General features: G+C 40.2%; 1 protein-coding gene and 1 pseudogene across 3 annotated transcripts; both read left to right on the top strand.

The window, feature by feature from the left end:
- Positions 1 to 11743: 11743 nt before the first annotated feature.
- On the top strand, positions 11744 to 12041 carry LOC308430754 (large ribosomal subunit protein eL37-like; annotated as a pseudogene). The gene has a single exon. The product of its transcript is annotated as a large ribosomal subunit protein eL37-like (transcript).
- A 9872-nt stretch (positions 12042 to 21913) lies between these two features.
- Positions 21914 to 58316, top strand: HERPUD2 (HERPUD family member 2). 2 transcript variants are annotated; one of them, XM_080930018.1, is made up of 8 exons: positions 21914 to 22881; positions 37258 to 37335; positions 39618 to 39731; positions 42151 to 42302; positions 53306 to 53428; positions 55952 to 56246; positions 56933 to 57032; positions 57459 to 57597. In XM_080930018.1, exons 1-7 carry the CDS (start codon positions 22735 to 22737, stop codon positions 56993 to 56995), a joined length of 972 nt encoding a protein of 323 aa, XP_080786144.1. In that variant the 5' UTR covers positions 21914 to 22734; the 3' UTR covers positions 56996 to 57032; positions 57459 to 57597. The 2 variants fall into 2 exon arrangements, with proteins under 2 accessions (XP_080786144.1, XP_080786143.1); XM_080930017.1 differs by having other exon boundaries at positions 21915 to 22881; positions 55952 to 56275; positions 57459 to 58316.
- Positions 58317 to 72089: the final 13773 nt, after the last annotated feature.

Raw genomic sequence — 72089 nt, 5'->3', positions numbered from 1 at the left:
CCGCTTCTCCTGCCCAGGGCCAAGAATGACAAAAATCCTTTGTGTATATTTCGGGGTGGGAAAGAGCAGATATTACTGTGAACAGCAGTTAACTTGCTGTTCAGACGAGACTCCCAGGGCAGCTGTTGCAACCCAGACAGCAATAACTCTGACATGCTCTGTTGCCAGGATAGATTGGTAGAAACTTTGAACAGATCATTTAAGGAATTATGCTCTCATAATAATGTTGAATAGTCTTACGATCGACTTACAGATAGCTGAATATTTGTTAGTACCCTACCAAAGAACTACAACAAGATATTAATCAACTAGGTCTGTGCTTTTACTTCCATTCTGTTTAAACATCTGCTTTCAGTAAAGCCCATAACTTTCTGTCGGCAAAAATTGGAAAGGACACCAGATCTGAAATCCACAGCTACAGTTGAAGCCGACTTAACCTCTTACGTGCCAGCACTCATGGCCTTACGTAAACTAGTATCCGGGTCAGCTTTACAAAGAAATTATAAATTCTAATCTGTGAAGTAGACAGGGATTCTTAGCCAAAGCTTAACTATTCATGCTTAATTTTTAGTCTTGACACATGTAAGAGTACACACGAGCTTTTAACATGTTTGAATGAAGCAAACGCTAATGCTTAAATAGGAGTTATTTACACGAGAGAAAAATTACTTCGGTAGATAATAAAGAAAGGATTAACTGACATAACCTATTTCTAGAAAGTGAGTATTTGACACAAAGTCATATGAATCCCAATATTCCTGGCTAAATATCCTCAAGACCTATATCTATTAATATAATTTTTTTAAAAAAGAAAACATTTGATGGTTTTTGTCTTGAACATATGCAGACCAACCTTAAGGAATATAATTGTCCTTGTTCAGAGTGAGCAGAGGGCTCTGATAGTACCACTATTGATCACCAGGGAAGCATGGAATCAAGAGTGTCGTTGCTGGTTGCCACAGCAAATTCCTGTAATCCCAGCACTCGGGAAGCAGAGGTAGGCGGATAACTGGAGTTCATGGCGGATAACTGGAGTTCATGGCGGATAACTGGAGTTCATGGCGGATAACTGGAGTTCATGGCGGATAACTGGAGTTCATGGCGGATAACTGGAGTTCATGGTGGATAACTGAGAGTTCATGGCGGATAACTGGAGTTCATGGCGGATAACTGAGAGTTCATGGTGGATAACTGGAGTTCATGGCGGATAACTGGAGCTCATGGTGGATAACTGGAGTTCATGGCGGATAACTGGAGTTCATGGCGGATAACTGGAGTTCATGGCGGATAACTGGAGTTCATGGCTGGAAGGAGCTACAGAGTGAGTTCCAGGTCAGTTAAGGCTACACAGTGAGGTCTTGTCTTAAAAACAAAACAAAGCAAACAGAGATCCACTCTGGCTTACATTAACCTCCACTTTGATTTGCTTTTTTGGGGCTTGGGAGATGGCTGAAGCATTGCAGAGCTTGCTGTGCCAGCAGGAGGACCAGAGTTTGCGTCCTCAGAACACGAGCAAATGTCAGGTGGGAAGGACAGCTTACTCTAGTCCAGTCTTGGAAGCTGGAGACAGGGTATCTGAAGACTGCAGTATGGGTGAGTCCTGGGCTTGGTTAGGAGACCCTGCACCAGAGGAATAAGGCTTAGTGCAGCTGACAAAGATTCCCAACCTCAGTGTCAGGCCTCTACATTTACACATGTGGTCACTTCACACACATGTGCACCTGCACAGCCAAACACACGCAAAGCAGGAGATAAAAATGTTGATTGCTGCTAGACACTTGGCGCAGACACTCCCACTTGGCTTGCCCTGGCTTTGGCCTACCTGGGTGTCTCTTTTTACTCATTACTGCTTCTACATTCTTCAGTCAAAGCACTGCATGATCTCTGCTGTGACTAGTCTGCTTAGTCTGTCCTGCCTAGCAGCTACTACAAATCCGTGCCAGCCTTGTCTGTCACTCATGATACCCAAACAGGCACAACGGCTTCTGCCAGTCCTGCTGCCTACTTCCCGATTCCTCAGCCCCTCCCCCCGCCCACCTGTCACCATGTCTTTCTTCTTCTGTCCTCTCCTTTCATCTCCACCAGAGCCCAGATCAGTAATGTGCTCACCCTGTGCTAGCTCACACCTACCACACACTGCTAAACCCTAGGCTCTCTCACACCGATGCTGGCCCTTTCTCTGACCCTTTGGAACATGTCACTGATACTTGATCTTCCTGGAAGTCGAGTGCGGGCTTTCTTCCCTGTGCACCTTCCATCTTCCTAGACCCAGGGATTCAGGAAGCACTTCTCCCCGGGTTTTGTTTCTGGAGTTCACAATGAGCTATGCCTCTTACCTCATGCTCCCTTGTTATTGTTCCAGTCAGACTAGCTCAGCTGATTGCCAGCCTGGCCCAGATTTGCCTGGATCCTTTTGTCATCACCTGTCTGTCTTCTCTCCACCTCTGTGTCATTTCTTGGACATGGTGACAAGGAAGCCTCTGATCAGACTGCTTGAGGCATCACAAAGGAAGTCCAGAGATCGGAGTAAATATTACTAAATGGGACTAATGAGGAAAGACTAATGGAAAGGAGATGAGACTCTGGGTTTACTAGTTGACGTAATGAAGAGCCATGAAAAGAAAGCTGCAGAGAAAGACGTGTAGGAACAAGATAGTATTATTAATACCTTTAATAAAATTATTAATAGTATTAAGATAAATGTAAGTGACAACCAGTCCTATCTACTCAGAGCCTTAACATTTGACTAGTAACATGCTCTTTATTACCAAAAGGCATGGTCTCAATCTAGCTAATGAGTAAACAATGTAGAGACACTGATGGAAACAGCTAAGACAGTTCCGAATAAAGTGGAGAAGTCTATGGGTATAAGGTAGATACACAGAAAAGTAAAGAAAACCAAATTTTTTTTTCCTTTACCGGCTATTTTTAAGACACACCAAAAAAAAAAAATTCTTTTTGAGGAGAAAGGGAAAGCATATAGTGAACTAGTAACATGAACACGGGAAATAGCACATGCAAAATGAAACATTTAAAGCTTTCAAACCCCATGGCAGCTTTGAGGAACTCTCTCTTTCTGTGGAATCCTATCACATCTGTGTGAACTGCGAAGCATGCTCGCCGTCTGACCTCGAAAACCAATAATGTGTTCCAAACATTAATTTATCATAAGGCTCGGTAGACAATGTCACTGGTTTTCATGAGTTTAAATATTTGAGAAGCCAAGTGCTGAAAGGTGACATGATCATGACACTGCACAAAAGCACTGCTTGCTTTGAAAGTAAGGCAGTATAGAACAATTCCTCCTAGCCACACAGTAAGAGCTAAACAGTAAATAAAATAGAGCCCTGTTCTTTCAATAAGAGGGCTGAAAATCAGCTGCAGGCTGTCGTCTGTCCGTCTATCTGTCTATCTGTCTGTCCGTCTATCTATCTATCTATCTATCTATCTATCTATCTATCTATCTATCTATCTATCTATCTATCATCTATCTATCTATCTATATATCATCTATCTATCTATATCTATCTATCTATCTATCTATCTATCTATCTATCTATCTATCTATCTATCTATCTATCTAATTTATTTGTGGAGATCAGGTCTCAATATGTAGCCTTGACTGACCTGGCACTCCCTTATGTAGATCCGGATGGCCTCAAATTCACAGAGATCTGTCTGCCTTGGCCTCCTGTGTGCTGGGATTTAAAGCACCCATAAACACATCTGGCTTTGCAAGGTGACTTTTAACTTATAATTTGTCCGTCCAGAGCCCCTACAAATGTGACAATGAACCTGTGTGATTAAGTGGATCCTGGAACTGAGCCCGAGTCTACAAGAATGATGTCACAATCCGAGGAGAGATTAACTCTAAGGGCTCAGGGGTAAATTATAGGTGTAATTATTTAAATAGTCATGCTTACTCTGTCCTAGAAGAATGAACCTGACATTATGCACTTTCATTATAAAAAATATGTCAGTAAAAAGTTATTTTACACGGAAAACAAAATTCTACTTTTTTTCTTTATTGGGGCTTTACAATTTGTATTAATTTCAGAGATCAATACTAATTATCACCAGATACATAAGGTCCAACTGATTAACTTAGAGCTGAAAAAAGATCAATTGAATTAAATTGCCTAAGGTGGCAATGTCAGGACTTATATACAGAATCCATAATTCCTAGCGTGAGATCTCTCAGCCATCTCATAGTCTGAAGATTAGAGAGACATGCACACACACAGGGACATGTACAGGTAGGTATGTGTGTGTTCTGTGGGTGCTCATGAAGGTCATGGGTCAAGGTTGTCTTTTGAGCCAGCATCTCTCACTGGTAGCTGGGGCTTGCTAATTAGGTAGGGCATCCTTTGCCTCCGAGGACTGGTACTGCAAGCATGTGCTACTGCTACTATTACACTAAAACTACTGGTTTTAGCAGATAGTGGAAGTAGAACTCAGGTCTGCCTATCTTTGAGACAGGTGCTTTATTCACTAAATCATCTTCTCAGCTATGCTGTGTCCTGAGTGGCATGGTCCTGGAAATCTGACTGGAGTGACTCTGGAGTGAAGAAATGATAGACACATGCCCAAAGACCTGCGATCGGGTAGGCTGTGCTGGCTCTGATGGAGGACATCTATTATGCAACCAGTGATATAGAGGTCTTATTATGTACAGCATGAGGAGGAGGGGCTAGTGGGAGGTCTCCATGTGGGGGTCGTCTCAGGTTGTACATGTCAGGAAGGAGGAGGCTGCAGCTGATGTCTTCTGTACACGGGCTCTGGGTAAAGATCAATTGTTTACCACATCTGCTTGGGTCAGAGGAAAGTTTCGTCCTTTCTCAGCGCTTTGCCATGTCCGCTGGGTCTGAGGCACACACCTTCTCTCAGGAACTTTCCTGCTCCACACACAGCTCTCAGTCACGGATCCTCATTATACATAAAAAAATGTTCAGGGAAAACACTTAAATAACTCAGATTCTTTTAAAATTTGGTGGTAAGTCTGGAAATATGCTTGTTCCTTACTCAGTTTTGTCAAAGAAAATGGAAGAGATTCAAGCCATGGCTTTCTAAAATGCATGTGCAATCCTTCATTCTCTCCACTAGATGACACATTTTTGTAGGGCTAACCTGCTCAGAGAACAAGCAAACGGAGGAAAAAGTGAGCTCTAGAGCCCAGGAGAAAGCAAACACCAATGGTGATTGTAGAACACACTTAAATATTAAAAAGACCTTGTTCAAAAAGGAAAAACACATTTCAGAGCTATTAGAATATGCTGGTAGTTTTATAAAAGCAGCAACAGTGCATTAGGCATGCAGTATGTGCTGAGAATTCATGAAGCCCTGAGTTCATTCCCCAGCATCTCCTACCCCACTCCACAAGAGTTAAAACAATGGCATGTGTATATTCTGCTTAGGAACTCGTATACGTCATCAGGCTATAAAACATGCATAGAATGATAAACGTCAAATTCATGAATGTGGTACCTGTAAGGATGTTGGGCAGTGGGTCTGAGAGAGGAAACAGACTGCATCTGAATTAGAAATACTTTAAAAGCCTTAAAAGTATCAAGTAGAGAGCTTTAGCAAATATTGACTTAACAAAAATTACATTTTGTTGTTCTTTATGCATTTTAGTGTACTTGGAACCTTCCATAATTTAAATGAGAGTCGAGGTGCTATCGGAGGGACTGACATTGCTACACTGAGATGCACTCCCAGACCTTGGAACTGAATATTTACAAAGATACATTAGACATCCAAGAGCATGCAGACATACTTGGATTCAAGTTTCACTAATTTGTTTATGATACAAATTATAGAATTCAGCGCCATTTATGTTTGTACGGCCCAAATGCAAATGACGTCCTAAGGAATCTAGCCACTGCAAAGACTCCGATTCAAAAAGACAAGTCTCAGAGGCCTCTGAAGACAATGAATCGAGAGGGTGGGTGTGGGTGTGGCCACCCCCTTGCTCCCACACCCTAGCCACACTACATCTTTTCTGGCATTGTAATACTATTGACATATGTAATATCTAGAGAAGTAATTTAGCCGTCCTAAGGCTATCCTATATGGCCAGTGCTCCAGGATTATGTGTGGACTTCTTCTGGGTAAGAGGGTGGTTATGAATTACCTTCTGTCTATGGCCAACATACCAGATTCCTCATTCTACTAGTTTGCAAATATGTCTGTGAGTTGTATGGTATTAAATTATTCCCAGTCCCAGCACTTAGGACCTTATATTACTTACTTCATCTGTTTGATTTCATCTAAACTACATATTATCCAATTTGGAATATTCTCTCTTCTCATTTCCTGAGAAGGTAAACGTGGTATTTAAATCCTAGTTCCTCACTTGGAATTTTCTCACCACTGAATTGTGTTTAGTTCCTCCATTTATAGCTCAAAGAATGGAAAATGAATTCTGCTTTCACTTCTGCATGAATTCCAATTCTTTGCATCTGATTTCTCCATTTATGAGTTTCTCTGAATAGATAGGTAAGACAGTTTGTAGCCAACACTAATATTTGGGACTATTAATGCAGGTATTCATATTTTGGGTTACTTCAAACTGTCACCTCTATGCAATTGCTAGGCTGTCCTTTTAATAATGAACTGATTCAGGGCTAAAGTGTAACTATGATGTTCTTCAAAACTTGCTCAATGTTTCAACACAATGCTCCTATGCTTTGTGAAGGAACACAGAACCCCACTTCTCTAAAAGAACTGCATGTGTGGACTCATGTTTTTTATTTGATCATCAGACTCTGAAAATGATAGCTATTGAAATAAGTTTGCAAAATGGATGCAATAGAACTTTCTTTCCTTTGGAACAGGAAGTGTCCCGCTATCAAGAATGAAAGAAAACATGGCACATAGGGAGACGTGTTTCTCAAGAGGATGTCTGACAGGAAGGCACTGAGTCATTAAGAGTCTTTGAGATGCCTGGAAGCAGCTCAGCAGTAAAGAACGCTTGTTCTTGCAGAGGATCTGGGTTTGATTCCCAGCACACATAAGGAGGCTCACCACGGTCTCTAACTCCGGCTCTAGATCTCTAGGAGATCTGACGTTTTCATATGACCTCCCTGGACTCCAGACATGCCCATGATACACAGACAGGTGAGCAATACACGCATACGTATGAAAATAAAAAATTAAAAGTATAAAGAATTCTGTAAATAAAAATTTGCTCTCCATCTCTGGAAACTTCCATCAGAGCGAGTGAAGTAACGCAATGGCGACACCCAGTGGCTGGTGTGGTTAATGCAGCAACAACACATTTCACCATGGAAGTTTCCTGTTTTCTGTATGTACATTTCCTCTTGAAAATAGACATTAAAGATACCCACGAAGAAATAGAATGACATAATAAACAATAAATCTATGGCTTTAATGTCATTAAAAACTGAGGCTTGACCTACATATGGAAAAAATATTTTGTATATGCTTTATATACTTCCGGCTTAGTGTTTTTATGGGATCACTGTGTATGTTTGTTTTGACTAATTCTGATTGCGACTTTAAAAATTTTTTTCTTACAATTTTACTTTAAAAACATATACATGTAGAGGTTTTAAAAGCATTTTGGCATAGGGAAATATTTTTAAACATGAATTTAGATTCATTATATTTTATTTTTAATTGTAATTTGGGGAAGAATTATTTAAAGAAATTGGTATTTGGAACTTGAAATTAAAACAAAATTTAAGAGGAAGAGGTGACTTGGGTAGTAAAGTGATTGCCACCCAGTATGAGGTCCTGGGCCTGATCCGTAAGACCCACACGAAAAGCCATTGGGGTAGTAACTCTTAAAATCCCTGTGCTGGGAGGTGGCCTAGCCTAATTGGCAAGCCATATATCCCAATCTCTCTCTTTTTCTTAATTAGGTGTCTTCAGAGATGGCTCAGTGTATAAAAGCACTTGTTGCTCTTGGAGAGGACCAGACCTGGGTTAAGTTCCCAGAACCAAAAGAATGGCTTGAAACCACCTGTGATTCTAGTTCCAGGAGTTTGGTCAACACCTATGACTTCTGCACATATCAAACATGCATGTGGTTTGTGCAGGCACGAAGACATGCACACACACACACACACACACACACACACACACACACACACACATACACATAAAACATTCATAGATATAACTTTTTAAAAATAAAACTAATCAAAATATCCCTGTAAGGTGAATGGCCCTGAGAAATGATACCTGAACTTAACCTCTGAACTGCACCTGCATGTACCTGTATACACATGCACACATATTCCCATACATATATAGACAAAAGATACTTAAAACTTGAAAATGCCTTTGTAAACTCCACTGAAATTGTCCACATATAAATTGCATTAATATATCAAAATGTAAAGACTGAAAAAATTGCTTTTGTAAAGTATGTTTATTTGTAAAGTATATTGTAGCGGTGAATATTTAATCAGCTTTAGGCTCCTGGCAGGCACACACGATTCCTCTGCACACTTCCAAGAGCTCTGGATTCTCAAATGAAAGGCACACACACACACACACACACACACACACACACACACACACACACACACACAGGCCAGCTAATTTTGATTAGCTGCTACTCCAGACACAATCGGGAGAATGGATCATTTCCTGAATTCTTCCATGTCCGTGGGCCTTTAAGTCATTCTCCTTGCTCCTTCATCTTCCCTGCCTTCTCTCTCAGTCCCCTGGCCACATAATCCAAAAGTCCTGCCTCTGTCTATCCGCCCGGGCATTGGCTGTATGGCAATTTTTTATTACCAATCAAGGCCAGCAAGGACCCCCAACATCTGGAAGCAAGGCTTTTGGGAGGGAGACAAATTAAGACAAAGCATCAGGACCATTTCCCAACAGTACGTTTTACTTTAAGAAGGAAAAGAGGGGGAGTGAGATGGTTCAGTGGTCAAAGCTCTTGATGTGCAAGTCTCATACCTAGACTTCATATCCAGATCTCAGTGGAGTGAGAGCTAACTTCTGAGGGCTGTTCTCTGACCCCAACACTTGAGCTCACACATACTAAAAAGCTGTACCTTAGTGAAGGGATAAATGGGCTTAGTTCATGAAATAGCTTTTATCCTAACAAAAGTTATGCAAGTTCATTTAGAAGAATAACAAAACACTGAAAAAGCAATATGTCCACTTATTCCTATCTTGATAACACAGACATGTGTACACACACACACACAGACAGACACACAGACAGACAGACAGACACACACACACGTATTCACATGCATTTCCTCATACAGGGATGATTTTCTAGGAAAAGAGGATCTGATTGAACAAATGCTAGAGGTTTATCCCAGTGGGCCGTTTCCTAGGCTTGTTCTCAGTTTCTGGAAGAGGCCCTACTGGGTGCATCAGAGCAACCAGCAGTGTGCTCAGACGTGAATGTGGGACACTCTCCTTTCCTTTCCACACCCTGGTAATGAAGTGAAGGGGCTTTCCCCTGCCCCATGATGTGCCATACCACGACAGGCCCGGAGCAATGAACAATAGTCATAGACCCGAGTATGAGCCCCATTAAACCTTTCTCCTCTCATAACCTTATACAATATTTGGTTATAATGTAAATTAAAAACAGGTTTTGAAGTGTTTTTCTCCTTACATTATGAACAAGCTCTTAGTATACATTTGTCTACACATAAGTAAAAAAAAGTATACATTTCCTCTGTATTGATATGTTTTATTTAATCAATTAAAGAGCTGTAGTATTTGAGATTGAACTCAGGACCTCCTGCAGACTAAGCAAACACTCTCACTCTTACATTTTCAGTACTTTCTCCGTTTTTCTTTTATTCAGAAACAAAAAATCTTACTATATAGCCCATGCTGGCCTTGAACTTATGATCTTTCTGCCTCAGCCCTTCAAGTGACTGGAGTTCTAGTGTCAAATACTGCCATTGTAACCAGTGTTCTAAATTAATTCATTGTTTACACACCTTTCAAACTTCAGATTTAAAGTGAATATTATATACAGATTTAAAGTTTCAAAATTATGAAATATAACAAAGTATAAATACACGTGTATGTGCATGTGTGTGTATATGTGTGCGCACGAACGTGTGCACACACACGCAGAGGTGAAAGCAGAACTTTGTGCACGGGAGGAAAGCAGTTACTAAGCTATTGCCCCAGCTCTACATACTTACAGTAATACACAATCTGGGTGTGACGACTCATCCCTGTAATCTCATCAGTGGAGAGGCTGAGGCAGGAAGACCACCATGAGTTAGACACTAGCTTCAGAGTGACAGCATCTCTCAAAACCAACAATAAAAACAATAGAAAAACTCTACATACCACAGACGTTGTGAAATGGCGCATCATGACACACTCATCCTTCCTGGATTATAATCTTCTTTTGAATATGAGCTGCATTATCCAACTACTGTCCAAAAGCATAGTGTTCATTTGTATTCCTGTACAGACTGTATCAGGTGTTCTGTTTATATAATGACCCACAAAGTAACTATGGTTTGTAATGAGAATGTGGGTTTCTTTAGAAACTCAGAAATGTTATATGAACATGTTTTAATTCTGGTGTGGGATATGGGGCTGCTTCAGACTGCCCATGGCAGCAGACTATGACTTCTCGTGCTCTGGCAAGGGCATGATTTTGCCAGTGGAAGATAATTGCTAGAGTCCTGAGAGGGTGAGGAGGCCGCTGCCCTTGCTGCTCCTGCTGCTCTTGCTGCAGTTAGTCAGGTGGTTGTGAGCAAAGAGAAGAAATTGGATATCCTGATGACTTAGATTTCCCCAAAGGAACTTGACACCCCTAAACCATCAGGAAGTCATCCACTAAGTTTGACTCCCCACTTCCCCTTTCTTTTCCTCTGACCTAGTGTTGGGGGGTCAGAAAGGACTGGGTGTAGAAGGGTGGTTGGTAAAACAAAACAAGAATGAAGAAAGTAGCCAAAAATATGCTTACAATGGTTTATTGTGCTCAGTAGAAAAAAGGTAGATTAAATTTTATCAAATGCCACACTGACATCTAAAATTGTGTCTTTATTCCTACAATGTAACTGTCCGCATTATCCATCGGGCTGTGCAGCATTATGATATTCAGCAGCAGAAGGCACCTGTTGGCATACACTGACCTGTAATGGAAGATCCACTAGCCCAGGAGGGCTGAGGCAAATGGGTCAGACCCAGTGACAGCATTTGCATCTCAGCACGGGAATGGGATCCAGTTCACACTGTTTAACCAGCTTCTCATCTTCTCCTGAACTGCTCAGTTCCCAGTATCACCTACTGAACCTGGTGAGGGCTTAATGGAAAATGTGTCCTCCTGTCAGGAAGAAGTTTTTATTGGTACGGGACACTGATTTCAAAACAATGTAAGCTGTAGAACTATGGCATATGCATGTGTGCATATGTGTAAGAATTTACAAATATAGTTTACATGCTTTTCATATGTACGAGAGTTCTGCTTGCATGACAGTGCCCATGGAGTTCAAAAGAAGATGCCAGATTCCTTGGAGCTGTTTCTACACCTAACATAGACCCTGGAAACTGAATCTAGGCTGTCTACAAGAGCAGCAACTGTTCTTAATCACTAAGCCATCTCTCCAGACTCTACAAGAACACTTTTAGGTTAAAAATTTCTAAAATTCTGTATGGACAATTATTACTTTAAAAACTCTCTATGTACATGAATTACATATAGGTAAGTACATATTATACCAACTAGAAAACATGAAGAGGTCTCTTTGGCCTCGCTGGTAGAAGCAAGATGACGAAAGGAATGCCATCCTTTGGAAAGTGTTGCAATAAGATGCACACGCTGTGCCACTGCTGTGGCTCTAAGGCCTACCACCTTCAGAAGTCGACCAGTGGCAAATGTGACTACCCTGCCACGCGCAAGAGAAAGTAAGTATAACTGGAGTGCCAAGGCTAAGAGACGAAACACTACCAGGACAGGCCGCATGAGGCACCTAAAGATTGTCTACCGCAGATTCAGACATGGATTCCATGAAGGAACAATACCTAAACCCAAGAGGCCAGCTGTTGCAGCCTCCAGTTCATCTTGAGGATTCCAATCAGTCATAAAATAAATGTTCTGGTTTCAAAAAGAAAAAGAAAAACATGAAGAAATAAGAGTTGCTGCCTTAGATTGATGAGATTAAATATTAGATAAAATATTTATAAAGTTACAAGTTTTCAAGTCAAAGTAAATCATAGCCGACACAAAAACACTTAAAGATGACTTCTGTTGATTAGTCAACCTAAGAAGTACTCCAGAATAAAGATTTCTAAACAACAAAATTTAAAGATTTATATGTATATAGGTGTGCCCACAGGTACGCAAGCCATGTGTGTGGGGGGTGCCCATGGAGGTCAGAGGGTGTTAGATTCCCTTCTAATACTGTTGTGTGCCACCATATTGGTGCTATATTAGGTGCTGGTCCTCTGGAAGAGCAGGAAGTATTCTAAATGGCTGAGCTACTTTTCTGCCCTGTAAAGGAATTTTTCAGTGACTTGGAGAAACAATAAATTTATAGAATAATAAATCTAAAATTTATACAATAAATCTAAAGAAGTGGTATGGATTAGAGAATACCACCTCATATGAACTGGCTTTGACTTTCTGTAAACTGACCTACTGCTATAGGTTCTTTGCCATCCTTATAAATGTATGTGGTTTATAAAAAGGGTGCCTCAAGATTTCTACTTCCTTGAAATGTATTATGTAATGAGCTGCAATTTGCTGTAGAAATGAATAAAAAATGGCTGTGGTAAAGAATGACTTTCATAGACAATAATGTTTTGTTACATATGTAAAGTAACTGTTACCAGATTAAAGTTCTGTTTGCCAGGGAAGCTGCAGGAAGATGGTTCTGTTAAGGCCAATCCTTAAGTGACAACATGCATAAGAGATAAGGATTGGGTAGAAAGCTGAATCTTGTGGCTCTTTTCTTCTTGTTCATCAGAGGCCCAAGACTCCTAGTAGATTCTAAAAAGCAGCATGTTAACACCATGCTTTAGAACTTTGTTCATGTGGCAATTTTGTGGTCTTTCTGCTTAATTGTGTGTTCTAATCTCAGCATGGCCAAGATCTTCCCATACTATTGTTAATCATCACATAGGACAAAGGATATATAGTGGCTGTGCAAAAGCTCTAAATGAGGTCAGAACGATGTAAAAGAGAAACAAATGGTTAACATAAAATTGTAAGCCTTGTCTTAGGATTTCTATTGTTATGAAGCAATATCATGACCAAGGCAACTCTTATAAAGGAAAACATTTAATTGGGACTAGCTTACAGTTCAGAGGGTTAGTCCATTATCATCATGGAGGGAAGCATGGCAGCATGAAGGCAGACATGGTGTTGGAGAAGGAGCTGAGAGTTCTATATCACAATCTGCAGACAGCAAGAGAATGCCACTCTGGGTGTGGCTTGAGCATCTAAGACCTCAAAGTCTTCCCCCAATGACACACTTCCTCTAACAAGGCCACACCTCCTAATAGTGCTGCTTCCTGTAGGCCTATGGAGGAATTTATATTCAAAGCACCACAAGGCTTTTTGTAGCAAGTGTTCTCTTAATTACTATGTGGTTGGTCCTAAGTAAAATAACCATTTCTCTACAGCTCATGTAAAATAGGTATCACTTAATTAACAACATTTATTGCTATCAGGCAAAAAGAATTATGTGGGAGCACTGGGAAAGAAGTTTAAAATGCATTTAACTAAAGCCTAGCATGGAACAGGCATATTAGTGAACTATCATACAGTTAATGCAAAATTCTGTTTTATGTGGAAGCAGGCAAGCCTCTCAGGATGCAGTAAGGGCATTCGGGGCTTACTGGAAGACACTCAGAGACTATCCTGTAATAATACCCAGTACACTCGACATTTGGAAGAGGGGTTCCATAATGTGTTTGTCTTCATTCTACAGTGATCTTGGCTACCCATTCCTGTAACAGAACTGAGCATTTTCCCACTGGACATCAACGTTCTGAAACATAAGTCTCTTTGGGGATAAACTACATTTTTGAAGAATGAATATTGCAAAGGCAATTTTCAGGAAGGTGGCCCAGCATCTTCTAATGCCTGGAATTCAACGAGTTTTCACTAACTTGAATTTTTAAAGGTTTTGTAGTTTACAAATCCTAGGGAGTCATGAAAAGCAACACACAAAAGAGACCAAGAAAGTGAATTATGTGAACTCAGCTGAGGTTGTTCTCTGAAAATTTTGGCATTTCCTCTTGATTAGTTATGTAAATATTTAAAAAAGTAGTTCGTATAGCTTTAGAGATGTCTTTAAGATGAGGTACAAAAGCATAAAGAATTTGTCTGGATTACTAAACACAGTACTTGTAGCATGCAGTACTTGCTACTGACCTGCCATTTCCTTCTCTTCACCTCTGTCAGTCACATTAATCAATATTTTCTGATTCCACATCTGGCCTTACAATTTGGTTTTGTTTAGAAACAGTGTCTTGCTATGTAACCCTGGGCTGGACTAGAAGTCAGGATATATACCAGGCTGCCTTTGAACTTTTGCTGAGCCTTCTGTCTCTGCCTCTTGAGTACAAGATTTGTGGCATCATGCCTGACCTAGTGTCAGATTTTAAAATCGTTTAGTTAGGAAAGCAACACCAACATAAAGACATTGCAGAGGATATTACAAGTGAAATGAAGCAGTTTCAGAGCACGTGAAGAAAAGGATGAGGCTGTCATCCAGAATGGCAGTGGGGCTGCTAACGGCCCAGGCCTGAGGATGAGTTTGCGTGCTAGCCAAAGCTGCACAGTGAGACCCTGCTCCTACAAGAGAAAATGACCCAGTGCAATAACAGGAATCAGCAGGCATAAAACAGACACCCATCCTAGTTCCTGTGTCTTACTGAGTCTATTTCCTGACAGGACAAACTCTCTGGGTTGGAAGAAAGACACTGTATAGATGTTAACTGAAAACTTGGGAGAAATTGTGGAACAGCATATAATCACGTTTTTCCTTAGTTAATTCTGCTCTTGGCTGGTAATGCAGAAGGGCCTGGGCACCTCCCTTACTCTACTTTGTTTTATAGTCACTGGGTGCTTGCCTCATTTTTTTCCCTTAGTAGACTTTAAAGTTCTGGAAAGGAAGTGGACTGAGGTCTTTCCTTACATTCTTTGTAACAGTAAAGTTGATTAGAGTCCACACACCTGTCTGTCTCATTCAAAGTTCATACTTTATATTGTGAAAGAGATCCTTTCCTTTGCTTTTGAAATTCTCATCTTTTAACATTGCTGTCTCCCAACTTCCGCCATAATCAGGAGGGTCATCTCAATTCCAGCCCCTTATAGTTTACCTGGTCTAGAGAGGAGAGCACATTCAGCGCTTTCCCAGGGGGTGGGTACTCTCACCAATACCCTCCTTGCTCTTGTAAGAGGAAATCCCTTAAACCTGCAGCTGAGACACATACAGCTCAACACCATTTCCTTTAGCCCTGCTATGAAGGAAAGCTGTTATAAATGTGGGCTACCGCTGAGTTCCAGTTCAGTCAATCAGTGGGAAAGCCACTTTTGCTAGCAGAAAAATCCTAAAGGATTAGAGTGACTTGGAGTTTCAAGACTGGTAGTTTTACATGGCTACAAGCAGGTGTCTGTAACAGTCGAAACCTAATTTTCACACCCCAAATTGGATATGAGTATGCACCCAATTAGTGAGCCAGCAATTCTTAAAACTTTGAAACTAAGGGTGGTAGCTTTTATTCCTGGTACTGTGGAGGCCAGAGTAGGGGGACTCCTTGAATTCAAGGTTTTGAGAGCAGCTCAGGCATCACAGCAAACCATACACAGACCAAAAGTAAAATCTGTGTTAGGTTTTCAATAGTACCTCTCACCCCGTCTCTGCGAGAACTCAGACATTCCTTGTTAGCTGTAATGGAAGTGTTCTGGCTGTGGCTGGTGCTGGAGCTTATTTTCTTCCTGGTGCTGTTCGAGAGCACAAGAGTCTATCTCATGTCATCTTACAGTCATAATGGCGGTGGTGGTCACGTGCATCAGCCAGCCACGTGACTGCCTGCTTTGTCTTCTCACCAACACACCCAGAAGAAACTCTGATTGTAACACCCTATGCCATAGAGCTCTAGTCCTACATCCTACTGGGGAAAGGCTCAGGGAAAGGACATGACCAGTCCTGAAAATTAAATTCCCTATTAGCCCAGGTTAAATAAAAAAGGACCAATCATACATGCAAACACACTCAGGACTCTTTTTATAGATAAGTGGATATATGTCCACCCAAATACAGACCTGTAGACCATTCAGAGTTTTATGCATCATGCATGCCTATCTCTAGAGGTAGACTGACAACTACCTCCCTGCTGCTGGTTAGGCTGGTAGCTCTTCTTCAGGTTTATTTAAATTTAATGTCATAGTCTTAATTTTATCTGAATGTTGTTCAGCAACGAAGATAACAGACACTGGAGAATCGGTCAGTTATTCTAAGTGTAGGGCTAGGAAATCAACAGAAGCTCTGCAGGCCTGTCAGCAGAAGGGTGAGCAGTTGTGAGCCACGGGATTTGTTCTTGGACAGTCGTACACAGAAGGGGAAGATCTGTTGTGATCTGCTGTGCTATAGTTAAATATATTATGACAGCTTGTCTGGGATGAGACCGGCACGCCCTGCTTCCTGGTTCTCACGTCCCTAAAGAGTCCTCTTCCCACATCAGGGCTGGGCAATGTGACCGAAGGATTTCCAGGGTTGTCACAACAGGCATTATGGCTTCTCTAGTGTAACAGGCATTATGGCTTCTGTAGTGGTCCCTTGGGCATCGTCTTCTGGGGAAACCCAGCTGCATGTGTGGGACACTCAATGATTCCTGCAAAGGGGCTGAACAGAGAGAACTTAGACACTAACCAATAATGTTTCAACTCAACAGCCATATGAGTCAGGTCCTCCATTGCTTGCTGAGTTTGCAGATGACTGAGTGTTAGCTCATTACAAGTCTCAAACCAGAACCACAAATAGCTCCCCAATTCTAACCCACAATGTTTGGCGGCCTTTTGTTTTATAATTAGTACGTACTTATAGAGCAATAATCTCTGAGAATGGAATCTGCACCCCCTACTCCCCACATCGTAAATGTGAAAAGAATGTAAAAAGAATAAATGTATTTTTGTTCTGAGGACGTTGTTCAGTTGCAGAATTCTTACCCAGCATGCACGTGGACTGGCATTCAATCTGTAGCACTGATTAAAAAGCAAGAATAAAGATATTTTGAATGAATGAAAGGGAAGAGTAGGCCTAACAATGAATGCTCAAACTGCAGACTTTAACTCATTTTTCAACAGTTGTGGTTGTACAACTGATCATGTTTGGATTCTTTTTCTCTGCAAATGTTTCCTAGCTCTTCAGAAATATGGAAAGAGTGATTGTGGTATTTGAAATGCTTATCTACCTGCTTCTCACGTTTCTGAAAAGCTTTTCTGTTTTCTTTTTTTAATTTTTTTTTGAGATGGTGTCTTAGGGTTTCCACTGATGTGAAGAGACACCATGACTAAAGCAACTTCTTATAAAGGACAATATTTAATAGGGGCTGGCTTACAGGTTCAGTCCATTATCATTTTGGCAGGAAGCATGGCAGTATCCAGATAGACACGGTGCTGGAGGAGCCAAGAGCCCCATATCTTAATTGAAAGGAAGCCAAGAACAGATTGTCGCCAGGCAACTAGGGAGAGCCTACCCAAACAGTGACACAGTTCCACCAACAAAGTCAACTTACTCCAACAAGGCCACACCTCCTAACGGTGCCAATTCCCTGAGCCAAGTGTATTCACCACCACACATGGTATCTTGTTAAGTTGCCAGACTGGTTTTGGACTCTTGAGCTCTACAGATCCTGTTTCAGTCTCAGCTTCATAGTTGGGACTACGGGTGTTTGCCACTGGGATATCTCTTTTCCATCTTCTAAAAGACAGACTTCCGGATCAGTCATGCTGTGAGCAGACACCATGACCAAGGCAAATCTTATATATAACATTTAATCGGAGCTGGCTTACAGTTTCAGAGGTTCAGTCCACTATCATCAAGGAGGGAGCATGGCAGCATCCAGGCAGGCAGGGCATGGAAGAGCTGAGAGTTCTACATCTTCAACTGAAGGAAACCAGAAACAGACTGGACATCCTCAGGCAGCTAGGAGGAGGGTCTCCAAGCCCCCCTTCCCAGTGACACACTTCCCCCACCTTATAATAGTGCCACTCCTTGGGCCAAGCATACACAAACCGTCATAGATGGTTTACAATCAAACATCCAAGACCAATTAAATTTTTAAAAATAGTCAGGAATAAGCTAATTTTCATAGGCTTCCAGTACTACAGGCGTTCAGTTCTTGAAAACTGTACTACACTTGTTTAGTATTTTGTGGCATGGCATCATAAAAAAAGTCAATGGTGATGAAAGAAAATGGAAGAATCAGAAGCCAGATGGCCAGTGTCATCATCTTTCAAATCTGCAACTACAAAATGATACGACAGAAGCTTTTTATCCCAAGATGGTAACAAACGAACCAGCCAAACTACCAACCTACAAGCATATACCAACAGCATCCTGAAAGAACTTTAGGTTTGTAGAAATGTACTGGCTGGTTTTATGTCAACTTGACACAAGCTGGAGTTATCACAGAGAAAGGAGCCTCAGTTGAGGAAATGCCTCCATGCAATCCAGCTGTAAGGCATTTTCTCAACTAGTGATGGGGGGGGGGGGGCAGCCCATTGTGGTTCTATAAGAAAGCAGGGTGAGCAAGCCAGGGGAAGCAAGCCAGTAAGTGACATCCCTTCATGGCCTCTGCATCAGCTCCTGCTTCCTGACCTGCTTGAGTTCCATTCCTGACTTCCTCTGGTGATGAACAGTGATACGGAAGTGTAAGCTGAATAAACCTCTTCCTCCCCAATTTGCTTCATGATGCTTTGTGACTAAGACAAGAAAGTACTTCAGATTTCAGATAAAATGCCTAGATTTTGTTGGATTTTTAGAAGCTAGTATCTCACAGAATGAACCAGTATGTGCTTTTCTTTTCTTTTCTTTTTCTTTCTTTTTTTGCTGCCATTCCCCCTGCCTTGCTGATTAAAAGAATCAGAAGTAAGAAAATTCCACAAATACTGGAAATTACTTTTTTGATACTTAAAAATAATTTTCTTGGGGGTGGAGAGATGGCTTAGTGGTTAAAAGTACTGACTGCTCTTCCAGAGGTCTCGAGTTCAAATCCCAGTAACCACATGATGGTTCACAATCTTCTGGTGTGTCTGAAGACAGCTATAGTATACTTCTATATAATAAGTAAATAAATCTTTAAAAAATAATTTTCTTTCTTTCTTTCCTTTTCTTTAAATAAATCATAAATCAACCCGAATCATTAGCTTATTCATACAGAGAAGTTAATGTTGCTGAAGAAGATTCATCAACAATCATAAATTTTTCATTATGTTAACACTGTACTCTTCAAGAAAGCAATGGGGACAATAATAAAGCTAAAGCCCCCAAACCAAATAAAGCACGTATTTTTCTTAGAATGTCTTTAGTAACAAATTATAAGTGACACATACAATTGTTCTGTTGCATCTTCAAATTTTATCTGCCACATGTACAGAGGTTTCAATAGTGCCTTGGAAACCCTTCACCAACTGCTACCACTTAGTTATCCCAAATTCAAAGGCAACTAGCACTAATATTCCAGAGACCATCATTTCCAATATCATTCTATAGCTACAGGTTTTAATAAAATAGAATATTTGCATAATGTGCCCCAGTTCAACAGGAGCAAAATTATTTTTAGGAACCCCCTTTAATACAAGAGGTTATAAGGTTTAAAATTATCCCGAATATTTGAACTTCTTGATCATTTTGTTTTAATGTTTCTGTTTCTGCTAGTAAACCTTGGATGGACTCTACTTACCATTGTGAAATGCCTAAACGTCTTAATTATGAACATTTTGTAGCTAATATACATTTTATAGTGCTGCATGAGAAGTTACATCAGCTCTAAAGGATTCTTGGAAGCTTGAGTCACAAGCCTACATGACAGGAGCTACAGGACTGATTGGCGGGGGTTATAGGAAGGTCCTGGGTTAAACAAGATTCTGACATAAAACAATCTTGTGAAGACAAATTGCAATTCCATAAAGACCTGGCCTCCTTTGTTCTTTTCTCTTTTCCTTTTTCTTTGTCGATTCATGTACATCATGAACATATAAGCTGTTCAAAGTCCAATAGCCACTAGCTTTAAGGAAGCCTAAAAAAAGATTTTTACCTAGAATTAAGGTTCCATGGGAGTGACTTTGGGAAATAAAGAACAGCCTTACAGAAAACTTTGAGTCTAAGGCGGTGGCTTGAAATGGGAATTTCTGTCTTACTAAAGAATAGAATTTAAGACAGTATAGCCTATGACATCTAGGGTACTCTAACATAAATACAAGCCTGTAAAGGGAAAGAAGGTGTAAGGCAGGGTTTCTCAACCTTCCTAATGCTGCCACCTTTTAACACAGTTCCTCAAGCAACCACAAAATTATTGTTGCTTGCTACTCTATTAACTGTAATTTTGCTACTGTTATGAATCACAATGTAAATATCAGATAGTCAAGTGACTAAGAATGGGGTCATGACCACTGCTTAAAGGGATTCTGCTCTTTTAATTACAGAGAAGAATTTCCCCTCAGTCACTAATCCAGTGGTGGCTTGAAGTCTTTCCTGAAGGGCAAAAAGAGGAGAGGGAGGAGGGGGAGGGAAGGAGGAGGGGAGGAGGTAGGGGGTATGGGGAGGGGAAGGGGAGACAGAGACCAGCTCAGGAAAACGCCTTCCTCCAAGTGGAAGCTTGTAGCTGAGAAAACGCACACTTACTGTATAGATCCTTAAACCAGTGCAAAAAATGAATGGGGCAGGGAGCGACAGTGGACTTGAAAGAGTTAAAGTTTTAAGTTAGCCCCCACAAACCCTGCCTTGAGGGCAAGTATGTCTCAAGGCTGAGAACAAAAACCTCAGACCAGGTCTGACTCTGCAGTCCTGAGAAAAACTAGTATGAACGTCAGTGTGCCCCAAAAGAGAGTGGCCTAGAGTTGAATCATATCCAAAAGCAGACAGAGTGTGCCAATTTGAATGAACCAATGAAATTGTTATGTGCCTGTTGCTAACTGCCTATGTAATTTTCCCTATAAACATGTCCCCCTAATTGAGTTTGGGGTCGACTCCTCTATCTCCTGCCTATGTGTCGCCCCCAGAGCTCTGACCTCCCCTCCCTCCCCTTAATAAACCTCTTGCCTGATTGCAGTAAGATAGGCTCTCTGTGAGTTCTTGGGTTCGAGTTCTCCCGGTACTAGAGTGAGGGGCTTCCCCAATTCGGGGGTCTTTCAGACTCACCCTTGCATCGCCAAGTGTAAGCTGCAAGTCAGGAAACGAGAACTGTCACCCACATTTACGCCCCACTGTACTGAACTCATTTGACAGTAAGTAGTTGACACATTTTGTGAGAATTAAGGGAACGGGGGCAGACTGAGGTTTGAGAGACAGCCACATTCCATATGCCTGGCTTTACATCCCCAGCTCACTTACTCATGCAGTAGGACAGGCAGCTTCACCTCCCAAGCCCTGGCTCAGCCTGAGCCCCTTACAGGACACGTGGCACTGTTTTGCAGTCAGCTGACACCCAGGGAAATTAGAGCCCAAGTTTGACTCAGCACCTGGAAAGATACATTATTAATTATGCCGAGCCAGCTCGTGGGACGAAGCAGTTCCTACGCTTTCGGGGGTGTGGTGGAGGCGGGGTACACTAATGCCAGCCGCGCCAGCTGCGGAGGGACAGGGTGCCCCGCTGGCCTCTCCTCGCACCAGCAGGCCTCGCGGGCGGGGCTGACCCGGCCGGGCGAAAGGGAGAGCTGCGGGTGACGCACTTCCGCCTCGCGTCTTCCGGCTTCCCCGGGACCCCGACCCTCCTCACAACAACAATCTCGGGCGCTCGCGCGGTGCTGCGGCCCTGTCCCCGCCCTCCTGCTGCCTGCCACCTGCCGCCGGGCTGCGCTTGCGGCCCGTCGCCCGCTGTCACCGCGCTGCCCCGCGAGACCTGGAGGGCGAGCGCCGCGGAGCAGGAAGGGAGCGGCCTGCCGAGGCGCGGCGCTAGGCCGGCCTTCCTTCCCTCAGGCTCGCCGCGCTCTGAGCCGCAGCCTTGCTCTCCCCAGGCTCGCTCTTCGGCCGCGGCCTTCTTTCCTTCAGGCTCGTTCCGCGGTCGCGTCCTTGCTTGTCCCAGGCTTGCTCTTCCGGCCGCCGCCTTTTCTTCAGGCTCGCTCTGCGGCCGTTCCCACCCCCTTCCAGGCTCGCTCCGCGCTACCGCCTCCCTCCGCCCAGGCTCGCTCTCCGGCCGCCGCCCCTCAGCCGCCCAGGCTGCGCGGGTGCTCGCGTGGGGCCTTGTTGCGTGTCAGCTCGGGGGTCGCCGCAGGGGCGGGGCGCTGAGCGGTCCGCTGCGGCCTCCCCCTCGCGGTCTCCCCAGGTCGTCTGCCCGCCTTCCTCCGCAGTCCGGAGCCTGGCGGAGCCCAGACCTGGCGGGGACAGCTGCGCACCCGGCCCGGCACCCAGAGCCTGCCGCCACCACCGCCACCGTCCATCGTTGGTACCGGCAATGGCCTTAGTATCGCCTGATGTGCTTGTGACTGGTTTGGACCCGGAATATTGAGAACTCCTGTCCCCACCCCAGCCGTGCCCGCCCACTGGGCTTACCTGCAGCGCCGCTAGACTGTCCGACTTTGAGAGCACCATGGACCAAAGTGGGATGGAGATTCCTGTGACTCTCATCATTAAAGCACCGAATCAGAAATACAGTGACCAGACTATTAGCTGCTTCTTGAACTGGACCGTGGGGAAACTAAAAACGCATCTATCTAACGTGTACCCTAGCAAACCAGTAAGTGTAAACTGGACGCAGCTGCTCTGACCTGCGGCCCCGTGAACCTGGTACCTCCCTTCTCCCAGCTTGCCCCTTCCTCGGCCATCAAATAGGTCTTCATTCGAAATACTTTTGGTTCTGAGGTTGCGGGTGTCTCCTGAGTGATCCATCATTATCTTCCTAATGAGGTTCAGTTAATTAGTGAGTATACAGAAATACCAAGAGACAAGAATTTGCAGTTACGGCAAAGGGACCGTCTTCCATGGAACTTAAAGTCATCAAATGTGAATGTCAGATGCTATTTTTGGTTTTCAGATAAAGAATCACTGTTCATATTAGAACTTTTGTTGCTTTCTAGGTTCAGAATTTTTTCATGGAGAAGAGAATTTTTCCCCCCTCTTGGAATAAGTATGTGACTTAGCGAAAATTATCCTTGAACCATCACTTCATTACGCTGGTTCTAAGTTGCAGATTCACTTCGTTTCCCACTTCCCACCTCCCAGTTCTGAAGAGGATACAGACATTGAGACAAGTGCAGTCCTTCCACATACCCCAGTCATTCAGTACCTGTTTTGTTTTCTGTTGTATTATCTGTTTGTCTCACATCAGTGTGGCTTTGTTTCCAGTTCTCAGTATTGGAAAGATAAACAGAATGGAGACATTTGTCCCTTAATTCAGATTTGAAGGAATGTAGTTAGTAAGTCTTGGAATAGTTTGGAGAAGTATGTCATATAGAGGGTATTAAAGTGAGACTTTAATATTACTGTATTGTATAACTTTTTCAATTTTGAATATCTAATTCAACTACTAAGTCTTATTTTAAAATAATAAAGAGACTTGCATTTTAGGGTGGGAAATATTTTGGCATATTTACCACCAGCTGGTTGACGGTGTACCAACTTCTTTTTAGGCCTGTTCTGTGCTTTGAAGTAGGGAAGATGCTTGATCAGAAACTGTTAAGGTGTTTATGAGTTAGAACCTTTTCTGTTGCAGTATTGTTTAGGATTTACTGGAATAACCACTGGATTGCTTTATTGCAAAAGCTGGAGGTTTTGTTTTTTTTTAAACTCATTGGGCATTAGGTCAATTTGTGACACAAATATTTTTAGTATGTGGGGAAACACTGAGTTACTTAAGTAGTTGGGACAAAATACTTAAAAGTTAGAGCTTTTGCTTATTCAAAGCCTAAGTTTGAAAGTTAAGATTTACACAATGAGGATAACAGTTCACAAAGAAATTGAGATTTATGAGAATTTTCTTATATATTTTTGATTCTCCTCATTTTAAAAACAAAGTACTTGTGAGAATAATTACACTTGAAAGGTATAGATTTCCACTGTGTTTGTAACACAGCCTAAAATTTTAAGATACATTCTGAAGACTATATACAACTTTATAGTATATACATTATATGATATATACCATATATGTGACATATACCATACAGTGTATATAGACCATAAAATACTACTCTAAGGTACATTTTAAGCCTGTATACTCCTGTATGGTGTGTACTTGGGTAAGATCTATGTGTTATAACTATTGCACAGTTAAGACTCTTGGTCTTCATTGTGTGGATCAACAATTTGAATTAAGCCTAATGTGTAATCTTAGCCCTTGAGGAGCTAGAAGCTGAGGATCAGTATTTCAGAGTCATTTTAGCTACATAGTGAGTTTGAAGCTAACATGATCCTGTCCTTTGAACCAAAACAAACTTAGTATTATTCTAAAACTTTTCTCTTCAAAACAAAAACACTAATATAGAAATGTGAAGCCTTTTTGTCTTCTCTACCCTGGGATAAGCCTTCTTGAGGTTAGAGGTTTTCCCTTGCACAGGTAGTCTCTAGGGGAGTACTGTGGCTGCTCCTTGGACACTCCTGCCTGTGGAGATCACTTGCTAGACTCTTCTGACTTGTCTGCCTCATGGACATCCTGGAGATTATTTTGGAGGCTGTACCACATATTATCATTAATGACTTAACCTTGTAACATTTCTCTAGCAAGTTTTCTGAGTGGATTGTAATATCCTGTCAAGTTCATTTCTAGGTTGAAAATTGTGTAATTACTGGACTTGACAAGTTTCTGTTCTGACTTACCACTTGAGGTTATGTTGCAGTATCACAGTTGTCATGTAAATGTGGTAATGGTACCCTGTAGCTATAGAAGATATCAGCTCTAGAATTTGGAGTCATAGACGTTATCTTTGTAAGGTTATTTAGGTGGTGGGGACACCCTTGTGGAGACAGTTATGGGATGCAGAACAGTCAGAGTCTGGACCGGGAGGGGGATAAAATCCAGAATGTAAAAAAAAAAAAAAAAAAAAAAAAAGATTAAATAAATAAAAATAAGAATCTAAACATTTGTAGTTAAGATTGTAACAGGAATTTAGATTCATGTGACTGCCCACAATGACTCACACTGGCTCTTTTAATGTTTTAGTATTGTATCCTACATGTGTATGCACATTTGTGCATGGTTCACCTTCCTTCTGAGTCAAGGATGTTGTTCTGTGTTGTACCCCATGGTCTCAAACAACCCCCACTAACAACTACCATTCTTTTAGAGTTAATGTTGCATTAATGACCCTAAACTTTATATTAGGTCATTATAACTAGCAACACAGTTATAAGTAATAAGTATAGTGGGCATGGAGGGGAAGATATATTTTAGTGAAGAATGTAGACATTTGTCTTATATATGTGAAAAGTGTTTGTAAATCATTAAACACTTCCTATGTGGAATTGAGCTCTTGGAACTCAGTTAACTTCCAAAGATATTGGTAATTGGTTTAGGAATTGGGAAGCACCAGTTCATGTTCATAGGTTCATAGTGCTTTAAATAATTATAAAGTATATTTTAATAGGACATTTGCTATTATTGGTGGGTGTAGTTTTTCAGTCCTAAAATTGGTGTGAAATAATGATTCTTAAGTTTCAATAATTGCTACAGGATTTTGAAAATTCCTGTCAAAAGGTCACTGTTTCTTGAGTGTTGGATTCTAGTCTGAATTTGGACTTAGTTTATCAGATATGTAAGTACCAAAATGATTGAATTTTTCGTTGTTCAGTAGAATATGCGATTCAATAAAAATGAAAAATACATAAAATTAACCAAAGTCCAGTTAGGTACTTTCCTTCATTCCTTACTTACTGTTCTTATTTGCAAGTGGTAGCTAGAGATGGAGTTGACCTACCCTGAATTTGATGTTGAAGGCAAACCTTTCCAGGGCTTGGTGCCAAAATGCCTTGTGATTGTGTGTCTCACCTCTGGGTACTTCCCTCTGTCTTTGCTGTTTATGGTGGTGCACAACTAATAATTTTCAGAACATAGGTCTTATGTCTTCCCTGATTGGCTTGGAGGCTTGTGCCATCTTTTCAAACTGTTCTTTTACTTTAATGCTCCATTGAAATTTGAGATGCAAGAATAGAACCAAGTGGTTCTGTTTAATATTCTGCAATCCAGAAGCAGGGACATTTTATTTTCTTCAGTGGAAATAGTGTGTCTTTGTAGTTTTTGGAACCTTTTTGTTTGCTATATTCAATTCCCTATTACCCTACTTAGCTTATTTTTAAAATGTAGTTGCTTGACCATTTCAGGACCTTTGATTTCCAGGCAATAGAATTCACATACATGAATACTTTTTGCATCATAAAATGTCTTATATCATTCTAATAAATTTAAGAGGGCTTCTTGTCATCTAGCAGTATGGTTTAGATTTAAAAAAAAAACACTTTTTGAACAAATGGCACTCTTGAATTTGGATTTGAATACAAGTTGGTTTGACTTGAAAGGCAAGGTTCTTAGCCACACACACAGGCGCACACACACATACCTCCCCAACTTGCCTGCCCTACTTCCCACATATGGTATGTATAATGACATGAAGGCTGCCATGTGACTTGACCTTCAGTCATATACCTATAAACAGAAAACAATGAATTGAACTTCAAAGATGTATGAGGCTGGAGAGATGGCTCAGCAGTTAAGAGCACTTGTTTCTCTGCAGAGGATCTGGGTTTGATTATCAGCACTAACATGGAAGCTCACAAATGTCTCAAACTCCAGTGGGCATCAGGCACAAACATGGTACATATACATAGGTGAAGGCAAAATACATGTTAAAAAGTTGTTTTTTTTTTTTAATATAAGAAGAAGATACACGTTTGGATGCTATGATATCTAAAAACTACATAGTTGAGTAACAGTGTTTATGGTGCTAGCATCTAATCAGCTTACTGTGTGACTGTTACTGCTTGTTCTGATAAAACTAGGAAAAATGTGGAAACTATTTTAAGACTGCAGGATATATTGCTTTGGTCTGACTCCTTACTTTGTATTAATTTCTGCACTTTGCCATTCTCTATTGTATATATACCTGACATGTGATTGAATGACTGTGAGTAGGAACCTTTAATTAGGGTGTATTCTTTTAGAATCCCAGATAATGTATTTTCTGAAGATTCTGTATGCTGTTTGTTGCTGTAAGGATATAGGGGCTAGAGGCTGTTTGGGTAACCATACTTCTATTTATAGTATTCTTAAATCTCCAGGGCTTTAATCTGAGTGAATTTAGTTGGAGAGACATGTTTAAAAGTTTTTAAAATGTATTTTTCACAGAATCCATATTTTGTGTGCCTTCTTTTATTTAGCTCTTAAAAGCCACTTAATGCTCATGACTGAGCTGTGTGGGAAGTGAAATATAATAGTTAGTATTTTAATGTACTTGTATGCTACTTATTATAACTTACCAGTCAGTTGAAGATTACTTTCACTGAACCAGCATATATTTTAAAAATTCACATATTTTAAAGTTTGAAATTATGTGGAATTTGCTTTTTTTTTTTTGAGATGGGGTCTTTTTAAAAGTAAGTCACTTTATTCTGACTATAAATAGAAGGATCACATAGCTAACTTAAGGAATTACACAATTATACATCTCTTAGTATACATACTTGTACAAACTATACATCTCAGTAAACTACTATAAAGATAAAATAGACATTCTTTTGCCTACATTCTGTCATTTCTTATTACCTATAGCTTTCTTGGTCTCCTTTTAAAGTTTTATACTATACCTAAAGTGATACTTATTAACATATATACATGTATACATTATAGACTAGGATCCACATTGGAGGGTAAATGGGTGGGGATTTTGTTTGAGTCATATGTGAGAGACTGACTTAGTCCTCTATCTGCCTGTCTATGTACATATACATACACATATATAGACACAAGTACATTCATATCTATATACACGTATATAAACTTCAATCTTTTAATAATAATGACTCTTGAAGTATGAAAATATAGTTGGTTTTATAAATTCATGTGTGAATATTTTGCTAAATTTTCTAGATTTTTATGTATGAGTATTTTCCCTTATGCATGTATGTGCACCATATGTGACCAAGAAGCTCAGAAAAGACCATTGGATACACACCATTCCAGGGCACTCACCCTGAGAGACCTTTGTCCAGATGATATCCCACATCCAACTTCCCATCGTATCTCAGTAAAGCCATCACTTTGACCCTATTAGTAGATTAGTCTATCAGAATCCTCACAAGCCAAACACTTAAAAGCCCCATTAGCTGGCAACCAATGCATTGATCTTTAGGGACAGTTAAAATTCAAGCTAGGACATTCATAAAAGCTGGGGAGAGAGTCACACATGCCTGTACTCTTAGCTGTGGAGAGGCAGAGACAGGAGGATTCCTAGGTTTACTAGCCAGTCTATGTAGCCAAGTTCAGTTGTAACACACAGTTGTTCTTTTGTAATCTGCTGATATTAGTATATCATTTGTAGAAATTAGCCAAGAGAATTTTGTTCTAGTGTTTCAAAGTAGGTAGTATGATTAACAGAATATTTAATTTTATTCCCTAATTACTTGTAAAATAATGATAAAAATGAAATTTCCTCCCAAAGATGTGCAAACTATTTTGAACGCTCAGTATTTGATTTAGCTTTGCATTTAGTTTCTACTTAGGCATAGTGCTAGGCTATAGGAATACAAATGAACAGAAGGGATAATGGACCTTTTCATTTTTGACATTCCTATTCCTTTTATGGACACAAACATGTTAATAAACTTAGTGATTGTGGTTTGTTTCAGGATGGAAAGAAACAGGATGAGTGAAAAGAGAATCTACTGAGTCGGTAAGTCAGGAAGGCTCAGCTAAGGCTGCTTTAAAGGCAGGATCTAAAAGTAGGCTTCAACTGTCCAAGTTGGGAAAGAACTTGGGAATTTAAGTGAATGCTAGTTTGGCTACAGAGCAGAGCAGGAAAGACTACTAGAGGATGTGGGAGAGAGACAGATGTCAGGACTAGCCACAATTAAGGAATCAGAATTAATAGCCCTGTGAGATAGCTTTGGCGAAAGGCACTTGTCTGCCCCACCCTCATGAACTCACACATAATAGTAATAATAATGTGTCATTTTTCTGAGTTAGAATTAAATCCTATGTATTTTAGAATGGGTTAGGATTCAATCAGGATTGATTGGTGTTTTTAAAAGGTCACTGTAGCTCCTGACTTTAAAGTGGCAGTGAGAAAATGAGCTGAGAAGCTGTTGTAAAAGCACAGCCAGAGAGAATGATTTGTATCAGAGCATTGGCCAGTAGAATAGGTAGATCTGAGCAGATAGTAACAGATCTGATGCCAGTTACATATAGGAGGCAAGATCAAAGAGGGGTTGGTTATGCCCAGGTATAAAGAGGAACTGGAGGGGACCTTGCACTTGGTGTTTGTTGTTGGTGTTTTGCCCATGAGTTGCCAGTTAAAACAGACTGTGTCACATATGTGAGCAGTTGGATATATGGGTCTCAGTCTGAGAGAATCAAAGCACCTGGATGAAAAGAGAAGAAAATGGCCTTTGGGTATTGGATAGACAGTCGAGCAAAAGGCCACAGGGAAAGACCAGTGATGCTATTGAGATGAGAGCAGACCTTTAATCTGTCGTGCAGTGATATAAATGGGAAAGGCTGTGGTGTCGTAAATAGCAGAACCATTTGTTGGATGCTTCCGAGTTTTACCCCTCAGTCTGTTAAAATATTATTTAGTCATTGTTCAGTAGATAAGCTTTAAGAATTTTGGGGGAAAGGCATTCTCTCTGGGCTATTAACTTAGTCATTAGATGACATTTTTTTTTTTATAAAGTTAAATGGGATATGCTTGTTTTTGACACAATGTTTCTCTGTAGCCTTGGCTGTCCTGGAGCTTGCTCTGTAGTCCAGGCTGGGTTCAAACTCAAGAGATCTGCCTGGTTCTGCCTTCTGAGTGTTGGGACTAATGGTGTGCATCGTTACGACTGGTTAGTTCTTACATTTAATAGTTATGCATACTTTCACATAAGAGACCCTTAGGTTGGGAGCCAGGAATTCTCAAAATACTTGATTTGAAATTTTGTCTTTGATATAGTAGTCATTATTAATAGTCTGGATGATCACTCTATAGTTATGAGATTTTAGTACTTTGGTTATTATTTTTTTTAAATTTAATTTTTTGGGGTGTTTGCGGAGCTGTAGCTATAGGCAATTGTGAGACAACCAAGTGGGTTTGGGAGCAGAACTATGATCCTCTGCAAAAGCTGTGTTCTGGTTAGGGTTTTTGTTTTTTGTTCTTTTGCTGTTATCTTGACACAGGCTAAGGTCATCTGGGTAGAAGTAACTTCAGTTGAGGAAATGTCTCCATCAGAGACTTTTAGCCCATATGTAAGTCTGGACACTTTTCTTAAAGATCAGTGTGGGAAGGCTCAGCCAGCTGTAGGCAGTGACCTTTCTGAGCAGGTGCTAGTAGTTTGTTGAAAAACAAGCGGAAGGAGCCATGGAAGACAAGCCTCCTTAGTACCGTTCACCTGTAACCCCTGACTCCAGGTTCCTGCCCTGACTTTCTCAGTGATGGCGTGTGACTTACAGTTGTAAGATAAACCTCAGGTTGCTTTGGTCAGTGTTTTATCTCAGCAATCCTAAAGCAAACCGATGCAGACAATATGCACACTTTATGGCTGAGCCATTTGCCCAGCCTATGAGACGGGAACTCTCATTAACCTGGAACCCACTGATCTGTCTTTGTCTCCAGAACATTGGGATTGCAGGCATTTATTACTGTGCCTGGATTTTTGTGGGTGCTAGACATCCAAACTCATGTCCTCATTCATGAATGGCAGGTATTTTACTGACTGGGCCATCTCCTTGTCTGAGGACTGGTGTTTTAAAATGAGTAATACTGCTAAAAATGTTGTAACTTACGTTGTTTCCTTTGATGCTAGTCATGACTCCCCAACAATTTCACAGAATTCGTAGGGGGTCATGAACCCACAAGAACAGATACCAGAAATTAACATCTGTGGATCCCTGGATGTTGTGCTTTGCTTTAAGAGGTTGGCTTATCTTCTGTTCTTAGACTTCAGCCTGTGCAGTAAATACTGTTATTATCCTTCTTTTGTAGATGAGAAATTCAAGGCAAGGGTGGTGGCTGTGTGTACACATTTCCTGACTCATGTATACCAGCACATATTCTGTGAGTCCAGCCCCTGTACACAAGATCCCTAGTTTCTAGTAGCAATCAATGATGTTGCTCTTGGCATTCTATTATCTATTCTGAATTTTTTCTTTCTATTAGACCCTTCCTTTTGGCATATAAATATTCTTTCTTCTAAAAACAAACAAGCAAAAACAAAACCAAAGAAAAAATAAAAGAGCCAAAACCACAAACGAAAAAAAAAAAAAAATTGAGAACTGACCTTCTCTTTGAAGAATTTGTTTCTCTTGAAAATACATTTTTTTTCTTCTGTGGGGCCAAGTGCCTTTTTGGTTTTATATAGATACCATTTCATCATATTGCTGTTCATTTCTCTTGAGTCTGTTCCAGTTAGGCTTGGTTTGGAGTGTTTTGTTTTGTTTTTTGGGTTTTTTTGTTTGTTTTTAACTCTGAGACAGTGCATCAGTACACATGTTCAGGACTGCTTAAGTGTCAACAGTCCTACTATGTAGGTAACAAGTTGTTGTTGTTATTGTTATTACTATTTAAAATCTTTTTTTATAGTCCAGTCCTTATTCCCCTCCTGGTCTGCCCTCTGACTGTTCCTCATCCCATACCTCTTCCCCATCTCCAAGAGGATGTCTTCACTCTCACCCCACTTCCCACCCTACCAGACCTCCCCACTCCCTGGGGCCTCAAGTCTCTGGAGGGTTAGGTGCATCTTCTCCCACTGAGGCCAGACCAGGCAGTCCTCTGCTGTATATGTGTCAGGGCCTCGCATCAGCTGTTGTGTGCTGCCTGGTTGGTGGCTCAGTGTCTGAGAGATCTGAGAGATTTGATTTGCATTTTTTTTCTTTTCTTTTTTTAACCCAGCCCTGCTCCACCCCCCCCCCCATTTGCATTCATCTGTTTCCCCCTCTCCACCCCATTGCCTTGGCATTCCCCTACATTGGGAAAAATTGCCCTCTCTGGAACAAAAAGGCTCTTCTCACATTGATGCCAGACACTGCTATCTTCAGCCACTGGATAAAATAGGTCTCTCAGAGTGTGCACAGAGATTGGTGTTTTACTCCATGGGAGTTTTGGAGGGTTTGGTTGGTTGATAATGTTGTTCTTCCCATGAGGTTGTAACCCCTTTCAGCTCCATAGGTCCTTTCTTTCACAACCTCATTGGGATCCCCCAGTTCAGACCCATGGTTAGCTGCAAGCATGCTCAGCTGTATTTATATGACTCTAACGTAGTCCCTGAGGGGGCATCTCTGACTGGTTCCTGCCAGTAAGTACTTTTTGGGATCAGCCATAGTGCTTGGATTTGGTGACTGCATATGTGGTAGATCCCGATTTGCATTATTTTGATCACAAAGGACTTTGAACACTTCTTTAAGTGCTTCTCAGCCATTCAAGATTCCCCTGTTGTGAATTCTCTGTTTAGTTCTACACCCCATTTTTTCATTGGGTTGTTGATTTCTGTATATATTTTGGATATTAGCCCTCTGTTGGATGTGGGGTTACTGAAGATTTTTTTTCCCAATCTGTAGTTTGTTAATTTGTTCTATTGGCTATGTCCTTTGCCTTGTAGAAGCTTTCCAGTTTTGTGAGGTCCCATTTATCAATTCTTAATTTTAGAGCCTGAGCCATTTCAGTTCTGTTTATGAAATTTCCCCCTGTGGCAATGAGTTCAAGGCTCTTTCCCTCTTTCTCTAATATTAGATTCAGTGTATCTGGTCTTATGTTGAGGTCCTTGATCCACTTGGACTTGAGCTTTGTGCAAAGTGACAAATATGGATCTATTTTCACTTTTGTACATACAGACAGCCAGTTAGACCAGCACCATTTATTGAAGATGCTTTCTTTTTTCTGTTGTATATTTTTGGCTTCTTTGTCAAAGATCAAGTGTTCGTAAGTATGTGGTTTTATTTCTGGGTCTTCAGTTCTGTTCCATTGATCAGTGTGTCTGTCTCTATACCAATACTATGCAGTTTTATCGCCATTGCTCTCTAGTGTAGATTGAGATCAGGGATATAGCTGTTATTCTAACAAGATTGTTTACATTATATTACAATGTTCACTAGCATTTCTAGTGATCTTTTCATAGGATGCTTTGTGAGGAATGCAGAGATAAACTAATGTGGGAGAAGGTCCCTGTATGCTAGAAGCCTGGAAACATTTGAATAACTATAAATAAATTTATTGTACTTAGGTACAGTAGAATATTTTAAATTTGTCAAACAGAATTAGGAACCTATTTGTTTATGCCTAAGGTGTTATCTGCAGGATATACTGAGCATGACATCAGAAAACAAGCACAACTGGTTTCCTGCCTTTTATGTGAAGGAAAAGAAAACTGTGTGTGTGTATTCATATAATGTGAAGGTATACACAGTTATAAGGGGACTTACATTTTATTAACTTGAACAAGTGGCACTTTTAAATACTTATACCACTGAGAAATATGCTGCTTCCTTTCCAGCAACCATTAACTGCCCATAGTTTCTCAGAGGAGTGGCCAGGGAATCCCTCCCCAGGCCCCGTCTTATTTAGGTAGCCTCTGCTACTGTAAACTTGTGGTTGCTTAGCCATATTATGTCCAGAAGATAGTCTTTCATACTTCTTTCCGTTCTCTGGCTTTTGTATGTCCTGCATCCTTCCATCTACAATGTTTTCCTGAGTCTTGTTGGAGGGAGACATATATAGATGTCCTGCTTCAGACTGAACTCTCATCAATCTTGTATTCATAACCCTTTGACCAGCTGTAAATCTAAATTAAATGTTTGTCATGGCAAACAGAAGCTTCTCTGACAAGGCTGAGAACAGCACTAATTTGGCTTAAACATAAATACTTAAAAGGCAGTTTGACACCATATACATTTAGCAAAACAACAGAAGGAGATTTCCCCCTAGAGACACTGATCTTAGCCTTGAGGTGAGTCTCACCAGGTTTACAGTACCAGGCATGAAGTATTACTATGGCATGCGCCCCTCATCCAGTCAGAACCTACAGCAGTCAGTTTTGTCTGGCAGGTTGGTATTATAGCTCCCAGGTGGAGCTCAATATTTTGGCTGACTCTACTGGTATTTATCTTAAGGACAGAGAGGGGAAAAACTATGAGAAGTCATAGATGTCATTCAAATCATTAGTCAAAATATTGTGATTATCATTTTGAGATGATAAATAGAATAAAACCAATTTTCAGATAGTATATTAGTGCCAATAACAAGTGTAGTTTTAAAGGCGAGGGAAGAGACAAATAAGTGAAAATGTAAAATAGAAAATACAAATTTGAACTCGGGGCTTAAGGTTTTTCCCCCCTAAAAAGTAAGAACTTATTTTGTAGCTTTGCTTACTGAAGACAAAAGTAAGTACTCCAAATTCTCAGATTGTAGTCTTTAGGAACAATTTCAATGAAAAAGAAATAGGTACTTGATCAGTGGCACTCTAGACCTTATTGGGACAGGTAGAAGCTGAACCTAAGGGCATTTTGTATCTGAAAGTAAGGAAGCTTTTTTAGAGCAGGTACAGATCGTGTCAAATGACAGTGGGGCAATTTAAAGGAATTCCTAGTGGTCAAAGACGGTACAGTCTGAGGTTAATTGGGGGGAAAAAGTTGTATTCAACAGCATAAAATTCTGTGAAATCATAATGACACTAAAGGAAAAGAATATTAGCACCTCACTGGTAATTCTGGAGGTTGCTTGGGGCAGTCACCCTGAAAACTGACAGTGTGTAGATGTATATTGTGGTGTTTTCTTCATATAGATTGAATAATCAAATAGCTAATGAGGTAAACTTCTGGAACAATCATACTAAAACCAGAAAGAATTATGGAATTAGGAAATTGAGTTTGCTACTCCTAATGAAAGAGTAGATATGAGCAACTATGTAGGTAGCTAGTAAGGTAGATAGGAAGTTTTTAAGGGACAGATCAGTCACCATTCTATCTACATGTACCTCTATCAACAATTTGCAGGAAGTACATAGCTCTATTACAAAGTACTCTGTCAAAGACCTTCATCGGAACCCAATTACGTCTCACACTAACTAACTACTACAGTGTTGAGTACCAGGGAATACATTAGGTTCAAACAGGACCGAGCGTAACTGTAAGATAGATGAGATGACTTCTTTTAAAAATACACAGAACAAGTGAAAAGAAAGTGAAATGTTTGGGGGATGTAGGTCAGACCTAGCATTCATGATATGGTGGCACACGCTTATAATCCCAAATGCTTGGGAAATGCAGAAAAGGGGACCAGACGTTCAGGTTTATTTGTAGCTATATATAGGGCACATGAGGATGAGATGACAAGGTCATCTGTGGCTGTGTGGAAAGCTTGGGACCTACCTAGGCTTCACGAGGCCTTGTCTCAAAAATAAAATAAAAGGATTAAAGAGAGATAACTCAATCGTATGTAACTCTTGTTTGAGTTTTGCATCAAACCATCTCTAAGAAAATTTATAGTGAGAAATATTGAGCTGCATGATTGGATGTGGCAATCTTGTAGTTATTAAAAATCAAAAAACTGTAGAGATTGTACCAAATCAAGTGAAAAGAGAGATGTATTTGTTCTAATGTACTCTGGTAGAAGTGAGGTTTTGAGGGGGCAGGGAGGAAAGGGATAGGTTAAGAACTGTAGAATTATTGATGGTAAATACTTGAGTTGGTTTTTTTTCTTTTTAAACGTGATAGTGGTTCCTATCATTCTATCCACTTGTAACTCTTAGGCTGATAGCCTTAACATTCTAGTGGATTCTTGCCTAACAAAGAGCTTAAATGGCAGGAAATGAGATGGAGACCAAATATGTTTTCCTAATGGCATAGAGCTCTATTCAGTTTTTATGTACTGGTTATATTTGGCATTAAATAAACTTTTATATTCATTCAATATAAGAATTTACATGTTGCATGTTAGATATAGCACACTAAATCATGTCTATCAGTTAAGTGTCTTGAAAGGATGACTCCATTTTTCTAGTGTCTTCAGTGTCTAAGAATGCCTGAACTATAGATCTCATTCAGCATGACAGCATCTATTATGATTTTTAGATATATGACTTTTCCCGTAACCATGCTTAAAATAAAGTTTGTTAAAAATTATATTTATAGCTTGGATTGGATTTTGGACTTAACATTCGATATGGCTAATAAATTGTTTTCATGGAATTCAAGGAATGGTTTACAAATAGGCCTTATAGAGACTAACAAACACTCATTTTAAATAGTGCTAACAGTGTGAACTTTAGCAGATGTATCATGAAGTACAATGTGTAACAGAGCCAACCAGAATTTGTATATGTATTACAATAGAGCTGAATGTACATGGACTTGGGTGGTCTTTTCTGTTGGGTTGGTTTTGCTGTTTTGAATGTGTGTAGATATCTTCGTGAGTGGCAGGAACAGTTAAAGATAGACGAGATATAGAACTTGCCTTTAAATACAAATGACTTTTAAATTAAGACCAATCAGTTCTTTCATATTATATGTGGAAGAAAGAAATTAAATCTGTATATATTTCTTATCTTAAAAGTACTGACAAAAACAGTTCAAAATAATTGGTGATCTTGAAAAATGTATCTTCTGTTGACTAGTGATAGAAAGTTGTTTACTTTACCATTTATATGAACTGGAAGGCTTTTAGTTAAGAGCATGACATTACAGCTGGTTAAACAGACTTCTTGTTTACCTACTTGTCAAGTTTTATGGGGGTGATCTTCATCTTGTTGTTTATGGATATGCAGCGGTTTACTCAGCTCTTAAATGCCTTTAGAACCTGAGCTAAAAATTCTTAAAATATGTGTTTTCTGTTTGTTTGTCCCTAGGGAGAGTTTAGTTTTATCCATATTTAGTCATGCCATCCCAACCTTAAATTTATGTAATTGAAAAGCTGAATTCTTTCTTCTATCCCATTTCTAGTTGACGAAGGACCAGAGGTTGGTGTATTCTGGCAGACTGCTTCCTGACCATCTGCAGCTGAAAGACATCCTCAGAAAAGTAAGCTCTCCTTCTGCCTTAGAAGAGTGAGAGAAGCCGTTTCTCAAAGTTTTGTTTAGCCAGTGTAGTTCATCAACCCCTGTGGGGAGCAGAACAGATAAAAATAAGTAAAAAAGCAACAAAACAACGGAATGTTTGGCTAACAGTTTTGTATGCCTGTCTGAGCTAAGTCTGATGGGGAGTGACAGACACATTTCATCTTTCAGAGGAAAACTTTGACTTGTCAGGAGTAGAGTTTTTACAGCAGTGAGACATTGAGATCATTGGTTTAAACCCGTTTTCAGTTGGGCTGTGTAACAATTTATTAAAAATTGTTTGAGTTAGGAGTTTAATTCCAGGAAAGGACGTAGGAGTGTGAGTGCTGGTGCTCAGACAGAGCTGAGTACACTGCAGTGTAGGTTCTGACAGTCAACTTGGATGCTGGTTATTTAGCGACCTTTTAGCTCACTGTCCCTTGTGAAGTTTTTACTTTTAGAACCTCTTACTCTTGATATGCTACTTTTTGTTTGTGACTACAACAAAATTGAACAGCTTTATATCTTGTGCTTGGCGTTTTAGCATTATCATAACGCAATGCAGGTATTGCTGTTCCTGATCCATTCTACGTTGTTTATAGTCACCTGTGGGAAACAATGTGCTTTGGTTGTGAGCTTAGCTCCATCAGGGAGACATTGCTCTGGCACGGGAAATTTAAAATAGAATGTAAATGTATTTCTTCTGCTTAAGTAATATTTCAGTGTGTTTACAGCACAAAGATTTCTCATCCACTCTCCTCCTATTGCATAGCCTTCCCCAGGTGTCTCAACCCTCTGTTGTGACCAGTGGACACTAGTGCTCAAATTATGCACACTCAAGGTTATACTCCAGATGAGGCAAGACACATTGACAAGTGTGCTATCTGTTTCCTCCATTATGGTGTCCTCGACTAGTTCTAAACTACACTCATCTGTTCATCGTTTTCATTTTCTGTTCTGTTTTTGTGATATTGGGATCATTCTCAGGACTTTGCACATACTAGGAAGAGCTCTACCAGTTCTAACAGCTATCCTAAAGTTGTTTTGTTCTTTGTTTTGTTTTGTTTTGTAAAATGTTGCCATTGGCTCTGCACACTGTTTCGTTATAAAATATTCGGTAAATGTATTTCCTGAGTGTGATGGATGCTTAAACATTATTATGATCTTTTGGCACTGGGTTTCTAGGGATACACAATAGATATTTTTTGGTATTCCCTGCTCAGAAGCAGAGAGATTTTATACATCAAGAAGAACCAGCCATACTGTCTGTCTGAAGCCTTTACTTAAGCTGCATAGCCCCCAAGAACTTCATCCTCTAGACCCCCAAAGCAGATATGGCTTATGCTTCTCAGTTTTATGCAGAAGACTTTTGTATATGTCTGTCACTGTGCCCCAGTGCACTAGCTTGGTCTGTAAGCAATGGCCTAAGTTTCTTTAAGGTTCCTGGAAGTTGATCAGGTCTCCATTCCTCACTCAGGCATGTTTCTTGACTCCGCCCATCCAGATGCTCATGTGCAGGTTCTCGTGTGTGTACAGGGTCTCATGTCACACATGTGTCATTCTCTGCTGTTCTTATTTGTTTTCTAGCTTATCAGCTTTGTCTTTTGTAAATGTGTATGCTATCTCATTAAAGCATAAAGACCGACCGAGTCGTTATTAAGAATGTGTGTTCCCTCATCTGTAGTTGTAAATTTGTGGAAATAATACAGAATATTTATAGAATACAATTCAAGTATATGCTGTATATCTGTGTATAAATGTTACAGATAAAAATGTTGGCTTAATTTGGAAAGCAATAAAAAGCTATTCTTCACTTTGCTAAAATTAAGACAAATGGGACTGAGTTTCTTTTATCAGTATATTTAAGTGACCAAAGTGTTTTACTAGTCAAAGTTCTGAAACAAGTTCTGAATCAAGGTCATGTTTGTATTTTGTTAGTGAGATACCACATGCTTTTATAGAGAAATAATAGTTGGTATTAACAAAATTTTGTACTATTTGCTGCTTCAAGTCTGCTTTATGTATGCCAGGTAGTGTTACCATAGTAACTATTGGCTGTTTAACAACTCTTGAAGCATGGATAGAAAAGACTGAATTTAGAGGCCTTGAAATATTAAATGGTAAACCTATCTTTAAACACTGAACAATTTATTCCTAACAAAATGGCTGGGCTGGAAAGGAAAGGAATTTAAGTCCTAAGTAGTTTAGCTTAGCTAGTGACTTTTGAACGGTACATTTTCCTTTAAATATGATCTTCTTTAATTTTAGCAAGATGAGTATCATATGGTTCACCTAGTCTGTACTTCTCGGAGTCCTCCCAGTTCTCCAAAATCCAGCACCGACAGAGAAACTCACGAAGCACTGGCATCCAGCACCAATTCTGTGAGTTATTTTGAGGGGAGTTAAACATTGAACTTTTCTGCTTCTCTTTCTGCTCTGAAAGTCAGATGCAGGGCTGGGGTACAGTTTCACAACACAGCCCTGGCCTCACGTGAGATTGTGCATTCATTCAGTCCTCACCACACAGAACAAATGTGCAAACTAAGCTAAACTGAGTAAAAACAGAACACTCAGTGTTTATGGGTTTGTTTTGGTTCTAATTATTGTTTGATATATATATATATTTTTTTGGTAGAGGGGCTCATGTAACATTGACTGGTCTTGAATTCATTGTATAGCTGAGGCTGGCCTTGAACTGCTGATCCACCTACTTCTCCTTCCTAATTCCTGTGCTACCACATTCAGTGAGACTGGATGGAAAAGTTAGAATGTGGTATTTAACATTTGTTTAGATACACAGTGGTACTTTAAAGTCCATGTTCACCATGAGTTTTAATTTGATGAATGAGCAGGTTGGCAATGGAGCCAACCTTTACAGATTTAGTTATTAAAATACTCTGGAAATAGAATACTGATGTGGATATAGAATATAGAGCTTTAGGCTAGTAAGGTTTTAGAAATATTAAGGTATAAAATTTATTTTTTACTCAAAGTGATTTAAATTAATTAAATCCAAGTGACCTAAATTTTTTTAAAAATAGATTACTTGCCAAAGACCTTGAGGTTTTTTGTTTTGTTTTGTGTGTGTGTGTGTGTGTGTGTGTGTGTGTGTGTGTGTGTGTGTGTGTGTTTTGCTTTTTAGTTACTAGATTCAGGCATGAATGATCAGGGAGGAGAATTACTTAACATACTTACCTTTTACATAATTAAATATTCATTTCTGCCCAAAATTGTGTGGAAACCTTTCAGGAGTTTAGTTTTGAGGGTGAGAGGATTGAGATCGTTGGAAGCATTCTTTACCCTTCTTGGCTAGGCAGGAACTTTGTGCTAAAGGTATTTCCTCTCTTAAGAGTCCAGTCAAACTCTTAAGGCAGAGGTGTTGAATAGAGTAAACTAGCTAAGAGATCCTCTTATATATTCTGTATAACTGGTTCTTTAAGAAACAGGATTCTGAAGTTGCCATGTTCACTAAGTATGTTGTTTGTGGGGCCAGCCATAGAAAGTGAGCTTCTATTAAATTGACTGAGTTTTTTCTACCTTGGCATGAGAAGGCACAGATTCTGGACTAGTACGGATATTCTGATGTAGTTTTTGACACAAATATGTTACAGTTTTTGTTGACTAACGAGTGGTTTCTTGGCCATATTTTATGTCATTAGCATGTATATTTTTCAGTATTATGAAAATATAAAAAGTATCAAAGTAAAGTTTTATTTCCCCTAAGTTTTCATGGTTCAAAATTTCAAAGAAATCTGAAAATAATAAATATAATTATAAAACAATTGCCTAATAAGATCAGAATTAGTTTTAGAGAAATTTGGCTGTGTCAGAATATAGCTAGGCTTTTCTATTAATCATGCTAATGAATAACATAGTTTAATGTTTGAGTTAATGAGATTTTTTTTAAAGTTAGTTATGTCCTAAAGAATCAAACTCCTTAAAAAAAGTATTAGGTATCTGTTTTTCATGAAGTAACTTCTTTAAAAAGTACTTTGTTATTTGGCAAGAGACCTGTGTGCTTGGGACTTTTCACTGGACAGAACTTAGACAGGAATGCTGAAGGACACCTGTCAGGAGGCAGTTATTGCAACAGGCTTAGAAGGACTCACAAATAACACTGTCCTGAGCTTTTCAAGTTCAGAGTGCTATAGTTGATGTGATTATGTTTTAAATATATAAAACACTGGAAAACCAATTTCCTAACAGCTACTCATTGAGGAACTTTTCAAAGTTGTACTTACCGAATCATTTGATCATTGCCTAAAATCCTGATTGGTGCCTTGTTGGCTTGTAAAAACACAATTGTTTGTGGCATTTATAAAGTGATAGAAGTTTAGAGTTGGAAACAGTCTAAGAAAGAGGGGAGGATGTAGAGACCTTAAATGGCTTGCTAAGGTTATGCTCTTTCTTAGTGTCAGATATAGCAGGGAGATTTGATCCCAGCTTTTCCTCGTGTTCCTCGTTCTACAAACAGTGTTCCTGACATATGTTGCAAGGTATGTGGCTTAAAGTAAGAGTTCAAACGACTAGAAATTGGTGGCATTATTTAACACTTGGTATGTGTTAGGCATGTGAAAGGAGCTTTGTGTGCTATGGTTTAGTATGTGAATATTCATAGATTGTTACTCTGTTGTCTAACTGATAGATATAATACTGTTACAGTCTTGGCTTTCTGATCGTTAAAGTCTTATTAAAATTAAAGTATGTTTTATTGGATATGAGATTGAAATCAGTTTCTAAAATTTAGTTATAAATGTATGTTTAGCAAAACATAATTACCTCTTTGTTTGCTTGTTTGTAGAATTCAGATCATTCAGATTCAACAACTCCATCACCCAGTCAAGAGAGTTTGTCATTAGTTGCTGGTTCTTCAGAAGGACTGAGGCAGCGTACACTTCCACAAGCACAAACTGACCCAGCCCAGAGTCATCAGTTTCCACATGGAATCCAAGGGTAAGTGAAAATATGGGTTATAATTAGGGCCCTATAAAAACTTATTAAAAATATTTATTTTTGATTTTTCATGATAGTATCCTTTTAATTATTAAAGTACATTTGAAATCTACTTATTTTTCAAGTATTTTCATATCTGTTATATAAACATGAAATAGAAATAAAGCTAAGCAATTACTAAAAGTGAGAAGGTGAAAGAAAGTAGCAACAAAACAAAAAGTAGCATAAATACTAAATACTGACTGAGAGTATTATGCAACAACAGCATGTAGTTGTTTGGCTGGATGAATAGACAAGTTATTGTATTTTTTTCAAAATTTTATGTATTATACAGTGAAATATTGCCCCATAACTCACCCCCATGTTCCCAGCATGCCTCTTCCCCAGCTTCATGTATTTGTTTTGCTTTTTGAAAAATTCACTCAGTCTAGTTAGTGCTTCCCATTTCTGCATGGGTGCGGGGCATCTGCTAGAGTATGGGACACCTAGCAGTAGCCATATCCTCAACAAAAAATGCCTTTCCCCAGCAAGTGTCCACTGTGGAGCCCCTAAGGGGTTTTGCCTGGAGGTCCTTTGGTTATTGCTCTTGTGTAAGTCTTGGTGTTGTGCAAGTAACACAACTGTAGTGAGATCTTCATGATTGTTACAACTGTGCCATGGCCAGAAGACTGTTTTACAGTAGTCCCAAACCTCACCCAAGCGCTCACGTTCCTTTACCTCTTCCTTCCAGTTGCCCCCTAGCCTCGGTGGTGGTGTGGTGTTAGTGTAGGTGTCCCATTTGGAGTGAGCTGTCACGTCTTACTGTTAGCACTTGTCCATCTCTCCACTGGCTGAATTGACTAAAAAAAGTTTTTCTGACCATAGTTAAGAGCAGCCCAGGACTACGGGTACAAACATAAATATTTAGGTGTCTCAGGTTTTATTTCTTGAAAGACATTGTGACCAAGGCAACTCTTAACTCTTATAAGGACAACATTTAATTGAGGCTGGCTTACATTTCAGAGGTTCAGTTCATTATCATTATGGTGGAAAGCATAGCAGCATTTAGACAGATATGGTGCTGGAGGAGCTGAGGGTTCTACATTTTGATCTGCAGGACTGGATTTTACAGTGAACAGAGCTTGAGCATAGGAGACCTCAAAGCCCACCCCACAGTGACACATTTCCTTTAACAAAGCCATGCCTACTCCAACAAGGACATACCCCCTAATAGTGCCACTTCCTATGGCCAAGTATTCAAACATATGAATCTATGAGAACCATTTTCATTCAAACCACCACAGAAGCAATTTGACAGCATGATTATTTAGTAAGATAACAATAGCAAGTTCTACTCGAGGTCTATGACCTCTACAGCCATGGGCTTTTTGACCAGGGACTTCCTCCTATGGAGCAGGCCTCAAACTAGTAAGAAAACAATTAGTTACCCTATAACAGTCATGCCTTTATTGTGCAATATGCAGTTTGTCTAACAAGTCTGTATTGTACTATGCAGGGTCCAGGGCCCAGGGTTCAAAAGATCATTGGTATCTTTCCCCCCAAGTAGCCTGCATGGTACCTTTTGGTGATATCAAAGTTACCCAGACCACAAGGAAGTCTCCTGGTTACTTTGACAATGACTTTTGTATGTCCTACAACTAGATTATTTGGTACCTTCAACAATAGGGCCTTCCCAAGTAGTTATGGTGGATAACTTGGGTTGTTTTGGAGACCTCCTTGACCAGTAACTCGTAGGGAGCTGTCCCATGTTTTCTACTGAAGAGCTCATGTAATAACCCGTTTCTTCTGGGAGTGACATTGTCCATCTTTGTGGACTAACTCCATTTGAATTCTTATTTTTTTTAAAGTTTTATTTGGAAATTAGCTTACTAACTAGTGGGTCTCCTGTTGGCATTCCTACTTTTTAAGCTTCATTATTGGCTTTTTAATATCTACCATCCTTTCAGCCCCTAACACGAGGTAGGAGAGAAAGAAGGTTAGAAGGGGGGCATAGACTTCTTTAGACTACTTCCTGCTGATTAGGGGCATCGGGTTCTTAGTGCAAGTCCAATCTTTAGTCTCTATCATCAGGAAACCTGCAACCAGCACCACAGCAAGCCAGCAGTCCAGCAACAGCAAAAGCAGCAGCAGGGACCAGCAGCAGTTGGGGCAGCAGCTGCCGTAGTCCCCCATGGGGCTCTCTCATTTATCCCCTCTCCAGAGTCTCCAGAATTAAAGTATCTGTATTGGGCAGAAATCATGACCCCCACCTCCAGCACAAGCACTTAGTGGCTGTGGACAATCTGAAGCAGACCAGCATCCCACACCCAGGGTTAAACAAAAACATGCACACATAACAAAGTTCTCACTTCAGTTTCCGTAAAACTTTTCACACATCTTTGGTTTTGGTTAGCTCATCTATTGTCTCTTCTGTCCTGTACCCCCCACCCCTGGCTAATCTTCCAATTCAGTATTTCTCCTTTCTTTTCACTGGTGTCCTGCTATCCCTCCTCTTTGTGGTAGTAGGCTTCTGTATGGTGTTTCATAGTCCCTCCTTCGGGTCATCGCTCCCTTTAACCCCTGCTGTTCTCTGTACTCACACACCTCCCTACCTCTAGTAACCATAAAGAGACAGCGAGCACAAGCACAGACAGTAAGTTAAGGCAGTAATGGTGAGGCTTACTACCTTTATAATGTTGCAGATTATGGATCTATTTAAGTTACTTATTTAACCTTAGCTTACTTTTAATGTGTTAATACATTGTGTGCTCATAGGAATTTGTTCATTTCTTTTACACTTCCAGTTTCATAGAAGATAGCTTTTAAAATATGTCTTTATAGTCTTCTGAGTTTCATTGTTATCTTTAATAATGTCTCCTATTCTTTCTTTTGGTTAATTTGGCTAAAGGTTTGTCAATCTTGTTTATCTTTTCAACCAACCAATTCTTCCTTTCATTAATTCTTTGTATTTATTTTTTGTTTCTGTTTTATTCATGTCAGCCATTTCTTGATGATTTCTTCCCATTTACGCTTTTGGGTGTATATACTGGGAGGATGAGGGGACTTAGGACTGAGTGCTCCAAGCCTCGGGAGTACTGCCTTGACCATGGCAGGAGCTGGGCCTGCAACTTATATATGTACCTACTTTTATAGTTTGAGAACTGTAGGGTTAAAGTGCTTTTTAGAAAGTATGTTTTATATATATGAAGTATCAAGGCATCTATTTCAATCTTTAATGTTCCTACTAATCAGTCACCTGGACAATTTATTAATCTGAGTTTTAGTTTAGTAGGTCTGATAGAACCCGAGGATCTGCATCTTGTTAACAGAGTTCATGTGGTACTGATGCTGTACTGCTGGGTCCACTTAGAATAGTAAGCATCTAGGTTACAACATTTTCATTTTTATTTTGTGTATGTGTGAGTGTGTGTGTGTGTGTGTAAGTATGTGTGTGTTTCAGCAAGCACATGTCATGGCAGAAGTGTATGGTCATCAGAAGACAACTTGCAAGAGTCAGTTCTCTTCTATGAGTTCTGGTGATCAGACTCAGGTTGTCAGGCTTTGCAGCAGGCACACTGAACCACTAAGCCATCTTACTGGCCCCCTTTCTGTTTTCCTCATTCTCACAATAGAACTACTTAAATCAGTCTTCTGAAGAGTGACTGGGTGAGGAACAGTGAGTGCACTTTCAAGAATACAGGGTTCAGAAATCTTGATTAAAAAAATAAATGAATAAATATAGATAATATATAATCATAAAATATATAACAATATGTTATTATTATATTATTATTAGTTTGGGGTTGGAAGTCATAGTACATCCTTATGAAGTCAGTTCGTTCTTTCCACCTTTACTGAGTTCTAAGGATCTAACTCAGGTTATCAGACAGTATCAATGAATGGTAATCATTTTACTGTTGAGCCCAGCAATCTCATTTTTAGATTTAAGTTTGTAATTTGTTTCTGGGTGTTTTGCCTGCATGTATGTCTGTGCTTCATGTGTGAGCCTGTGCCTGAAGAAGCCAGAAGAGGGCATTGTATTCTCTGGAACTGGGATTAGGAACAGTTGTGAGCTACCATGTGGGTGCTTGTAATCAAACCTGAGTCCTCTGAAAGAAAACAAACAGTGCTTTTAGCTCTGCTCCCTCCCCATAATCGCTCTCTGAAAGGCTCCCCACAAGCTTCTTATGAGTGAGTCTGATAGACTTCCTGGGAACTGAGGTGTGTAAAACCATGCTGCTTTCAGGTTGTGCCAAATATTCATGCTATTCCGAATCAACAGAGGAGGTAGCTTTCTAAGAAGCTTTTTCTGGCAACCTTATGTGTAGCCATTACATCAAGTTCCGTAGTTAGGCAGTTCCGTAGGAAGTGTAGCCAACAGTCACAGGTAAAACACATCTCTCAGTTCAAAGAACAGACTCTTGGAGAATATCATCTGACCCTGTGTGGTATAGGAAAGCCGAATGTATTACTGGGTCCTTCTGTTTTCCTTGTGTGCTTTTGAGTGTGACAGTGGTAACTAGTGTCCGTTGTAACATTGTATATCAACCAAGGTCCTACAGTGGTCAAGGAGTTGGAAATGAAAAAGTAGGTGCTAATGGGGGTGATAAAGCCAAAGATAGGTCTGGTAAACAGGAGAGCAGAAACAATTCATATGGTCTAGAACTTTTATTATAGTCATTTTTCTTAATGTAGGAAAGCAAAGATGGATGGTAAAATGCAGAGAACCTCATTTCTTTCATATTTCTTGACAGGAAGTCTTTCCTACTTCCTGTCAAATAAGTGTTTAGAGGAAGCTGGTTATAGAGTTCTGTAAATCGCCCTCAGAACACTTTTGTCTTAAGAGAATGATTACTAGGGCTGGAGAGACGACTCTGCAGTTGAGAGTACTTGCTCCTGCAGAGGACCCAGCTTCACTGCTTATCCCTTGTGTTAGGGAGCTTTCAAGCACCTTTAACCCAGCTGTAGGGGGATTGACACCCTCTACTAGCCTCTGTGTGCATACACATGATTCATGTATGCACGCACACACTCACACTAAAATATTTTTAAAATGATTGTTATAGATTAGTAGTTATTTGTAAAAGGCAGTATTCTCAGCCTTTCCATAGTAAAAGAATAGCTTAAAATATATTCTGTATAATGACAGTGGCTTTTTTTATGGTAAAACAGTTCAGTTTACCTCAGTGTATACTGAGTGATTTTATTGATTTCATTTGCTAGTAGTGAGTGAGAGTGTCATAAATGAACCTATAGGGATGAATAATAACTTTTTTATTTTGGGTTTTCAAGACAGGATCTCTCTGTGTAGCTCTGGCTGTCCTGGAACTTTCCTTGTAGACCAGCCTGGCCTTGAACTCAGAGATCTGCTTCCTTCTGCTTCCCAAGTGCTGGGATTAAAGGTATGAGCCATGTCCATTAAATAATAACACACCAACAGCTGTTATCTTTGATTGATATGTTTTTCTTTTTACCTTTTTATGCTTGTAGTGAATATATTGTAATAAAAGAAAGCTGTGAGTCTGGCATAATGACACACACCTGTAGTCCCAGCATGTGGCAGGCAAAGACAGGAAGTTTACAAGTTCAAGATCAGCCTCGCTACATAGTAAGACCCTATCTCCAAATCAGCCAACCAACCAATGAACTAAGTAACCATCCTTACAAACTAACAAGCAAGAAGTTTATAATATTGTAGGTTTTCAAAATCTATGTGGGTGTGTATATATGTATGGGTGTGTATATATGTATATATATACATATATATATATGTATATATGTATATGTAATATATACATATATATAAGAATCAATAACTTTTCTAGACTGGGTTATGAAATTAGTAACCATGAAGGGAAAAGGCAGTTAACGCTTTAGAAAAATTTGAAATATGTTAAAATGGTATGTAACAACTGTATAGCGATTGGGGATTCATTTAGGGAATCTCTATATGAATGCTGTATTTAGCCATAAGGACAGTGTGCCTTAGTGACTGCACGGAGTCACACTGCCTAGGTTTAAGCTCTGGCTGCTGATTGACTAGCTTGGTCAGGTCTCTGTTGTCATGCTTTAGCTCACTTCTTACCTGAGGGATGATAGAGATTATAGGATTTTTATGTAGATTAATGTAGGTGAAGTATTTGAAACAGTAACAGGCACATAGTGATATATTAGCAGTGACTAAAAATTCATCCTTCGTTTTAGGTGAATTCTTCAAGTGTGCCTAGTACTGTAAAACATTTAAATAAATGATGCCAACGCTCAAAATTGAGAGAGAGTACTTTTGTGACTGATAATGAATGAAGTTCAATACATATGTTATCCCTTGTTGGGCACTTTGTAACAAGTAAACTAGACTTCTGCTTTGGAAGAGACACAACCTCTTCTATATTTGCTTGCATTTTTGCTGTAATATCTTCTACAAAACTTTTTCTTGTTTTGCTTAAATTCTTGCTTTTTTTTTGGTTCATTCTTTTTTTTTTTTACAAATTTATTTTTTAAAAAACAGATACATATACAGATTATTAAAAGCATTTTAGCATAAATATACATGAATATATTTTTCACAGTGAATTCTTGCCTTTTTAATCTACTTTCTATCTGATTTGAGGTGTGGTTTTTTATTCTTGTTTTCTGTTTGTTTTGGCTGGAGTGTATCATGATTTTCTTCAGAGCTTCTTTAGTTTCTTCATCAAAATTATCATCACTGTAATACAGATGACTAGGAGATTTCTGCGACCAGGAGGATGTTAAGGTCTCTCTGGCAGTGAAGGAAGTATTTTAAGAATAATTTTAGGTGCTGGAGAGATGTCTCAATGATTAAGAACATTCATTGCTCCTACAGAGACCTGGATTCAGTTTCCAGCACCCATGTAGTGACTTACAGCATCTGTAACCACATCCAGGGGACCTGACGCCTTCTGTGATCTCTGCAGGCTCCAGGCACATGTGTAGTGCACATATATAAACATTGTATACGTAAAATAAATAAGAAAAATTTTAAAAATTTAAACCATAATTCTATGTAGGGGGGTTATATTATCAAGTTGATATTAAAGTTTATTTGTGTGTGCTATTACAGCTTGCTGTATTTTCTTTATGAGGTAGCTTTTTTTCCTCATTTATATAAAATGATTTTATGGGTCTACTATTGAGACACATTTCAATGCCTTCTTCATTCTGCTTCTTCCTGGTCTTTCCTTAAAATACTCTTTTTAATTGTCTTCATTGTGTTTTAGTTTAATTTCCATTGCTTCTTGGTGGAAATTCCAAGAAAACTACTTCTGTATAATTTTACATATACTTACATGTATTCAAGTATATTCTACTCATTCTAACACAAAGTGTAGCATATTGTACATACTTTTCTATTTCTTGCTTTTTAAGAAAATATTTAAAAGGTCACTCAGTGACACTATAGAGATGTTCGTTTATTTCTGTAGCTATGTAGTGATTCAGTAGGTGAGTGATTATTAATGTCTCTTATTGACAAATATTTAATTGTTTCAAGTCTTTGCTATTAAATAAATGATTATAACACCTACTTTTTTACTGACAATATTTGAATAATTTTCAGCCTTTCTGTTAAAAAGTTGCATGATGAATAACTTATGTGTGCATCCTTTTTTGTTGTTATAGTTTGACTATCTCATATTTTGGATGGATTCTTTGATGTACATGTGGGCCAAAGTAGATAGGTCAGTGAGCAAACACTCTTAGACAGAAATTAAGAACAGTTTTAACATGGAGGTGAGTGCCAGAGCTTTCTATAGCTTTAAATCAATGCCCTATTATCTTTGTCTCTATTCGTAGGAAAAGGAAGCTGTCAGGAGGCTATGACAAGTACATGCAGAGACTAAAGGCAAAGACTGTCACTGTCACTGTCACTGTCACTAGCAATGAAAAGTGGATCTCACTCGTTCTGTCTGTCAGTACCAGTGTGCTCAAAGGGTCAGGGATATTACTAGATACTTATTTAATGTCTTCTAACTTAGGAAACAGACAAAGGCTGTCATTGCTTTAATTTGTATTTGGTGCCCTAAGAGATCAGTGAGGTCTGGCATTTGTCTGTCTGTGTGTCTGTCTGTTTATCAGTCATTTTTGGTTTTTCAAGACAAGGTTTCTTGGTATAGCCCTGGCTGTCCTGGAGCTCACTCTGTAGACAAGCTGGCCTTGAACTCACAGAGATCCACCTGCCTTACTTTCCCCGTACTGGGACAAAAGGCATGTGCCACCACTGCTCGATAAGGAATTGTTAATTGTAGAGACCTAATTTAGAACAGTTTGGAGAGGCTAAACTGTTGAATATGTTTTCTTTCTTTCTTTCTTTCTTTCTTTTTTTTTTTGTTTTTGTTTTTTCTTTTTTTGGATAATTTATTTACTTACATTTCAAATGTTATCCCCTTTCTTAGTTTTCCCTTTGGCATCCCCCATTCCATCCCCCTCCCCCTGCCTCTATGAGAGTGTTCCCTCACCCACCCACTCCCTCCCATCTCCCTGTCCTGGCATTCCCCTACACTGGGGTATTGAGCCTTCACAGGGCCAAGGACCTCGAGGGGCATATTTTCAGTTTTATTATATTCCACCTGTAGAGAGGCATCTACCTGGAAATAGAGCTCCATGAATTCCTACCAGCAATAAGAAATACAACTTTAAACATATCTATGTGTTAACTTCAGAATGACAAGACTGGATTTTCTCTCTCTAAGATGAAGAAAGGAAAAAGCTACTGTTTCCAATTCTGTAGTTTTCAGAGCTGAGAGAATTGGAGTAACTCTCCTGCACCCACATACAAACTAGTGCTACATGTCTATATGCCCAGGGCTGGGAATAGGCAAGCCAAGGTTGTGGTAGAGATAAGCAGGTTCCTAGAGTGTCTGTGGGCCACTCTAGGTGAATTGGTAAGCTCCAGGCTCAGTGACAGACTGTTTCCTTTTTCATAAAAGTTAGCTGATGAGCATCAGGGGAAGGCACTTAACACTGACCTGTCTTCTCCATGTTTACATTCTCCCTCCCTCCCTCCCTCCCTCCTTCCCTCCCTCCCTCCCTCCCTCCCTCCCTCAATCTGTGTCACACATGTGTGTGCGCAGGTGCGTGTACACTTGCACGTCTGTGCATGCTGTATTAACAAATATGCATACACATGTAGACATAATCACAAACAAAAGAAAAGAACACATTCACAAGTGCTGTTTACTAGTGTAAGTACTGCACGTTTGTTTTGATTTATACACATATTTCTATTTTTTAAAACTGAAGATAGATCTTTGGTTTTCATACAGTCAGTTCTCCTACCCCAACTCCTCCAAGGTCCTTCTCTACTCCTGACCCTCCCTAATCTACATACTTTCCTTTCTCTCTGTCATTAGAGTACAGACAGCCATCTAAATAGCAACAACAACAACAAACTGGAATAGGAGGGAGCAAACAAAACTACCAAACAAACAAACCCATAAGAAATACAGTGGAGACCTATTCACACACAAAATTTCCTATAAAAACACTAAAAATTGTAATTCATAGGCAAAAAGGGACCCATAAGAAAAAAAAAGGAAAGGGAAAAAATTAAAAATAGTGTCCAGACAAATCATTATGAAACAAGGAACCTACACAAATATCATGGAGTGTGTGTGTGTGTGTGTGTGTGTGTGTGTGTGTGTGTGTGTGTGTGTGTTGGCTCTCTACCTCTGGACTTGAGGCCTGGCTTTAAGAGTTGTTTCACTATCTAGTGAGACACCATTGGAACAGACTAATTTTTCATTTGTGAGTGGTTTTCAGTTGAAGAAAATAGCTTTTGTATTAGGAGTAGGTCTTGTGATGCCTCTATGAGTTTCTATGTGTATTGGTTCTGGCGTGTTGGGAAGGGCTTGTTTCCCTGGTCTTTATATCTCCACCGGCTTATGCAGTCTTTCTGTCTCCTCCTTAAGTTTCCTGAGCTCTGAGGGCAGGGTTTGGTGGTGACATCCCAGTTAGGACTGAGTATTCTGAGGTCTCACAGTCTGCAGTTTGTTGTGGGTCTTCGTTTTTTGTTTCCATCTCCTGCAGCCTCTGAAGATGGACGACACTGATCTATGAGCACAGCAGAATGTCATTTTCATCGCCAAGTCTTACATTACACATTTTAGAGTTATAGTCCTATTTAAGGACTGGGGAATAAAAGTGGATCTGACTAACTGTAACATTCTTTGTTATGATAAAATATTTGAAAAGCAACTTAGGGGAGGAAGGGTTTAATTTGGCTCACAGTTGGAGGGCATATAGCCCAGCATGGTGAGAAGGCACAGTTGCAGAAGTGTGAGGTAGCTGGTCACAGTGGTCAGAAGCACAGGAAGTGGGCTGGGCTAGGGCACTCTCCCCTTGACTTACTTTCTGCAGCAAGATTGCATCTTCTAAGGGTTCCAAAACTTCCTAAAACAGCACCACCAGCTGGGGACCAACTGTTCATGAGCATGCCTGGGACATTTTATGTCCAAATCACAAAACTAGTGTTTATTGAACATGGGTGATAACACTGAGGAGAATTCCAGTTCAGAGTAAGGAGGTTAATGGTGACTTTCCACAAGTTTTGCTAAATTAATAGAGTTTTAACTTATTTTGAAGCCATAAAGTACAGTTTATATTTGAAATGTTTGTATTTGAATATTTATATTAGTTTAAATTATTTGGCTGCTGTATTTTTAATAACATTTTATTACTTGGCTATAACTGTTTCTCAAAATATTATATTTATTTGGTAGCTATGATTCTTAAAGGGAATATACTTAAAACATGAAAGTATTCTTGGCTTTCCTCATACTTGCTACATATTTTTGTGGATGACTTATTTTCTCTATATGTACTTGGGCATAGGACCAACTTAGGTAAAAATGTATTGTATTATTTGAAGAATACTGAAAAGCAGTATGTTTTCAGTAAGATTTAAAAATCCTGTCAGTGATTGACTTACAGTTCACAAATCAGTTCAGAAAACGGTTTTGCTTTAGCTTTTTACACATTTAACAGGCTTCATTTATTCTTTATTGCAGAAATGTGGATCATCAGTTTCCTGGGCAAGGTGTGCCCCCTGGGTTCCCAGTGTACCCTGCGCTCAGCCCACTGCAGATGCTATGGTGGCAGCAGATGTATGCTCACCAGTATTACATGCAATAGTGAGTGTGTCTGAGTTCACTGTCCTGTGTCCTCTCTTACCTAAGTCAGCTTGGGATTGCACTTGCTGCTGTGAACACTTGGTTACTTCAAAGTTACCAAGAAGGAATTTATAAACTCAGGAGATACTTACTTTAAGTTAATTGGCGAATGGACAAAGCATCCCTGTTATACATCAGCCAAGCCTGCTCATAGCCCCTTCTTCGTGCCCCTGATATCAGTTAGCAGTATTCAGATTTCACTGACAGGCTGCAGATCCACATAGAGACAAAAAGTCAAAAGGAAAGGGGCCACAGGAAGTATAGGGCTCAGTGTGACACATGTGGTCACCACACTCATTCCTGACTGTGGGCAGAGGAAGGAGGCGCTTTGTCACTGAGGCATGACTGCTTTGTTCTCCATCCTCATCCTCATCAATACCCATTCCACGTTCACCAGCTGCTGTTCTGTGTCTGCTTCTGTATGTCCTCCTCCTCTCTTTATCTCTCTCATCATTTTCTCCCCTACCTCTTCACAGCAACATTTCTTGCTCAGTTTGACAGATCCTGACCTGCCTGCTGACACCCAGGACCTGGGTGTCCTTTTAGATGTCTGTCTTCCATGGCTGCAGTCTTTGGTTCTCTCCCTTCTGTGCTTCCACATTGCTGCTCTGTTTCCCTTGGAAGTCAGAGCATCTAAGCTTTGGCTCTGTCATTGTCTAAGTGCCTTTCCTTCTGACTTATTTGTCAGTGACACTTCCCCTAGTAGTTGTCAAGAAAGCTCTCAGACTTAACCATGTAGAGTCTAGCTTCTGTTATCCCTGAACCTAATACCTTACAAAAATGATAAAATTGAGCTTTTGTTCTTTCTTTGAATCCTGCTTCCAAAACTGAAGCCAGATCCTTCTCATTTTAAATCAGTTTTACTTCACATTAGCTGCCATTTAAAAACAACTCCTGCTATAACTGCATCCTACTTCACTGAACTTTCCTACATAGAACTAAATCAGTTTTTTTTCCCTCCAAATATCTACTGACTGTCTTTCCTCCAGCATGAAGGAGATGTGTGTTCACACACACTCACATGCACGCACACACATGCACTTGTACAAAGCTTACCTGCTTTATGAACCTCTTACACTAGTGCTCCTTCATACACACTGGCTTCAGGGAGGCTGTCTATGTTTTTTGTGATGTCATGGTTAACTGTCTTTTAGTGATGACTTTGTGCTTACTATGTTTTATACTGATTGCTTGTTTGTGACTTCCATGCAAACCATGTAAAATGAGTAAGACTTCACTGTAGCTTACAGTTAAACACATTACTGTGTGCATCATTTCACCCTGAATCTCAGTTTCCTACCTTTCAAGTAGCTCTCCCTGTCTCAGAGTGGTCACAAGATAAATGCTTTACAAACAAAAAGGCTTATTTAGAAACAGGGTCCTACTTAGCCCATTGGTTTACATTGGAATTTATAGCCTAGGGAATATCATTTCCTTAATTTCCCTTAGGTTTCTTGACCAACTTAATTAACAGTTTAAGCATTTAGAAATACTTAGTAGTAAAACAAAATACATAATGCAAAATAAGTAAAAAAAAAATCCCTGTGTACCCATCCATGTTCTAACCTCAGTATTTACAGTAAACCATGTCAATCCATAGCTTTCCTCCTTTTTGTTGTCATTTAAAGCAAATCCCAGACATGCTATTATTTTTCTGAGGGGAAATTATTTTTCTTTGTGAGACAGGGTTGTGCGTAGTCAAGGTTGGCCTCAGAGTGGCCTTTTAGGCAAACATGGCCTCCGTAGTGCAGGGACTGTGGGCACATGTGTGCTACCATGCCCAGTACATGCCTACATGGAGCCCTGGGCTTTCGCTGCACCAGCTAAGCCACATCCCCAAAATTACATTTTATTTTAGTGTGTGTGTACGTGTGCATGCATGTCGTGTGGCGCATGTAGGAGCAGAGGGCAGCTTGTGCGATTGTTTCTCTCCCTCCATCCTTCGAGTTCCAGGGATTACACTCTGGTGGTCGTCTTGCTAACTCAGTTTTGACTTACACTGTCACATTGTCTGCACTTTCCAGGACACAGTTCTCCCTAAGGTGACAGAAACCAGTTATCCGCAAATGGAGTTGCCCAAAATCCAGAGTTGAGGTTAAGGAGTGACCCTCCCCCCCAACTCATTTATTGTTTAAATCTATTTTAGACAAACATGCCAAAGTGTGACCTGAGAGGAATTTGGCAGCTCTGAGGTATTATCCCATGTAGAATAATAAAATTAATTGAAAGATTAATTCCAGCTTGGAAGTGATTTAACCAGAACATTTGGTTATTTCTTCCTCCTCTCTGTGGTCGGAGATGGCCAGACTCAGAGAAGGCCTTCACTCCCCCTCGTCCACTGGAAACTGCTTTCTAGGAAATGCAGAGCAAGGGTGCGGTACTGTAGATTATGATTATAGAATGTATAATACCCAAGACATTTAAAAATACGAAGTATGGTAAAGGCTTTTCTTTTTAATCTATTGATTTTGATGAATGTTTCAGTCAAGCTGCTGTTACAGCTCAGGCCACATCCGGTGCCAGTTCAGCCCAGCACGCTGCATCACCACCTCTAAATTTGGCACATGTTCCTGGAGAAGAGCCTCCGCCAGCTCCCAACCTAGTGGCCCAAGATAACGGGCCCATGAATGAGAACGTTCAAATGAATGCACAGGGCGGCCCAGTGCTAAATGAGGAAGACTTCAACCGCGACTGGCTGGACTGGGTGTACACGTTCTCGAGAGCTGCTGTGCTCCTCAGCATCGTATACTTCTACTCTTCCTTTAGTCGGTTTATCATGGTAATGGGAGCCATGCTGCTGGTTTATTTGTGAGTGATGGATATTAACTGTTTGTGATTCTTTTCATTACTTTTGAAACTGTTTACCACAGACTCTAGCATAACATAGAAATGCTGAATGAAGGACTTTTAATACTGGCCTTCATGTATCTGGCATATTGATGCTACCCAAAAGCAAGGACAAGAGGTATTGTGTAAAAATAAGTAGAGATTGTATATAAGTGTTTAATTCCATGATTCACAGACAACCAGTCATTTAGAAGTCAGATGTATGGTAAGTACTCTCATAAAGGTGGTCTTTTAAGCTACATTTACAAGTAGCAAGTCTTATAGCTCACACATTTTTTTTGTAAGTAGGTTGGTTTTTGTTGTTTTGTTTTTTTAACTGGCCTTGCTTTCTAAGGGGCAAAGAAATATACCTAGTTATATTTCTTTTTTTTAAATCCCCAAAAGATTTTGTGATTGGATGTGTCACACTGAGCCAGCTATGTCCAAGATAAGCTTTTAGATTTGATTGGGCTTTGTTTTGCTGTTATTACCTTGAGAAATTTCCTGGCTTGAAGGAAGATACTTATTTTTTTATCATTTATAATAACTCCAATAGTGTTTTTTTTCTTGAGGGAAACTATTTTATTGTGTTACAAATACAAGTGACTGTGGCTTTTTTTCTTCTTCTCTCATGAACAGACACCAAGCTGGATGGTTTCCTTTCAGGCAAGAAGGCGCTCAGCAACAGGCTCCCAACAATGACGGGCAAAATGCAAACAATCTAGAACTTGAAGAAATGGTAGGTTGTTGAAGTTCGTGTAGATTGTAAAGGTAGATAGTCCTTAGCCCTCCGTGGGACAGAAGTGACGGTGCACCTTGGATGCTCCATAGATAACTGTGGAAGGCACACGGAGAAAAGCTGAGGTAGAAACTGTGCTGGTTTCGTCCTGGTACTTAGCATGGAATACCTGAGTCAGTCATAGCATGTGTTAGAATAAGTGGGAGGGATTAGCTTCCAAAACTAGTCTAGAAAGATAGTGTCAGTTATGTGTATACTGCAGAATTTATGGATTTTAGACTTCACAAAGATTCCTAATGGCCCTGGATCTCCCATTAGTCTGACACACTCAGATTCCTTCTTGCTATAGGAAGTTTTAGCGCTCTGCTCTTGTAGGTGTGTGTCTGTGGTACTGATTACTCAGGATATGTTTATGCTGTTTGAAAGGAGCGCCTTATGGATGATGGACTTGAAGATGAGAGTGGAGAAGATGCAGGTGAAGACGCCAGTGCAGCTCAAAGGCCCGGGCTAATGGCTTCAGCTTGGTCTTTTATCACCACCTTTTTTACTTCACTAATACCAGAGGGGCCTCCCCAAGTTGCCAATTAGACCTGAGAAACTGTGCCAGCTGCAAAGGAGGGTTTGACTTTAGGAAAGTGGTTTAAATAACAGTGCAATTTAAAAAAATGTATAACTTTTTTTTTTGATGATCATGTACAGAGGTCTTTTCTTTAAGCTTCTCATGCATATGAATATTTTAAGCACAAATGGACTACTAAGCTTGTGATTTTTCTTTCTTTGTTAAATATTCTAACAGAACATAGCATAACAGTACTACTGGTCTTCCAGTTTTAGTCATTTCAATTATGTGTGGTGCGCCAAGCAGAACCACTGTGTGTTATTTCTTTAAAGAGCTGCTACACCTTTAAATATTCATAGCTAGATGGCCAGCCCTTCAATGTGTACTTTGAATAAATATATATATTTTCTGTGAATTACCTGAAAGTTTTAAACAGAAATGACCTCATAGTTTTTAAATAAAGTTTATTTACCTAAAATGTGCTAGTAGCATCTTGCCCACCCATAAAGCAATAAACTTCTCAAAAATATTAATTTTGACATTTGAATAAATTATGGAAACTTTCTATTTTAAGGACACATGTCCCATCAGTTGGAATTAGTACCTTAAGAGAAAAAAAAGGCAGCTCTTCATTGGAATTAAGTGATATAAAATGTTTGATATGGCAGTACTTTTATAAAATATGCTGGAAATTGCTCCCTGTAATTTTTTAAATAAAAAGTCAATTATGATAAACAGTCTTATGGGATATTTATTCAAGCTCTCCAATACTAATTTACCTGCAAGTTTATTTAAATTTTGTAAGTTCTTTGAAGTGGTTAATGTCTTTCAGGCCAGTTTGGCCTTCTTCCATTCCAAAGGGCACCTCTCAGTTTTCCGGCTGACACTGGCCCACATGCTCCCTGGGGAAGTACCTGCAGTCCTGGCAGAAGAATGCAGAGCTATTGAGGCTTCTGAGAAGTGTATTTCCTTCTGTTGGGAGCTAGGAGAAGCCTTGTGGAATTTGCTGAGAGGCACCAACTTGGGGGCACTTTTGTGGAAGTGCTGTAGTTAACACGGACACTGTAGGGTACTGTGTCTAAGCCTATACAGAGCCTCAGGAGGAAGATGCTGGTCAGATTTGCCCTGAGAGAGAACAGCTGTGGGTTCTAGAAATAGCAAATGTGTTCCTATTTTTAATTATTATCTCTATTTTGTTAATTTCCTCACACCAGCCTTACTTTCATTAAGTCTTGTTGAAAATAAAACAGCGACAAAAACCCTAGTCAGGCGTCAGCCATGTTTTGGAGGGGCTTATATGGTGCCAAACAGCTTTGGTGCTCAAAGATGGTTTTCAAATAGTGAAAGAGGGTATACAGAAGCTGAGAGACTGGTCTGAAGGCCAAGTGGTGACTAGTGACAACCAGGATAATGCTTCTTAGAATGCTTCTAAGGACTTTCTGTTTCTTACACTTGACAGAAAGGATTGTATTCTCCAGTGAAAGATTCTGTGTGTGGGCAAAGAAAGGAGTGATTGGAGGGAGGGCTGGAAAGAGAAGACATTTGCTCTGTAATGTGACTCCACAGGATACCAGCTAGTCTCTCTGCCTTTCAACCATCACTAACTGAAATTACACATGCCAAGGTAGTGGGATAGAGACCAATTTTGGAGCCACAATTGTTTAGTCCAGTGGCAGGTTTGGTTTTATAAAAAATTGATTATTAGTTTTTTTACCTCATAGTTAAGGCTCGATTTTCACCTCACATTTTAGTAGAGCATGGTGAGGCAGCCTGTGCCTTGTTGAATCTGGAATGCTGGCATTGGAGCTGCAGAACTGGGCCAGGCTCTGGAAAGAGTTCTTTACTAGCAGCCTGTCTGGGAAGCCAGTGTGGCTAGCTGACTCATCTCCACTGGGGAAGGGCCAGCCTTGCAGGTGCAAGGTGGTGGCAACCTTCTGGGTGGCGGACAGAAAGCATATTTATTGTGCCTCATTTCCCACACATTATACTTCGGATGTTCCAATATTCAGGCATTTGGAAACATTTCTACAGAACAGGAAACCCTGACAATGCTCCCTGCTATGGAACAGTGCAAGCCTTTTCTTTAAGGCCCCTGAGGAGCCTGCTGAGAATCTTAAAGACAGCACAGTCATCACTCTGGGGTTCTATTGCTGAGCCCTTGGGGCTTCTTTCCTAGCCATGACGCTTAGGAAGCAGAAGCTTTGCCCAGCACAGTGAGGCTTCATCCCTACTGAAGACTCGTCTCTTCTTATAGCCAGCCCCATGGCTGCAGCTATCCTTGCTCTACACTTAATGGGTACATCCTGGAGGTCCCAGGCTTGGGGACCAGTTTGGAAGTCATCATGTCAATACTTACTTCCCAGTCCTACTGCTGAATTCGAAGTCTTCCTCTGACTGATGTACTTTCCAAAGTGAGCACTGTTCACAGACTATGTGCAGCAGCTCGAGTCTCTCCAAGTGACCCACGGCTGCAGAAGAGGCAAGTGGGAAAACCACGAACACACAGTCTTCACCAGTCACCATTCTCACGGAAAAAGCACAGAAGAGGTTGCTTGGGGGCCATCTTGCCCAGCCACATAACAAAAATAAGTAGCCAGATTTTTAAAAAGTTGATGTTCAAACACATGTCATCTTCCTGCTGTCCCGTGATAACCACTGTGACCAAAAGCAACGTGGGGAGGAAAGTCTACCTTGAAGGGAAGTTAGGGAAGAGACTCAGGCTGGAACTAAAGCAGAGAACATGAAGGATTCTGCCTACTGGCTTGCTTCCCACAGCTTGCTTAACTTGCTTTCTGTCACCCAGGACCACTTGCATGGGGGTGGCACTGCCCACAATTGGTTAGGAGCACCCAAATAAATGACGAATCAAGAAAATGTCCTACAGTCTTGCCTTCAGGTAGTATGATGAAGGCATTTTCTCAGTTCAGATTTCTCTTCCCAAATGACCAACTAGCTTGTATCAAGCTGGCAAAACCAGGCAGGAGTCCTGCTCCATGCTCACCGGGCACCATCATTTAAAAATGTTTGCAAAACAACTCGGGGTTGTAACTTCCAGTGTTACTTCTGTTTTCCAGATGAGAACACCACACTTAATCAAATAACTTGCCCCAGACCATGCAGGTAGTACATCATAGCTGTTCTGTTCTGTTTTGTACTGTGTCTTCGTAATAACATTTACAGTCCAGTCTCACGAACAAGGCATGTGGGGTCCGTAGCTCTGAAGAAAATTGCAATGAGCTTGTTTTGCACCAACCCCTCTGTTGTGAAAGTAAGAAAAGTCACAGTGTAGACATTTATTACCATGATCCCAGGGCAGTCAGAAAGAGCCCGAGAGCTGAGGAGAATGATGCCACTTGCTGATGTTAGAGACGAGTATTAGCAACAGAAGTCCGAACTCTCCTCTGATCATTTCAGGGTGATATGGAAGGTTTTGGTTTACAGAAAGGTATAGAGCTGTGGTTCTCAGTCTCCTTAATGCTGCGACCCTTTAATGCGGTTGCTCATGTTGTGGTGACCCCCCAACCACAAAATCATTTTGTTGCTACTTAATAACTGTAATGTTGCTACTGTTATAAATTGTAATATAAACACCTGATATGCAGGATATTTGCTATGCCACCTCTCTGGGGTCTCATAGGTTGGGAACCACTAGTGTAGGGGATTAAAGGGGAGCACATGTTTATTGGGGCCTGCTATGGATTCAGCACTCATGTATTTGTAGAGGAAAAAACGTATTAGGAATGGTGAGAAACCGAACAAAGCATGCCAAAATGAGAGGAGGGGTTGTCGGCCTCCAGAGTTTTTCCCTGGTAAGTCTGGTTTGTCACACTAAAACATTAGAGCAAACTTGCCAAGTCTCTGTGTATTGCTTCTTGGAGGTTGTGAACCTGTTATTCCCAGTGATGGGCAGAACAGCAGGGGTAGATCTACGCTGCACTGAGTAACTTTGAACACTAGGTGGTGCTGTAGTACCACACTGTCTGTGCTGTTGACAGTCTTCCTCAGCTCCTGGGAGCTTGGTGGGGAGGATGCTTACCTTACCTTAGCAAAAACAAAAGAGCATGTAAGAGAAGACACTTTTGACCTTGATAATGTGGTCTTGATGTAAACCTCCAAGGAAGGTTGGAGACCATTATTGTTAATACTGGTCCTAAAAAGCCCTAATGAGTCAATTTAGGCTTCCACACTTCCAGCAGATGTGTGAACAAGGTGGGATGTCTAAGGAACCAGAAGCTCCACACCTGGAATGTATTCAGAGATTTAAAGCTTTCATTTATCTGGAAGCCAGGGGCGTTACAAACCTGCACTCACCATATTCCTACCCTCCTCTCTCCTCTAGGGCTTGCTGGTGATTGCAGTTCTTCCAGACACTCTGGGAACTGACTCCAGAGATACTTTGAATGAAGCCACTCTGGGGGTCTCCATAGTTTATTACACTCCTCAGAAGGATAGAGGGCCTGAGGGAGGAAGGCTGGACAACTGCCTTTTCAATGAGGGATGGGGGCAGTAAGGAGCCAGGGTAGCTAAGTGCACTGGAGAACTTCAGCTGGAGGATGTTTGTGGGACAGCTATTAGCAATTGAAGATAGCCTGTAGCTAACAGTAACTTCACCGGTACTGACATGGTTTTGATTATTGTACTATGTCTCTCTTCAATATTAGCATTTTGAAAAGATGGGTAAGTGGTATACAGGGTCTTTTTCAATGTTTATACTGCATCATAAATTTTGATATTGCTTCAAACTTGAAAGCATTAAAGTTATGAAGTTTTATTTTTACATGATTATAGAATATTTCATATTCTATAGATATAACATAAATAAACACAAAAATATAGAGAAAACAGAATTTATTCTTGTATAGGTGACTCAAAGGTGCTAGATGGAGGAGGAAGGCACTCCAGATATGAAGTGTTTTCTGCAGGGTTGGCCATTCATTGCGACTATGATGATCTCTCTCTATCCAGAATCAGTTCCTGGTGGTGGAACTGGATCCTTGTTTTCCAGCACAAATCTATTCACGTTCTAAGCATTTACTTAATGAGGCTCTATCCTATGCCTCATGCCCATTTAGTTATTCTCTAGGGAAATCTTTCTTTCTTTCTTTCTTTCTTTCTTTCTTTCTTTCTTTCTTTCTTTCTTTCTTTCTTTCTCTCTTTCTTTCTTTCTTTTTTTTTTACTTCCATAAATTCAGGGATTTAATCATTATTGCCCGAAACCAAAAGATCTAAATCAAGATGCTCTTAATTACTAAATGCTGTTTTTTGACATCATTCTTTACCTCTTAAGATCTGAACTTATAATTCTGGGAGTTTTAAAAATGTTACAGTGAAGTTACAAAACCAATACAAAGTCATACATAACCATTCAACACTTTTCATGTTTTCCTCAGCTTACATTCATTTGGGACATTTGTTGCAGCTAATAAATTAATTTTGATACATTATTTTAAAGCTATAATGTGTACTTTCTTAGACACCCTTGATCTTGAATGGATTTATCCTCTTTTTATTCTAGAATCCTCTCGGTGTTCTGGTAAGTTTCCTTCTCCTGACTGTTCAGTCTATCCACAGTTTCAAAATTCCTCTAGACCATTTTGTTTCTGAAGACCTTGTCTGTTTTAAAGGTTATGGGCCAGCTGTTTTATGAGTTGTCCCTGTGTTTTGAATTGTGCTGATATTTTTCCCATGACTAACTGGGGTTATGTGCCTTTAGGGAGACCTCAGAAGCACAGTGCATACATGGCTTAGCACTGCTGATACTGACTTTGATCAGTTTTTCCCCTGGGAATCTCTTCTCCCCATCCTTCCACAGAGGCTCTTTGGAAGAAGTACTATGTGCAGCCTTTTAAAGGCATGGGTAGGTTAATCCACTTTTGAGTAATGTGTCTACATAAAGCATTAGAAATACTTCCACATGGAACTCATCTTTTCTTAACTGTTTTTCTTTTTCTTTTTTTTTTTTTTTTTTTTTTTTTTTTTTTTTGTGTTTCCTGGACCTCATTCTACTTCCTTTATACTTTGAGTTTTAACCTAATTCCTGCTTTGTTTTGTAGTTACCCAGCCCCGCCCCACTAATAGGATTTCTTTCAAAGAGCTTCTGCATCCACTGAGATACCCCACCACTGTGCTTTTCCTTCAGGACTTACTCATGCCCTAACGCTTCCTGCTGCCCAGGTTCATCTTTTGTATTTTCTTCACCAGTTCTAGAATGAGCCATTTTTGCAATGAGCTGGGTGAGAAGGGCCTCTGTTATTACAGTTAGGATGTGTTTTCAATGAGGGAAATTTCTAATGGTCTTGTGGTGACAATCAAACATTCTGTGATGTAAAAGTCACATCTTTGCTTCTGTAATTTATATATAATAAACTATAAAGTGCAATAAAAGAAGTAATGTGAGCCACGCAATGGTGGTGAACTCCTTTAATCCCAGGCAGAGGAAGTTGAATCTTGTTCTACAGAGTGAGTTCCAAGATGGTCAGGACCATATAGAGAAACCCTGTCTCAAAAAATCAGTCAATCAATCAATCAATCAATCAATCAAATTCACAAGAAATAAAAACCAAAACCCCACAAGAAATACAAAACTCCCACAAACTCACAAAAATGAAAATCAAAACAAAAGACCAATAAGACAAAAAAATACCAAAACAAAACAAGATAGAGGAAAAGTCCAAAACATATTGAATTTATTCTGTGTTGGCCAACTCCTCCTCTTCATGGTGACTACCCTGAGTGTGGTTGATATTCCCAGTGATATTCCATTAGAGAAGACTGATTTTCCTTTTACTAGTGCATATCAACTATAGATAGCTTATTGATTAGGGGTATGACCCTGTGTCCTCTCTCCCTTTCAGTTTTGGGACCCTGTCTAACTTGAACCTGTGTGGGTCTTGTGCGTGCCACCACAGTCTCTGTGAGTTCATGTGTGCATTACTCCTTTTGTGTCTGGAAGGCAGTGTTTCCTTGGAGTCATCCATCACCTATGCCTCTTAGAGTCTCCACCTCTTCAGCACAGATCCCTGGGTACTGAGTGAAGGGATGGAGACATTCCTATTTAGGACTGAATGCTTCATGGTGTCTCATTCTGCACATTGTCCTAATGTTGGTTTTGTGTTCATTTTCATACACATGCAAGAAGCTTCTCAGAGGTGGGTTAAGTAAGGCATTGGTCTGTGGGTATAGGAGTATGTCATTTTTTCTGCTATGTCCTTTTAGCAGAATAATAGTAATAGGTTTTCCCCCTGGACCTGTGATCTACCTAGTCTCAGGTTCTTGGCCACTTCAGCCATGTCAGGTATGTGTATCATTTCCTATAGTGTGCCAAAACATGATCAAAAGAATGATGCATGGCCAACAATGCCTTGGGGATCTGTGAGAGGCTCCTGGTAAGAAGCAGATGGCCTTTTACTTCAAGTGTGTTTTGTTTCCTAGATCATTCTAGGATGTGATGAAGATTTACATTAAATTTATATGATATGTTTATTCTTGCTGGATGTAAGAGCATAGGGTTATTGCTTTCCAGTCAGGTCGGTGTGTCCTGTATCTGGATACGGTCCTCTGCCTTGCTTTTGTGCATTCTTGGATATAATCTATAGTACATGCCAGGCAATTGTGTTAAAATTAGTCTGTCCTAAGAAAGTTCTGAGAAAGGGCTGCTCTGTCATTATTTAATATGCCATTACTGACATGTATCTACATGTTTTTTCTGAACTTGAACAATCTTCCTTGGATCGTTGCTTTCTTTGTTACAATAATGTATAAAAGGATACTGAAACTGAAGTAAGATGCCTATAGCATCAGACTGTTATCTGCTTCAGTCTTTCCCAGGTCCAACAGACGAGATCTGCACAGGTCAGCTGAAAAGTCAACAGTAGTGGTCCTTAAATCTAATAAATATGTGGTTGGTTGCCCCCCCCCCCATAACATTCAGGTCATTAATGCACCAGCCTGTCTTGCTGGCAGGTCACTGTTGTAGGCCACAGGGTTTATAATTAAGTGATATTGATAATTATTTTTCTTCTTTGGTAAAGTACAGAGTACATCACAGGACCATGAGTGCTCCATGTTCAATAAATAATTGTTGTATGCAGAAATAGAGCTTTACTCTAATATAGAAAGACAGGTTGTGGAATAGAACCAACAGTCTTGGCAATAACCTGTGATATTTGATTGTGTTGTAGTTAGGGATTTACTTCTGTGAACAGACACCATGACCAAGGCAACTCTTATAAAGGAAAACATTCAATTGGCTTACAGGTTCAGGGGTTCAGTCCATTATTATCAAGGTGGGAGCATGGCAGCATCCAGACAGACTAGGGACTGGATGAACTGAGAGTTCCACCTTTGTACTGAAGGCAGCTAGGAGAAGACTGACTTCCAGGCAGCTAGGACAGAGGGTTTTAAACGCCCACAGTGAGACGCCTGCTCCAACAAGGCCACACCTGCTAAAAGTGCCACACCCTGGACCAAGCATATACAAACCATCACAGAGGGGGAGGTTCCATGGGATACCTTTGGCCAATGACTCAGAAAAATGTAACTCATTCCTGGCACTGGTGGTTTTGTTTGGTGGCATACAATGTCTAGTTGTGGGATTGTCTCTTCTTTTATTTAGAATGTCACTTAGATTACCTTATATATATATATATATATATATATATATATATATATATATATATATATATATATATATATTAAACTTTCTATAGTATTAAGTTTTCATACAGTTTTTCAAAAGTCCCTTAGTGTTACTTATCTGCCTCTGTGCGACCTCTTTTACTCTGCTGTCCCACTGTGTGCTGTTTGGTCTCAGGTCAACTTGACACAAACCAACTAGAGTTCTCTGAAAGAGGGAAACTTAGTTGATAAAATGCCTCTAAAAGATTTGGCTCTAGGGAATTTTTCTTAATTATTGATAAGGAGGGCCTAGCTCAATGTGATGGTTCTATCCCTGAGCTAGTAGTCCCAGGTTCTATAAGAAAGCTGACTGAGCAAGACATTGAAAGCAAGCCATCAAGAAGCACTCCTCCATGGTCTCTGCATCAGCTCCTGCCTCCAGGTTTCTGACCTGCTTGACTTCTTGCCCTGACTTACTTTGACAATGAAGAGTAATATCCAAGTGTAATCAAATAAAGCCTTTCCTCCCAAACTTGCTTTTTGTTCATGGTGTTTTATTGTAGCAATAGTAACCCTAACTAAGACAAATCTTCTCCCCACTTAATCCTCAATATTCTAGTTTTCCCTTTAGCTCTCTAAAACCCTGTATTCTATTTCCCCTTCCTCAAGACATCCTGTTCCTCCCCTGGTCCCTAACTGGATACCTAAGCTCTGTAGTTATATAGACTGTAGCACACATATCTAAAGCTAACATTCATACATAAAGCATGCATTATTTACCATTTAGAGTCTGTGTTACCTCACTGAGAAAGACTTTTTACAAAAAGCTCCAAGTTACCTGTGGATTCCATAATTTTATATTTATTAACACTTGAATAATATCCCATTGTGTAAATGGATCACATTTTCATTAGTCATTCATCAATTGATGAGCATCTAGGCTATTTCCAATTTCTGGCTATTGTAACTAGAGCAGCAATGATCATAGATGAACAAGTATCTCTGTAGTAGAATGCAGAGCCTGTGGGTGAATGTCCCAGAATAGTACTGCTGGTTCTTGAGATAGAGAAATTCTTACCTTCCTGAAGAACTGCCATAATGATTTCCATAAACCAGGAGATTTATATGGGAGAGTTGAAGGGACTGCCCATGGGGATAATGAGGAAAGATGGCTACTTTTTCCCCAGGACAGCTGTCACAAGCACACAAAGAAGATGGTACTGCATGCTGAGTACCACCCACTCTAAGATGCTGCCTCATTATCATCCTTATACATGATGGCAGAATGACTTGATGAAAGTAGTTCATGGTCTCATCTCTTTACTTGCTGATGATGTCCTGTTAAAATCTTTACTTCCTCCTTGGTACTTGGATTCATTTTAAATAACTTCTTAGGCCTGACAAGGGGGTTTCTGTAAACTTATAAGAAAATACAAAACATTTTCTTTCCTCTGATGAGCATGTAGTCAATTACCCAAATTACTATTCTGTTAAATGTCCCACATTGATAGCTATGGCCTTCTAAGGCTCACTCATGGCCTTGCCCAATGTTTTCCCTGAAAGAGCTTGTAAATTCTCAGGGAATCTGAATTCAGTTGTTACCCAGACAACATGGTGCAAACTTTTACAATGGTGCTAACGCTTCCTTCTTACTCCGAAGATATGTGCTTCTCAGTCTTAGTCTTTAAACTGTACAGACAAACTAGGGAGCACTAACTTAAGAAGCAGGGGTGTTCATCTCCTAGGGAAATGGGGCACTGTGACAGTGGTCATGCATGCCAACCTCTTCAGGGTAGAGGTGACAGTCTGTTGTGGTTCTTCCCAATAGAGCAGGGGTGTGTTGAAAAAGCCAATTAGAGCAGTGTAGGTTCTCTGTGCTGCTTTTATATGTTCTAGTTTTGATAGAATTAAAAAAAAAAGAACCTCCAAAGTGATAGAATTAGAGGATAGAATCGAGTCAGAGTCTCACTGAGTTACTCCTGGGGATGTGAAGGCAAGCCTGTGTGGCCTGTAATAGTCTGTGCTGCCTTCTGTGGTTTTGGTTACTGTACACAAAACATATTAAATGGAAGAGTCCCCCATTGAGCACAGCGTGAGTTTTAGGCTGTGCACTGCTCTGTGTGGTTATTGCAGTGCTAGTGTTCAAGTGACCCTTGAACAGCCTAATGGGACCTCACAGTGCCTGTTGCCCTCTTCCCACGTCACCCCATCATGTAGATGGTGTATCAGCACACATCAGCACATAGGCAGGGAAAGAACAGCACAACAGGACATTCCGAGCAAGCAGAGCTACAGACTTTCCGCTGCAGCATATTGTAATTGCTTTGCTTTGTTAGTTCTGTAGATGCAGCTTGACATGACCACAGCCTTCTTGAGTCATCCTTACCAGGATTGCCCTTAAGTAGTTCTAGCTTGTTTGTCTACATAGTTGTGCAGAAAAACACAAGTAGACAAAACTTTATGTAAGTCCTTGGAGTCCTGTGTAGGTTTTTACCATCAGACCCTTGCTCCAGAGTTGTATCTATCCCTTCACTATTAAGATAAACCAGGTACATCCAAGAGATAAAAAGTTATTTTTTTTTGTCTAATCTGTAAATACATCTCTCTGATTCACATGCTGGGAATTCTGCTGGTTTTGTTGTTACCTAGGACAATACTTTGGTCATCCTCCGGTAAACTTTGTTCTGTGTAATTCCAGATCTGTCTTCCTGTCTTCTGTCTTTCATATGGGACAAGTCTTCAAACACCAGGACCCAACTATATATGGCCTGGTATTACCTGTTATTTCTGGCCTCCATTATAGTTTGTGGAATGTATCTCCCAATGTTTGCACGTGCTTTTAAATTATTAGCATACATTATGTTTTACACAGGAATGGGTTTATTGTGACATTTTGTTCTTGGCATTTTAAGTCAAGGAGATTATATGACCTGTTTGGGACCACCCCGGTATAGAATGATGTATGTAAGGATCTTCTAAGGTAGTCATACTACACTTGTTCTTAACCGGGATAATGTATACATGAGTACACTTCTACTATTCTTTGGATTTGATACATTTCAAATACTTCTGTTTGTCCTGGGCACTTCACAAAACTATATGTCTACTGTTCTGTGTCCCTGGAGCTGAGAGTTGGTTGGCCTATTTTATCTCGGTGCCTCTGAGAACATGGGAGAGCACACACAAATTAGCACAGTGGTTCTGGGAAACTGTTCCATCAGCTTTCTCAAGAAGAGTTCGGTTTTTATAGGATGTTTCGGGACATGAACTTGGGTAAAAGTTCACTCAGAAACAGGCTCACCTGCAACATTACCAACGGTGGTAAGAACTGAGAGGAAGGTGGCTGCTGGGGTGCTTCTGCTCAGAGATGCCAGGCAGCTCTTTAAATCACTGTTGTAGAGACTGCAATGCCACCGCGGAGACAGCAATGGGACTAACTGAGGTGGAACAGTATACGAGTGTATTCTGTAAGGGGATCATCTCTGTGTACAATCACAGTGAAGCAAAAGCCCTTGCCAGTGCCACATCCAATCCATAGGGGATGTTCCTTGGACATTACTTGGAAAGCAACAGTGACCGAGCTATACTCCCAAATGTAGATACTTATTGGGTAGTTACTTCCTCTGGATTAAATTATTTTCTCCTGGAGTGAGAAGGAAGGCTCAGAAGACTTGGGAAGCTAAGAAACTTAATGAAACTCAGAGAGGATGGAACGTTCAAGATCCACAAGTCCCTCTCCAAGGTGGTGTGAGCAGTACGCACTGTGGAGACGAGACTCTTAAGTGGAGCTGACTGAGAGTTGGGTGAGGATGTCCAGAGATGCAGCTTCCCGTAGACGGCACCCATGCTGGGGTGGGTGGTTCAGGTATGCCGCTGCCCAAGCTCCCGCAGACAACTCCTCACCCATGCTCCTGTCAAGTCCAGGAAACACCACTTCACCATCCTGGACTTGGCTGGAATCATTTATTTGTTCTGCTGTTCATGCCTTGTGTAGGGTGAATGGAAACTTGTTTGCATGTCTCCAGGGAAAGTCATGCAACCCCTTTAGCAAAAAAATGCAAATGTGTGTTTGAGGTTATGCATAAGATCTTTCTTCTTCTGCGTGACCTTTTTAAAACTTAAAACACAGATTTAATGAGATTCAGTTCTGCAACCTCTGGGAGCCCCTGGATGTATTTATGGACAAGGACTAAGGAGCAATGGGTGGGGGCGCTAAGAGATGGGACCAGTGGTGCCACGGTTACAGGCGAAGTTCTCATCTCTCTGCTTCCTGAGTGGAAAATGACCTTTGGTATCTCACACTGTGACCATAACTTTGTCCCACGTTGCCTAAAAAGAATTCTCAAGAACCTCTTGTTATAGTGTTCTCTTCTTCCCACGTTTTCTGCTCACCAAGAGTACAGAAGGCACAGGCATCTGATTGGTGAAGAACCCCCTTGTACCAAGAGAGTTAAGCATATCATGCTGATTCCCCTGAAAGAACAAACCTCCATGTCCTGACACAGCAGGTCTAAGCGTTCCTCTGTTGCTTACTTTCTTCAGATAAGCCGCTATATTTCAAGGCAGGCAGGCATCTTACACTTCTTCAGGGTCTTTAATTGTCTTACAGTTGTTTCTCCTTCGAAGCTGTCAGGGTGATGGAATCACGGGTCACAAACACAGACAAGAACTAGAAAGAAGGGAAGATACAAGAAAGATGTAAAAATGCCTATAACGAACTCATGCATCTTGGGGAAACTTCTAATCTAATGAGAATGGATTTTGTTGAGATGATTGTACACTAACAATTAATTATTCATGGCAGAGCCATCATTAAGATTTCATTTTGTTTAAAGGCCTCTAAGTGGCTTAGAAAATTGGGTTAAGCAGGAGAAGAATTTCAAGAAAGAGACAAGGGAAAGCTTTTCGCTATATTGACTTTTTAAATATTTTCAAGATAGATATTGTGAGTTGGCACATAAATTATACTCTGACTGAAAATCTCCCGTGAGTGGCCTGAGGAAGTCTCTGTGCATTGGTAGATGGTGGCCAGCAAGGCAAGATGGGAGAGGTTGGCAGAGGGTTGGGAAAGGGTTAGGCATTTATTACAGCATTCTATAACAACTCAGTTGGGTGTAAGAGTAGTAGGGCTCTCTGGGAAATAACAAGATTTGTGCAACCTGTGGCATTTTGTGCCTTGTAGATATTGAGCACCCACTCTTCCCAGTTACAGGAATTCAACGTCAGGCATTACTTAGTTTTATACAACTTTAGTGTCTTAGGCCTCATGAACGTGCTTATCTTTAAAGGAAAACACCAGACATTACTGTCAGGTCGAGATTTTAATATGAGATTGATTCACATCACAGAGTTAAGAGATCCGGGGTGGATTCAAAGAAAACCATGGCCTTCAGAACCATTCTCTGAAGGTGCTATAGAAATGTGTATCAGACTAATTGAAGGTGTTGGTCTACCCGTGCTGAAAGGGAAAGCTGTACAAAAGGGGGACCTCTTCTTGGTCCCAGACTAAAGAGTCCTGCATCAGCTTTAATCTATAAAGGGGCAGAGCTGACAGCTAGACTGGCAATGGTCGGCAGGCTGCGAACAAAGGGATTGGGTGCTTAAGGCTGAGTTTTCAGCTGGGATGGAAGCAGCATCCAGCACAGACAGAGATCTTTGTCTAGAAACTGTGCTACAGAAAAGCAGCAGGCACCGATAAAACCGAGAACAATATGGTCTCCTTAGAAAAGGACCATTGCCAGAGCAGAGGGATGAGTGGTGTGTGTGTGTGTGTGTGTGTGTGTGTGTGTCTGTGTTTTATTTCTAAAAATCTGTAACATTTTAAAAACATTGTCTTGTTTTAAAAACAAGTTGGTTTCTTTTATGTTCATTGCTACTCTATT

This window comes from Micromys minutus, assembly GCF_963924665.1.
Source record: "Micromys minutus genome assembly, chromosome: 16".
NCBI classification, from domain to species: domain Eukaryota; kingdom Metazoa; phylum Chordata; class Mammalia; order Rodentia; family Muridae; genus Micromys; species Micromys minutus.
Note: the sequence above shows the minus strand (reverse complement) of the source record. Positions and strands in the feature narration are given on the sequence as shown.

Coding starts and splice junctions, on each gene's coding strand:
- HERPUD2 (XM_080930017.1), top strand. CDS start 22,735: ATGGACCAAAGTGGGATGGAGATTCCTGTGACTCTCATCATTAAAGCA. Junction 37,336..39,617: donor TGAAAGACATCCTCAGAAAA/GTAAGCTCTCCT, acceptor CTTTAATTTTAG/CAAGATGAGTATCATATGGT. Junction 39,732..42,150: donor TGGCATCCAGCACCAATTCT/GTGAGTTATTTT, acceptor GCTTGTTTGTAG/AATTCAGATCATTCAGATTC.